Source organism: Microtus ochrogaster, linkage group LG2 (assembly GCF_000317375.1).
Source record: "Microtus ochrogaster isolate Prairie Vole_2 linkage group LG2, MicOch1.0, whole genome shotgun sequence".
Lineage (NCBI taxonomy): Eukaryota > Metazoa > Chordata > Mammalia > Rodentia > Cricetidae > Microtus > Microtus ochrogaster.
The window spans coordinates 52,133,440-52,195,471 of NC_022028.1; the positions used below are offsets into that span (position 1 = coordinate 52,133,440).

General features: G+C 54.1%; 2 protein-coding genes across 4 annotated transcripts; both read right to left on the reverse strand.

Moving 5' to 3' along the window:
• Znf76 (zinc finger protein 76) lies at positions 1-14,925 on the reverse strand. Of its 2 annotated transcripts, XM_026785713.1 has the most exons (13): positions 14,842-14,925; positions 10,048-10,128; positions 9,861-9,938; positions 7,547-7,746; positions 5,563-5,679; positions 5,281-5,356; positions 4,633-4,758; positions 4,326-4,505; positions 3,398-3,634; positions 3,146-3,309; positions 2,428-2,592; positions 1,363-1,476; positions 1-806 (listed from the first exon to the last, which is right to left on the reverse strand). In XM_026785713.1, the coding sequence occupies exons 1-13, from the start codon at positions 14,912-14,914 to the stop codon at positions 705-707; spliced, it is 1,713 nt and encodes a 570-aa protein (XP_026641514.1). In that variant the 5' UTR covers positions 14,915-14,925; the 3' UTR covers positions 1-704. The 2 variants fall into 2 exon arrangements, with proteins under 2 accessions (XP_026641514.1, XP_026641515.1); XM_026785714.1 differs by lacking the exon at positions 1-806 and having other exon boundaries at positions 1,405-1,476; positions 2,415-2,592.
• A 9,310-nt stretch (positions 14,926-24,235) lies between these two features.
• On the reverse strand, positions 24,236-59,665 carry Scube3 (signal peptide, CUB domain and EGF like domain containing 3). 2 transcript variants are annotated; one of them, XM_026785711.1, is made up of 23 exons: positions 59,469-59,665; positions 48,528-48,650; positions 47,777-47,902; positions 45,558-45,692; positions 44,570-44,695; positions 44,250-44,366; positions 42,371-42,418; positions 40,428-40,544; positions 38,605-38,727; positions 38,147-38,263; positions 37,328-37,453; positions 36,985-37,101; positions 36,739-36,843; positions 36,455-36,571; positions 36,027-36,182; positions 35,608-35,823; positions 35,101-35,262; positions 34,726-34,893; positions 34,051-34,212; positions 33,618-33,815; positions 33,049-33,201; positions 32,868-32,947; positions 24,236-29,367 (listed from the first exon to the last, which is right to left on the reverse strand). In XM_026785711.1, exons 1-23 carry the CDS (start codon positions 59,551-59,553, stop codon positions 29,218-29,220), a joined length of 3,027 nt encoding a protein of 1,008 aa, XP_026641512.1. In that variant the 5' UTR covers positions 59,554-59,665; the 3' UTR covers positions 24,236-29,217. The 2 variants fall into 2 exon arrangements, with proteins under 2 accessions (XP_026641512.1, XP_026641513.1); XM_026785712.1 differs by lacking the exon at positions 42,371-42,418.
• Between the last annotated feature and the right edge of the window lie 2,367 nt (positions 59,666-62,032).

A 62,032-nucleotide genomic window follows, 5' to 3' on the forward strand; every position in this document is an offset into this window, starting at 1 on the left:
AAACTTGCAACTTTTATTAAATATTCATTCACCCGTTTGCCGCCGCCACCCAGAGCAAGAAAAAAATAATTATCAAAATAGAATTAAAAAACCAAACCACAAAACAAATTAAACCTGATCCCCAGCAGTCTAGGTACAGGCCACTCTCTGCCTCTCTGCCATAGACAGAGTGAAGAGCCACTGGGGAGCTGTGGCCTGGGAACCCACTCCAGCCACAGGCCCCTGAGGAATTAATTCTGACTGCATTGGCAGGAAGTCCCTGGTGCCAAGTGGCTAGGCATCTTGGCCAACCTACCCCCAGGAAGTAGTTATTGCTGGGAGACGATGCCGGGCTGAAGAGCTGTCTACCTTTCCCCTGGTGGCAGACCAGTCAGGGTGGAGGCCGGTCCTCACCTACCTAGTTCCTATCTCTCTGAGAAAGAGAGTGTACAGAAGCGAATTTTCCCCCAAGGGAGGAAAGCAGGTGTCCAGGGCAGCCTGGTGACCACACTGGTTGTCCTCGGTCCCCACTGTCCGCTGCCTGACCCTCGTCTTAGGTGTGGCCCACAGCCCTTTCCATTAGAGGCCATTTTCCTGCGGCCCTCTCATCCCAGCGGCCTAAGTGGTCATCTTCTTGGGGTCAGCCACAGCCAGGGCCCCAGAGGCAGGGCCGCCGTCGAGTGTGGCACCTTCTCCAGAACTGTGTGGAGCCGGTCCTCTTGGGTTCAGCAGCCACTCTCTGACACTGCGGTTTCCAGAGTCACAGTCCCTTGCTGCATGGCAGCGGTGGCTCCACTTATGGCCTCCTCCAGGGTCTGCTCCTCCAACTGTGAAGAGGGTGGCATAGGAAGGACAGCGTGAGACCCCAGCCAAGGCACGTGTGATCACCTGAGCTTTCTAATGTAGAAAATTCCCCGATAAAAAGTCCTATCAGGCATGGTCTAGGGAGAGCACACGCTGCCTCAGGGTCAGAGACACCAGACAGCTTATAAAAGAGTAACTGGCTGGGTAGTGGCACACACCTTTAATCCCAGCACTTGGGAGACAAAGAGTCTCTGAGTTTGAGACCGGCCTGGTTTTTACATAGCAAGTTCCAGGACAGCCAGGGCTGTTACACAGAGAAACCCTGTTACCAAAAACTAAACCAAAGCAAACAAACTAACAAAAAAGAGTAACTAGCTAGAAATGTCCTTGGAAGGAAGGTACCTTCCTTATCTCCTGGGTGAAGAGAGAGACTCAAGAAGATAGGGCTTGCCTCAGTCACCCCCAAGGCAAGGATGTCCCCACTCTCCTTCAGACATGTGGATGCTGGCAGAGAGGAATCCTAACAAGGCTTCACTGCCCTCTCTGGTCAGGGACCCTTCCCTCCTTTCTTCTGCCCACCTGCACGGCGATGTGTGTTCCGTTAGCTGTGGCCAACAGCGCCACCTGTTGATGATGAAGAGACGCCACACTTGAGTCCTCAGTTACCAGGGCCCCAGAGGTAATGATTGTGACCTGAAAACAGAAGGGAAGACCTTCCAACTACCTGCAGCACCTACCCCTTCCCCATGCAAGTAAAATACTCCCAACGGAGAAAGCCATATGCGTCAGATTAAGCAGCTTGGGCTCAGAATTACACAAGGTTGAATCTTTTTTCAGTGAGGTTGGCAGTGTGGTAGTGATGGTACTGGAGACCGAACAAACCTCAGGAGTGGCACAGGTGCAACAACCACCACGCTACAACCCTAGTCCTTAGCGCTGATACAGGCCACTATGCCTACCCTGTCCTAGACACTGTCTGGAGATGGTCTGTTTTAAAGATGAAGGTTGGCCGGGCGATGGTGGCGCACGCCTTTAATCCCAGCACTCGGGAGGCAGAGTCAGGTGGATCTCTGTGAGTTCGAGACCAGCCTGGTCTACAAGAGCTAGTTCCAGGACAGGCTCCAAAGCCACAGAGAAACCCTGTCTCAAAAAACCAAATAAATAAATAAATATGAAGATTGCTGAGGAGACTTTTTTTTTTTTTTGAGACAGGGTCTCTCTTTCCTATCCTGTCTGTTCTAGAAATTGCTGTGTAGAACAGGCTGGCTTTGAACTCACAGAACTGCTGCCCAGATGCTGGGATTAAGGTGTGCATCACCACTCCTGACCTTAATTTTATTTTGTAATAGGAACTGAACCTAGGATTTTGCCTATGCCGACAGGAACTCTGCTACTGAGCCATGCCCACATCCCTTGTACTCTTGCTTGAGACAGGGTCTCACCTAGTTGCCCAGATTGACCTTACACTTGTGATCTTCCTGCCTCAGCCCCCCAGGGAGCTACAATTACAGGCCTATGCCACCGGGCCTGTCAGGGAGACCTTCTATGCCATCTTCCTCATGAACTGTCTTAATTGGTTTGGACTGCACGTTTAATGCCCCCATGGGAAGGAACACAGAGAACAAGCAAACCGCCTGGTCATACGGGCTGAGTCTGGGTGCCATCGGCGCTGACCATGGTGACCGTATGTGTGCCAGCTGTGGCCAGTTCATCGTGGTGGCTGGGGATAGTGACGGTGGTGCTGCCGTGCTGAGTCACCACACTGATGGCACTCCCCAGGGCCTGCAGCTCTTCCGGGGACAGGCTGACCTGCCGACAGGAGGGAGATGAGCTGGACGGGGCATCAGAAGAGGGCTGTGTGAGCGCACCCACAGGCCACATGCTGCGCTAGACAGCTTGGCTTACAGAAGCTGAGAGAGAGAGAGAGCTTGGCTGGGGACCAGGACCACGACACAGGGCCATGGTTGCAGAGAGGACCACGAAGGCATCCCACTGCACTCTACTCCCACTACTTTGCCCCTATAAGCCGCTGCATGCAGGTCAGGTTCTCCTCCTAACTTGTCTTCCTGCTCACTCTGGAAGGAGGAGGCACACTAAACAACAAGGTATGGCCAAGGGGCAGGATATTCTGTCACCAGCCCTCTTGAGAGCATGCATGTCATTCGGATGAAGAGCAACAGCCTCAGAGAAGGAAAGGACTGGGAGGAGCAGGTTCCCTCAAGGACCACACGGGCCTCCTCAATCTTAGCTCTTTCAAGTCCATAAAGGCAAAACAGGAGCATGGGTGGCGGTGAGGCTCCCCAGAGTCCCCAGACTGGAGGAGCCACTCTGAAACTGCTCCACCCATCCCCAGGGTCTCTACCTGCTGGGCACCATCCTGAGTGATAAGAGCCACCTGGGGGGCCCCATCTTCTTCGGTCACCATGGCTACTTGGGTTGGGATGTCATTGCTCTCTTCCTTCACCTCCGAAAGGTAAGCAATGTGGGCTCGTTTGGTTGGTGGGCTTTCCTCAGCAGCAGAGGCAGCTAAGAGAGGAGGGCCCAGGCTGTCACCTGCTGCCAGACACCAGGAGAGGCCCTGTGGGCCCCACCTCCCCGCTTCCGGCTCCCTCACCCTCCAGCTGCTGCTGCTGCTCATACAGGGCCTGCTCACTCTCCTCGGTGGCCTCCAGCTCCCCATGTGCGCTACGCTTGTGCATGGCCAGGGTGGAGGTCTGCCGGTAGGTCTTGCCGCAGCTGCTGCACGTATAGGGCTTGCAGTGTGTGTGCACCACGTGGTGCTTGTACAGGCTCGAGTACTCAGTGAAGCGTTTTCCGCAGCCTGGCACCGTGCAAACATATGGCTTCTCCCCTGGGGACACTGGGCTGTGAGGGGGCGGGAACTGGGGCTGGCAAGGGGAAAGCTAAGGGGATAGGGCTGGGGGACAGGGCTGGTGAGGGGAGAGCAGAGGGGCTGAGGACTGAGTGGCAGGGGTTGGGGAGACAGGAGGGCATGAGAGTGGGAGCCCTGCACCCAGCGACAAGGTGGAAAGAGCAAGGTCGGGCTCTGAGAAGGGGAGTGAGTAGGGCATTCTAATGTGTGAAGGGGGTGAGGGTTCGAACAGCAGAGACAGTGGGGCAGAGCGAAGTGTCAGGGAGGAAGGGAGAAATGGGGCACACGATTGAGAAATGATAGAAAGCTGGACAAAGGGCGTGACCCAGGAAGGGTAAGGACACAGAGCCATATGCACAGTAGAAGCTCGGAGGGTGACATTTCACTGTTTCTTCCAGACCACTCCTGACCCTGGCCTCTTTCAAGAGCTCAGTGGGTATGTGGCTAGGGACTGTCCAAGTCCACAAAGGTGGGCAAGACCTGTCAGATTAGACCCAACTACCAACGGGGAACTGTTCACAGGAGGAGACAGTCATCTGGGTGACCCACCCCAACTCAGCTTGGAGTAGCTGGCAGAAAAGGGCTGGAGCTGAGAGGTGTCCCAAATCAGAAGCCTACAGAAGGAGACGGGGCCTGGGAGAGGGCAGTGCTCACATGCCAGTCGGCCCACCTGTATGGATGCGCACGTGATTCTTGTAGTTGGTGGCACTGGTGAAGCCACGGCCACAGTGGGGCTCGGGGCAGGTGTAGGGCCGCTCGCCCGTGTGGGTACGCACATGTACCTTCCGGATGTTCGATGTGGTAAAGGAGCGTCCACAGCCCTCAAAAGGACACCGGAATGGGCGTTCACCTATGTAGACAGGGATTCGAGAGGAGGCTCAGGAGGACCAGGGCAAGAAGGGATGGCCCCGGGCTCTGGGACTCGGTCTGAAAAACACCCCTGGCCGCTGTGGACAGTGTGGCAGGGCCCAGCCTACCTGTGTGGGTCCGGACGTGCTTCTGCAGGTCCCCTGAGGTCTTGAAGGCTTTGCTGCACAGCTCCTCTGGGCACTTGTATGGTTTCTCACCCGTATGAGTACGGACGTGACTTTTTAGCCCGTAGCCTAGCCATGTGTGGTGGGAAGTGAGAAGAGCAGCCAGCGGAACCCCATCCCTCAATGCCTACCTTATTTAGAGGCTCTCTGTCTAAAGTGATCTTCTGGAAGGCTCTAGAGGCCCAGGACAACCTCTGTCCCACCCAGGAAAAGCCCACAATGCCTCATGATATTCCCTAAGGCCAGATGGAGACCTTCCAGAACATGACATTCAGGGGAGCCTAGAGAAGCAGGACCGAAGGGTCCTTGTTTCACTGGGAAAGCAAAGCTAGAAAGGCCTCGGCCCTCTGCAGCCCACAGCTGGCGCTGTCAGAGCCTATACAAGAGGCAGACTTCTCTACCCGTGCCCAGCCTCTCCTGAAGGCCCAGCCCCCACAGGCTCTCACTGGGAGCAGGTTCTTCAGGGAGCACACATCGCAGTGGTTTCTCTGGGATAGCAGTCTGAGCTTGGCCACCTGAGGAGGTCTCTAGGTAGATCTAGAACCCTTTGCTCTCAACTGAAAGCAGACTGTGACTTCATTCAGGTGTTACCTGTGGCAAAGGCCTTTCCACAGCTGGGGAAGTCACACCTGTATGGACGGTCACCCGTGTGAGCTCGTTCATGTACCTGTGGGGAAAAGCAAACCCATAACTCAGCGCTCAGTGTGATGGGGATAGACTCAGCTCTTTGGTTCTCCCTCATCTGTGTCCTGGCTGGCTTCCTTTGAACATGCCTCTTCCCTCCAGCGGGTGGCAGGAGGCTGGGGCAGGGCAGTGCCAGGGTAGTACAGTCTCCCAGGGAAGAAGACAGGGCTGAAAGTTGTCAGTCCTTACCTTTAAGTGATGGGCAGTGGTGTAGAGACGGCCACAGCCCTTGTAGCCGCAGCGGAAAGCTCTGTCTCCAATCTGCTGCCCTTTGTCATTATGGGGAGCCGAGCTACCATGCAGAACCTGAGAAGAAAATCTTGGTGTCCCTAAACATACTCCCTGCAAGGATGAGAAGGAGGATACAAGACCCAGCTGGTGGCCCGAGACCCAGTGAACAGAACTAAACTTCCTGGGTCAGGAGCAGAAAAGCTGAGTGCTCACATCTTCCAACACAAGCCCAAGACAGAGCTGAAGTGGCATGAGGCTTCAAATCTCCAGGTCCACGCCCAGTGGCACACTTCCTACTGCACCTTCTAGGTGTCCCCAAATAGAACCACCAAGTGTCCAAAAATTCTCACTCAAACCCGGAGCATGGCGTGGCTCCGTGTGACCACAGGCTGGACTCTAGAAGGGAAGGGCTGAGACAGGAAGACACACCAGTCCCTTGAGCAATGTGCTTAGAACGGGAGCTCCTTTCCAGAATGTTTTATATGTAGATGATGTGTGTGAGAGAGTGTCTCTGAGCCAGCTAGACAGGCAGGGACAGACAAACAGGCAAACCACATGACAACAGGGCTGGCATGGGCATGGTGCAGCCCTGATGGATTAAGTCTGAACATTACAGGGCACCTAGGAGGATCTCCTAGATAGCTGCGAAGGTGGGAAGTGACGGGTTAAGTCTGAACATTACAGGGCACCTGGAGGATCTCCTAGATAGCTGGGAAGGCGGGAAGCAGGGTTGCTGGGATGGCTACACTTGAACTAGGCTGAGTTAGAAAGCTGACCACACACACTAGGAGGCCTGGGTTCAGAAGCAAGTCCTCTTCTTCCCAGTGGGAGGTCCTGCTGGGAGGAGCACACACAGCAGGCACAGCAGGGACAGCGGGCACAGCGGGCAGGGGTCAGAATCATCAGAGCTGGAATTGACTGCTGAAATCACCTGATCCCACTTAGTTTACTCTCTCAGCTCGGGTCTTAGAGGCAGCGACTCTCCTGAGCTGGACCAGGCAGTGGCAGAGCCAGCACTGACCTCACGGCTCTTGTTTTAAATAAAGCCCCATTCTCTTGGTCTTTAATATTCCCAGAGTCATAGATATTCACAGAAAGGAGCTGTGACCGAGTGGCCTGAGGTGGTTTTGTGCTTCCTTTTGAAGAGGCAGGAGAATTTCCTCTTTTCTCCCATAGCTTATAAAACCAACTCTCCCAGCATGCAGGTTAGCCAGTGTTTGGGAAACTGCCCATCCACCCAGCTCTGTGGTTGGCCCAAGGGGAGCACGCCTATGGCCCACGGTTTTCTGTTCCTGTCCTCAGCAGGGAAGACAGCAGGTCCAGGAGACTCTGGAGAACCAGAGCCTTCTCTCAGGGCTCCTGTTCCACGAATCCTAGTTGTCCTGGTATATGCGGCCTGCTCACTGCCTGCTGGGTTTACTTCCCCAAGCGACTAAGTAAGTCTGAGAAGCAATAAATACAGCAGCATTTTACTTCAGTGGGTGGAAAAACTAATAAAAGACACGGGCAGAGCTTTCCCAAAGAGCAGAGGATTATCACAGCAGCCCGAGTGGGCCTGGGTCTGCCTTCCTGCCACATGGAAGCCACTGCTCCCTGGGCAGCCTTCCCTCCTCCGGCAGTGTAAACAACAGTAAGTGCACAAAGCTGTCTGTCACGGCCCCAGCTGGGGTAGAGGGCTCAAGCGAGAGCAGCCGTGGCTGTGCCCAGGCACAGGCCTGCCTGTTCTCTAGAGGTGAAGTTCTACACTTTGCTTTCGTTTGATGGATATTGTGTGGTCCAGGCTGGCTTCAGGCTCCTTTCTCCGAGGTCAAGGGCTGAGATTCTAGGCTCAGACCACTACACTTGGCCACACAAGTAAGGTTTTGGCAGTGTCAAGAGGTGGTGGGCAGGTAAGGCCCTCTACTCTCCCGAGCAAAGGCAGTGCCAGGCTCTGCATGCTCACCTTGTTTGCATATTGCTCCAGGGCCACCACTGTGTCTGTGCTGAAGCCCTCTTCGTCTTCGGCTGCCAGGTCCTCCAAGCCCACCTCTGTTTGCACAGCCAGGATGGTGCTGTCCGACGGCTCAGACACAGGGTGATGAATGTAGGCGGTGGAGCCGTCTTCCAGCTGGACAGCTTCCAGGGCGCTGGGGTCATAGCCCTCTACAGGGCACACGAAGTTAGTCCTGATGCCACACAGGGGAGACCCAGCTGAGACCCTGGCTTTAAATTATGAGTGGTAAGTACACCAATGGGGGGGGCTCAGTGTGGACTTTTCAGCCTTCACTGTGACTTTTCTCTTGTTGGTCCTTCTGGGGCAGTCTCACATAAGGACAAGGCCTCCCAGGGTATAATGACTGGGACTCAGCAGCTCCTTGAGGGCCTGGTCCACTATCTTAGGATAAAGACCGGAACCTCTACTCTGATGAGTCCGCAGTACTCCGGCCTTGGCCCTCGCCCCTCTGCCGTTTCCCAGGCTTCTTGCTCCAGTAGATCCTTGATGTCACCTCCCACCTCCACTTCTGCACTCGCTGGTCCTGTCTGGAGCTCTGAGTCCAAGCTGCCGCTCCTCTTCCTCAGTTCCCAGCTGCTTAGACTGTGGCTAGTGACCCCGGACGGCTCTACATAACTGCATATTGGAATCGTGAAAAACTGGGCACCTCTAGGTGTTTCTGCGTGTGCAATGGCTAAAACCTGATTCAAACAAAACGTGCAGGGATCTGGGGTGTTGCTGGAAGTCCTTGCTAGTGTTGCAGCATGTGACTCCACTGGAGCCTCAGTTCTGAACACACAACACAAACCAGCCCCGCCTGAAACACCCAGCCAGTTCAAATTCAAGACCATGTCATAATCTGCAGCTTTAACTCTTCATACAAAGTGAATTACAGAAATAGTTATTAAAAATTGTATTTTTCTATTGTATCAAGTATCAAGTCAGTCTACTTTGGACTATATTGTGTTACAGATTTGATTTTAAAAATTGCAGTTTGGCATGGCAGGGAAACCCAGAGACAGCTGACCCAAAGCTCACAGACTCTAGTCCGACAGTTAGGGAGTCTGCACAGGACTGACCTAGATCCTCTGCGTGTGGGTGACAGTTGTGTAGCTTGGTCTGTTTGTGGGGCCCCTAGCAGGGGCACCAGGATCGTCCCTGGCACATGAGCTGGCTTCTGGAACCTATTCCCTGTGGGGGGTGCCTCAATCAGCCTTGATGCAGCAGGCAGGGGCTTGGTCCTGCTTCAACTTGATATGCCATGCTTTGTTGACTCTCATGGGAGGCCTTACCCTCTCTGAGGAGTGGTTACAGGGTAGAAAGAAGGTGGGGGGAGGTACTTGGAGGAAAGGAGGAGTCAGAAAACACTGCATCCTCTGGAATTGGAGCTACAAGCATTTGAACGCTGCCTGACTGGGGGTGCTGGGAACCAAGCCTGGGACCTCTGTAAGTGCAGGAAGTGCTCCTAACTGCTGTGTCATCTCTCCAGCCCCCAAACTGTAAATTTCTTTATGATTCACTATCAGTGACTGTTTATGCATATATAAAAGTTACATACCTATTAATCTAGGGCTATGTACAATTCTAGTGCAGAAAGGGGTCAGAAAGGGAAGAGGCTGGCGCAGCACAGCATCCGAGGAGTCTATCCGGCCTTGCTGTATACAGCCGGTTCATCCAGGACAGCTGGCCAACAGCTGAACAGGCCGACTGATTTTGTTCTGCTGTGTATGCTCCGGCCCAAACACAGTGCCGAGGGTGGACTTGCCCACGGAACCACTTCCAATCTAAATGATTATTCTTTTGTACATTAGAAACTATTTTCTTTTGGGTCTTTGAGACAGGCTCATTCTATAGCTCCGGCTAGCCCAGAACACACTAAGTAGCACAGACTGCCCCTGAGCTCCTGGCAATCCTGCCTCAGCTTCCTAAGTGATGGGAGTGTGGGATGAGCCATGACACTTGCTGGGGAGCTTCCTTCACTGCTAAAGATGAGCAAGTTTCTTTTCCCTGGCTTGTGATAGTGCCCTCAGGTCCAATGCAAAGACCTAAGTCTTGATGGCTGGTCTGGTGCCAAAGTCAGCACCAAAGCCTATGCCAATGTTTAAGACTTGCTGCCATCTTATGACAGAGGCAGCTGCTTGTGTGGTCTGCCCCAAGGAAGGCGTGCAAGGCTGCTCTTGGGTAAGCAAGGCTGTGTCTCTGGGAAGACAGTGCTTGTGTTGACCGCCTGGCCCCGGCCAGTTCTGCCTCTTCTTTCCCACCAGGCGTGCCGACCATGGCCCACCTTTGGGTGTGCGGTGTATGTAGGCCACGCTGCCATCCTCCAGCTGCACAGGCTGGCCATCCTCAAAGGAGAAAGACTCTGTAAAGGGAGCAGCACCAACCATCCTCAGGAGCGTGCAGCCATGGAGGAAGTCTCAGGGAGGGCTGCCAGGCCCCGCTCTGAACAGGGACGTGCCAGGACGCCTCACCTTTCTGTATCGTCACCTGGTGGATGTACGCAGCGGTCCCGTCCTCCAGCTGGATCACCTGACCTTCAAGCAGCTTCTCTCCTGGGAGGTGGAAGCAAAGAAATGGGCCAGGCGCAGGTCTGCCACATGCTTGCCTGCTTTGGTAGACGCCTATGGAGTCTCTGAATTCATGCCTGTGACCCAAGCATGGGTGACATTTACCATGTTCTCTCATTCCCCACTTCCTAAGCCTCAGTCTGGAGGCACTAAGGGAAAAGACATCCTGCCACGGGGTAACCTTCAGGTGTCCCCTTGGGCCACTGACCCAGGAGTGATCTCCTCCGGTGCTCCAGCCAGGCCTGCGAAGGTAAGGGCCTCTAATCTAGCACAAAGCTGCTGGGGTGGAGCTGTGCATAGAAGGAAGAGACCAGGGACGATCCCAAATGCTAAAAATTCATGCAGACCAAACTAACGCAAAAAACACATCACCTCATTTTCCCTGTAACTGTATGCCAAACCTGGGGCCTCCAATAAGGCAGGCCTTGGTGTGGGCAGCAGTTGTAATGGGCTCTGGAGCCAGGACAAACCTCCCGAGTGTAAATCCCAGGTTCTTACTCATTGTGTGACCCTGGGCCACTTATTTAGCCCATGTCTCAGCTTCCTGTTCATATTCTTAACAACCCTCCCTTCCTTATATGGTAGCTGTGAGGACTGGGTTTCCTGGGAACATGCCAGGGTATGGTCAGCCCTCCCTGAACTTCCGAGCTCACGATAGCAAATCTACTGTGCAGTTTGAAAGCCAGTTGTGGTGGTGCACACCTATAACCCCAGCAGGTGGGAAGTGGTGGCAGGACCAGGAGTTCAAGGTCAGCCTCAGCCAGGACCACAGGAGAGACTTTCTTGAAAAACGAACAAAAGAAATGGAAGTAAAGCAACAGGAAGCTGTGGTGTATGTGTGCACATGTGTGTGTGTATGTGTGCACATGTGTGTGTGTGTGTGTGTGTGTGTGTGTGTGTCTGCACGTATGTGCTGGAGATCTACGTTGGGTGTTATCCCTCAATAAGCCTTCTCTTGTTTTTGAGACACTGTCTCTCACTGGTTGACCAGAAGTTTCCAGATGAAGCAAGGCTGGCAGGCCAGCGTCCCCAGCGAGCCTGCTGCCTCTGTCTTCCAGCAGCGGGATTACATGCATGCACCATCCATCGCACACAGCTTTTTATGTGGGTGCTGAGAGTTGAACTTGGGTCCTCACGCTTGTATGCTGACAGGGCGAGCCATCTGCCTAGCCTGAGTGTCGCTACTGTGCTATGGGCCCACGCACTGTCATCTGAGCCATGTTCCCATAACGGATCTATGAAACGTCAAGCCCCATGTCCACCCCACCCAAAGCATTTCTCGTTACAGGATCTTGCTGTGACCCAGGTGACCGGAATTCACTGACCAGACAAATAAAGACCTCACAGCCGTGTGCCTTCCTCTCTCTGCCTTCTAAATGCCGGGATGACAGGCGTGGACATCATGCCAGGCTTTCTTCTCTTTTTCAGTGCTGGACACTGAATCTAGAGCCTTGTGCATGCCAGGCAGGGTCTCACTCATGAGCTGTACCCCTAATCCTTGATTTTATCTTTTAGACAGGGTCTCGCTATATGGTCCAAGTTATCAGTCCTCTTGGGCACACAGATGTGGGCTTTCTTATCTCTTCTTTTCTCTCAGACAAGGTTTTGTGCTGCCCAGGTTGGCCTCACAGTCATTACAGAGCTGAGGATGACCTTGACTTCCTCCATCCTCCTGCTTCTGGCTCACAGGAATGAGCCACCGGGTCTGGGTGACTCCTGGAATTAGACTCAAGTGCTCCCTGCTCAGGTGGTCTCTCAGGAGGGGGAAAGAGGGATGGGAGTGAGAAGAGAAAGCAAGAAGGGGAGATGGACAAGTTCATGCCAGAGAAGGGTTTGCTCCTTCCTTCAGACAGTTCCTCTAAGTCAGCAGAACCACCAGCTGGCTTCTGCTGCTATGCCCCGCAGGGGAATCCCCAACCTTGCCCCTAGAGGGAGTCTTCTTGGGTTCTCTTATAAAGGGCAGATGACTCACCAGTACACAACCTTCAATAACAAATGTCTTCCTGTTTTGGAAAGTTTTGGAAACTACAGGAGGGGGGCTTGTCTGGAAGAAGTGGGTCTCTGGGGGTCAGGTGGTGAGTGTGTGCGTCACTTCCTCCTTCCTGTCTGCCATGAGGTGAACAGCTCTCTCCCACTACCCACGGGCTCCTGTTTGCCATGACGTTCTGCCCAAGCAGGAGGTTAAATGACTATGGACTGGACACCTTCAAACCGTGAGCCAGAGTAACCTTTCCCCTCCGTGTCATTTCTGGGAGGTTTTCATCACAGCAAGGCAGAAGAACTCACAGAAACGGGCGCCAGAGAAGGGGGGTGCCGGCTGTGCCCATGGTGTAGATCTTAAGTTTCGAGAACTTTTTGTGGGAGGGCTTTGGAAAAGTTTGGAGAGGCAAGTCACAAAAAAGCTCAGGCTGCTGCAGGTAAACTTAGGCAGTTCCTGTGGGAGTTCGGAAGCCCAGGATGCCAAGAGGCAGTGGTCAGTTGAGACCAGGCTCCCGTGATTTTAGATGGGAAGAGGAATTCTGGGGGACATGGACTGGAGGGCCATTCTTGGTACATTCTGGCAAAGAGCATCGTCCATGTCCTAAGATTTTGAGTAAGGTTGAGTTTAAAAGGAAAAGACTAATTATTCTGGTGAAGGAAATTTTTTAAATGTTTAAATGACATTTATTTGTTTGCGTGCATATGAGTGTGTACAAGTGCATGCACACACACTGCAACGTGATGGAGAAGGCGGGGAACAGATCTAAGAACGATGGCAGAAAGACACAGAGAGGTGGAGGAGGTGAAGGCTTAACTTACGGAGGGAAGATTTACGAGGAGCGGCTTCTAGGCCAGAGAGCTCACTTCTTTGCTGTTGTGCCCTTTTAAGACAGGGTCTCACTCTGTAGCTCAGGCTAGCCCCAGTCTCCCACGTGTAGAGATTGTAGGCCTGGGCCTGCCTGACAACTGCTTTTATTCATTCAACTACCGATTCCCTGTGGGAAGCTGGCACAAGGGAAGTCACAGGGTCTAAGGAGAAACACAGCCCCACCTAAATTCTTTCTCTCACAGGCGTCACCAGAGGGACAGGTCTTGTAACGGAAAGTCAGAGAGTTTGGGGCTTTAGCAGCATTGTAGAGAAAACACATTGGCAAGAGAACAATCCTAGACAGGCCACAAACAACAGTTTGTGACAGGCCTCCCAGAAGCCTGGCCACCTCCTCGAGAGCTTACAGAGGACACCTAGGTGTGTCTCACATCATTATCAAGAAACAAAATTTTAGGCTGGACGTGGTGACGAGCACCTTTAATCCCAGCACTCAGGAGGCAGAGGCAGGTGGATCTCTGAGTTTGAGGCCAGCCTGGTCTACAAAGCGAGTTCTAGGACAGCCAGGATGACACTGAGAAATCCTGTCTCGAAAAACCAAAACAACAACAAACAAACTAATAAAGAAAGGAAACAATTTTAAGTGAGCAAACAAACAGAAACAGGTGGCACCTGTAGACCCAGGCATGGAAGCTCAGCCATGTACTGAAAGGGAGGCAGCAACACGGCCACAGGGAGAGCGGTGCTTACCGCAGTTAGGAAAGGTGGGAGGAGACAACAACCCATGGGGCACGTCTGAGAATGCTGGAAGAAAGGAGGAGCACCCCACCCAAAGGAGGAGCACCCCACCCAAAGGCCCCTACGCCCAACAGCACTCTGCTGGCTCCACACTCGCCTGGATTTGAACTTCCTTGACAGAGGATGCAGGATGCCAGATGGAACACACGACTGCTAACTAAGTCTGAATTTCAAACAAACTTTCATTACGAGTATCCCTCATCTGAAAATCTAAAGTCTACAATGCTTGAAATCCTAATGACTTTAGATTAGGAACGTGCAAGCTCAGGTCTGTGCAACATTCCAAACCCAAGTCTCCAAACCTGGTATGTGTTGTCTGGTCCTGAACACCTACATAAAGGATATCTCATCTGCTCTTAAAGCTCTTCAAAATTCACTTTTACTTTTAATTAGGCATATATGTGAATGGGGGTGCTATGTATATATGGGTAACCTCAGACACCAGAATAGGGTGTTGGATCCCCTGGAGCTGGAGTTACTGGCAGTCGTGGGCCGCCCAACATAGGTGCTGGAGACCCAACTCGGGTCCTCTCTAACTGAGCCAGCCTCAGCTCCCCAGTCTACTCTTAAGGACTGTGTAGAACTGTTTTATGATTTGATCCTATAAACACATGACCCATGCAAATTTGAGGACATACTTATACTACCAAAGAATCTGTTACTTACCTGCAACTCAAATTTCTTTGTGAACCCAACATTTATTATTTCTGGCACCCACTAATGTCAGACAGTAAGGCACGAACTGCACACTGGGGTGCCCCCTTCTGAACCTAGGGTATCTGGTACATGGTAGAGACTCAGGAAGACAGTCCAGGGCTTATGCTTTCCTGAATCAGGGTGGTGAACTGCCTTTATCTAGGAAGGACCATAAAATGGAATAGTTGTGTCTGAAAGCGGAGGCCTTGGCTTGCAGGTGAGCACCTGCTCACCCATCCCATGAGGGTTTACTCTAAGGAGTGCTCTTCCCTCATGTACATATGAGACCCTCACACAGAGGCTGCTCCGGGCAGGGACAAGCAGGCAGGAGGGCAGTGAGGCGGTGACACTACTGGAAGCGGCTGAGACACAGGACTCAGGTCCCCGGCAACACTCACCTTTGACAGCTTGCTGGACGTAGGCTGTCGTCCCATCACTGAGGGTCACCGTCTGCAGCCCCAAGCTTTCCATGACAAACTGCTACTTGTGTCTTCAGACATGAAGTTGGCTTCTGGCCACCAATGAGGTCAGAGATTTCCTTCTGGGTCACCAATCTGAGAAAATGGACAATGTCACATAAAAAAAGCTTCACGGCTACCTCCTGCTGCAATGACTGAGACCAGCCAAGAACACACAGCCATGTTTCCAGAGAACTAAGTGGGTTCCTCTGGGAAGTGTACAAAATACACACACAGAGCTCTAGATGGTGAGCGTAGAAGCACGCTGGTCAAGCTGCATGTGAAGCCAAAGTCTGTGGATCTGAACCCTTTGAGATTCGCTCCCTTTAAAGGCTGTAGGCAGGCAGCTCCCTGTCTGGTTCTCTGGGCTTGTTCAGCATCTTCCCTGCGCTCAGACCCATTCGTTCACTGGCACTGCTGACCATCCTCAAGGAATAAGCAAGTCTCTAACAGAATTCACAGTGTCCCCACCCCAAGGATGGCAACTGCATCCCCCCCATGGCGGGTCATCCCTGAGGACTGTCCTCCTAACAGTCGCCTACCACTTCTCAATGGTCAGAAGCCCCTATCCGTGTGCTCAGATAGTCTTGATGGCTTCTGGCCTTTTTTCTAATAGGCTGTGAGAATGACATTAAAACAAACAAACAAAAGACCTAAAGTGGCACTCCCAACTTCCTCAAAGCAGCATCCAGCCAAGTTCTGGGCTCCCCTTTCAAAGCACGAATTTAGCCTGTTGGCGGAATGCAGAAAATCACGGAGTAGACAGACAGATACGGGGCGCAAAAGCTAGGACTAAAGAGCACACGTGCTCTGTTTCCCCTCTTCGCAAAGGTTCACTCTGATCTGGTCCACAGCCAAACTTCTCACAGATGAAAAACGTTAGTCTGGGAGGGACAAAAGGCTGATGGAACACGGGGCAAATAGATCAAAAACAGACTTGGGAGAGCTGTGTGAACAAAAACGAGTCTGTATTTGTTACTACAGAAAAGGACTTCAGTGCACATCAAGACGCGAGCCTAATTCTGTGGTTTCTAAATGATGAGGAGAGAAGAGGAAATTAGTAACAGAAAACTGCATTGCTCTGCTGAGATGTAAAGCATTTACACACGTTTCTGTCAGAAAGCACACCGGCTTTAAAAGTCCAGCTCACGCTTGCATGGTTATGTGGCTATTCCAACTGCAGAGATGGGAGCCAGTCACAGGAAACGGAGTGACTAGGTGAAGTGGATCATTCCCAGTTCCAAAGGGCAGGGAATGTATGTCCCTACCCTTACAGAACAGAACTCATTTCAAATAAAATGAAATCTCAGCTACATGTTGAAGCAGGATTTTAACACCTCAACTTGTGACAGCCAGCGTGATGATCACTGCTGGATCTCAGCCTCACTTCTCATTCACGAAAGTCTAGACTCGAGGCATTTTTAGAGTACCAATAAGCAAATCGGCAGAGGTACAGACTAGGGGCGACAGAGTAAGCCCTTTCTTACTCAATTATTTTTCCACGGAGCACAGGAAAACTGGGCTGATGCTCAGTTAGAAGCCTCACCCACTGCTGACTATCATTCGTGGTGCTGGAAGGTGCTCCACACACCACCAGAGGAAAAAGTAAGGATCGGTCTCATCCCACATATGAATCCCATGAGCTACAGTCATGGCCTGCCTGCAAGTACACCCATTGGTACAGTAATGGGAGTAACCAACCACCCCTTGAGTGGCATGCCTTTAATCCTAGCACTTGGAAGGCAGAGGCAGGTTATCTCTGTGTGCCCAAGGCCAGCCTATACTATATAGCAAATTCCAGGCCAGTAGGGATATACAGCAAGACCCTGCCTAAGAAAAAGAAAGAAAAAAAATATTAGCAGAGCAATGATCAAAGGTATTCAGCCGTGGTCACCTCTGGCTCGACGAGGGCCACTGATGTGAAGAATGACATATTCTATCAGCACTAGGAGGGACAGGACGCTATCTTAGACACCATTTTATCAAGACATCAAAGTGGAACAATCTGCAAAATCTTAATAAGGAAGAGAAAGTAGCTCTGACCTTCAGAAGGAGAAAAAAGACGTTGGATAAAAGAGCTTGTTAGAAAGATCAATAGTTGGGGAATATTTTAATAAAAGAACTGTGAAATATATTAAAAACAGACATATGCTGGGTGTGACAGTGCATGCTGTAAATTTACAAGGCTCATACAGGAGGATCCCCAGGAAGTTAGGGTCAGCCTGGGCTAACCCTAACTTGTGAGGGTTGACACAAGTGAGACTTGTGTCAATAAAGCAATAAAGAAGGCAAAAGAGTTAGAGAGATATCTTAAAACGAAGACGTCCAACTGAAAACCAGTCAGCACTGGGAGACCATTAGAAGGGTGAGCCCAGAGCACCGACAGCATCACACAGGCCAAGGGTGTGGACGGACTGATGTGAACGCCCACCCTCTGCCACTGGGCATGCAAGAGGGGGCGCAGCCTCCAGGGACCACACTCCTTGTTTATCCAGATGAACTGAGAACACACCCACAGACGCATTTATTCAAAGTTGCCTAAACTCACAGAAACCAAGCAAACTGTGGGACATCCTTACGGAGGAACAGTTAAAGTTTTAAAAAATGTGCGTGTGCACGCATATGTGTGTGTGTGCACACGTATCTGAGTGTGTGTGGAGGTCACAGGATGGAGGCTGACATCAGGAGACTTCCTTAATCACTCTGTCCTCACTTTTGAGAAAGGCTCTTGGGAACCTGAGACTCACTGATTGGCTAGAGTGCTGAGGATCTGTCTGTTTCCAGCTCCCTAGGCTGGAGCTGCAGCGGCAGGCACACAGCTGCATCCAGGCTTTAAGCAGTCAGGGCCTGCCAGCAGTGAAGCTCGCTAGTAGCTCGCCTGCAGAGCCCCAGGAGGGGAGACTCACAGGCCCCAGGTCATGTCCTGTGTGGCATCAGCGCGTCACACACGGCAGTACTCCCAGGTTATTACTTACTAACCAAGGAAGAAAGGAGGAAATTTATGGTCAACATGATGCCCAGTCAAAGCTCAGAGGCCTCGAAGGCTCCCACTCCACCCACACGCTGTCTTGTTTATTCTGAGCCGCAAACCCATCCATATCCACAATGGGAGCTGAGAGGACAGGTCCTTTCTAGACACTGTGGGGCCACACAGCTCCGTGACGGCAGAGCCCAGGCAGACTCCCAGACCGCTAGCTTCTCCTTCTACCCGCATCCGCTGCCCAGCGCTAGGAAAGGAGAGTTACTAGGCCCCACAGATTTGCATACTGAGCTACTTACCAAGGGCTCTATCGGCTGTTTAACACCACTCACAACTAACTTGTTTATTCCAGGACAGCCAGTGCTACCTAAAGAAACCCCGTCTAAGACTAAAAAACATGAATTCCACCCAGATGTGGTAACACACACCTTTAACCCCAGCGCTCAGGAAGCAGAAGCAGGTAGATCTGTGAGTTCGAGGACAGCCTGATCTACAGAGTGAGTTCCAGGACAGCCAGGGATACAAAGAGAAACCCTGTCTGGAAAAGAAACAAACAAACAAACAAACAACAACAACAACAACAAAAGCTCAGGTCATCCTCTCTTACATAAATTTGAGCCCAGCCTTGGGAAGGGGGAGTGAATTCCTAATCTCCCCTCTCAATCTGACTTTCCAAACTCTTTCCCCTCACTATGAGGGAACGCCATCCTTCAGTTGCCCAGGCTACAAACTGGAGTTGTCTTCAATATATTTACTACACATTCAATCCATCCATCCATTGGTACCTTTTTGAAAGTAAGTCCACAATTCAACAATTTCTTTTTTACTCCTTTACTTTGGATCCAAGCCATCAACTTTTCTTTTCTGGACCACTGCAGGAGCACCCCATCAGTGCCCACTGTAGGTGCACCCCATCAGTGCCCACTGCAGGAGCCCATCAGTGCCCACTGTAGGTGCACCCCCTCAGTGCCCACTGCGGGAGCCCATCAGGGCCTGTCCTTCAACTCTGCCCCATACAATTTAGTCTCTACATGGCAGCTAGAATGAGCTTTCAAGAATGTAAGGCAAATCATGCCAGTCTTCTGCCTAGACTCCTCTAGTGGCTGGCGGCCTGTGAGACCCAAGATCTGCGCCCAATCCACTCCACACCTCAGCAGCTCCGCTCTTTATCTCTTGTCAAAATGCAGCCATTTCGGACCACAGCTGTACTGGCTGGCTCATCATGTTGTTAGAATATACAAGGCTTATTTCTGCTTCAGGGCCTTTGTGCTTGTTTGTCTACTGTTAGGAAAATAAATTTCCTTCAGATATAGGCCAGGCTCGTTTCTAACTTTTTTCTGGTCTTTGCTCAAATGTCACCTTTTCAGAAATAAGTTCCTTGCCACTCTGTCTAAAACAAGAACCTTGACCACTCTCTCTTCTGTATTTAATGGTTCCAATTGTTTTGTTTGCTTTACTGTCTATTCCCCAATGGGCAAATTCAGTCTCCTATCCCTACCACCTAAAAGAGTACTTTGCATACGGCAGACAAAATATTTATAGGATGGATGGATGGATGGATGGATGGATGGATGGATGGATGGACACCCATCCCGTCAAGACCTCCAAGCAGGTAGAAGGGGAAGATCCTTGTTGCGCCTGGGCTCCCAGGGTACCCTCTCACTGCCTCACCTGTTCCCACGTCCAGTCCAGCTATTAACCACCAGAGTCCTCTCTTGAGCTGGGGAGCACCAGAGTCCTCTCCTGAGCTGGGGAGCACCAGAGCCCTCTCCTGAGCTGGGGAGCACCAGAGTCCTCTCCTGAGCTGGGGAGCACCAGAGCCCTCACCTGAGCTGGGGAGCAGGGCTGCAGCAGAACCCTCACTTGAGCTGGGGAGCAGGGCAGCACCAGGGCAACAGGTTCTTGTTGCTAGGAAAGCACAGGTTCCAGGCCTCTGCAGAGACCTCTGCAGAGGCTGATTTTTAAATTTAGCCTTCTGATATCTCACAAACAGAAGAGGTCAGACACAGGGTAGCGCTAAATATTCTCCTCAGTCTAGGTAAGTCCCACTTCAGTACTGGAGGCTCACTGCTTGGAGGCGTTCTCTGAGGAACAGGGCTGAATTTGTGCTTATTCATTTACCTTTTCCACCACCATCTCCTGACGTAGATTTCCACACACAGAAAAGTAGAATATTCGAACTTTCACAGGCCCAGTGATTTCCTACAGCCAGCTAACAACCTTGGTTCCCTGTTCTCCACTCTTACCTAAGCAGTTCTGGAGCCATTTTCTTAAAGCAGTCTGTACAAGGTAGCCCCTGACTGTTACCACTGGACCCCAGCGCCTCCAAAACTGTCTGCGTATCGTGTGGGGTGCACTCTCCTCAGGAGCATGCCATCTGCGAGGAGGTCGGAGGACAACTGGGAGGAGTCAGTTCTCTCTGACCACATGGGTCCTGGGCATCAAACTTGGGACACTGGGCTCTTTACTTGCTGAGCCGTCTTGCCTGGAGTGCAGTGCCAAAGCCCCGCACTGTTAGCCACCCCCTCTCCAGAACAATGGCTAAACAGAGCGGCATCTGAGTCCCACAATGTCTGGCTGTCGGCATGCTGAGGGCTCTGGGGACGGAGGGTGCGGCTACAGGAGGTGTGTTTCAGAGCCCACTCAGCGCAGTAAGCACTGACTGACTGACTGATGCTTTCTACAGAGAAGAGGGAGGAGGATTAAGATACCAGAAGATGAAAGGATCCAGCCTCTATTCTCCAGGAAGCCACAGGGCGGCTAGTGGAGGAAAAGAGTACATGCACAAGGCAGATTATGTCCTGTACCCTAGGAAGATAAAAGCAATGACGCAGGCTGCAGGAGCCTTCTGAGATCCACCCTCAGAGTTCTGGGCTCTCACCTTCTGCTGTTTATGGCTATACAACCAAGACTGGGTGAACAGACGCTGGGCACGGTTCTTTAATGTGGTTCTTTAATGTTGTATCTGCTACTCACCATCCGGCTTCCAGTGGGAGGGGAGCCAAGGACTTGGAAAACAATTGGGCCAATTCAGTGCTGGGGAGGCTGACAACACATTCTAGCCTCAGAGGGTCTGGAGCAAAGCAACTGTATGAGGAGGCTGGGAACAAGAGTGTGTTCAGGAGACACAGCCTACCGAGGCTGAAGCACTTCCCAGGGCTCTCTCCCTACTACCTGAAGACAGGGACTCTTGGGGCTCTGGTATCTGAATCCATCAGATGTTCCCAAAGAGTGCAGTTCTCAGCGCAAACCCAAGGCACAGGATGTCTGCCCTGCAGGCCTGAGAGCTGCAGCCCCAGAATTCAAAGCCCTGCAGGGCCTGAGAGCAGAGCCCTGTGGGAGGGAGAGTCGCGATGTTGTCAACTGAGACAGGCAGGAAGGAGCCTGAGCAGTGAGAAAGAGGGAAGAAAGAAAGACAATTTCTGTCTGAACACGAAGGGGATGAGATGCAGGGTCTGAGCGGGGTGTGGGCAGAAGGGTGGAGCCCTAGAATAGGCAAGGGTATATAGTCTATGAAGGGTGGGGCTGTGCTGGGCAGAAGTGACTCATTTCACAGAAACTGTGCTTATTACAAGGTCACTAGAAGAACTAATTAGAGGTTTCAGGGGACAGGATGTGGCTGGGATGGCAGAAGTTAGGGAAGAAGCAAGGATGCACACTGAAAACAGGTTTCCAATAGCATAGGGATTCCTTGGGCCTGAGAGCTGGGAGCGCTAAGGTCCCAACTTTGAGCAAAGGACAGACACAGGGCTGAGACTGTAGCTCAGCGGTAACAGTGCTTGCTTAGCACTGCAGGTGTTAAGGTTAACTGGGTCCAGGACATGCTACCCCAAAGCACAGCCATCTGAAGACTTGAGAACCAAGATCTCGCTTCTCTTCTCCTCTGAAGCAGGTCATAAGATGCCCTTCCTATGCCCAATGGATAAAAGCACCCTTCTTCTTAAAGATGCAGGCCACAGGCAAGAGCCCAGCCATCTGGAGCTTGTTACGTGACCCCACCCCCATCTACTGCACTCCCATGGCCTTCCATTCTTCCTGAACCACTCATCTTCATCAAGCCTAGAAGTAAGATATACAGGTGTAAGCCTCAGGTCTTCACCTCCTTCGCAGAAAGCTTTCCCTGGGGTAAGTTACGCTCAACAAACATACGCTTTTCAGTTGTTAGTCTGGCTTTTGTTACATGAGCCTCAAACAGGGATTTTAAGAAGGTATGTATGTCCCTCCCACCGAAGGGACAGGGTCTTAGGGGAAAAGAAGTCAAAAGTCACGAAGAGGATGAGAAAAGCCACAAAGTCATAGGATAAAGGGCGCTAAAAACCCTTGTGGGTCTCAAAATAAGCTGATGAATCTAAGAATTTAATGAAGTTTAAGAATTACAAGAAAGCAAGGAACAAGGGTCTGAGGAGAATCTGGGAAACGAGAAAGTGAAGAGATGAGAGACAATGGAGTTAGTGGGTTTCTGAGATGGTTCAAAGGGATGAATTCCAGGTCCTTAATTAAAGCAACTCCCAGGAAAAGTGGGGGAGGGAGTGGTGACAGAGATAACTAATACCTCGGACTTGTGAGAGGTAACGCTATTTTATATAAAGCTTGATATACAGTAGCTGCTGCGGAGTGGGCAATCACTAAGGAGCTGTGGAAGTTGAAGTGTGAGGGAGGAGCCCTCGGCAGACTGGGAGAGGGACTCCAACATGGCAGCAGTAGTGACTGGCATGGGCCAAGTGCTCATTGTCTGTGGAGTTCCTGGCACCCAGGACTTCACCCATAACAACTGCCGTACCTTAAAGGTTTTCTGTGGGTCAGCAACGGTGCTGAACATCCTGCATGTGTTACTGCATCATCATGGGCAGATGCCCATGTTTACAACCCTCTCTTGGCAGCATAGTGACAGAGGGGTCGGGAGGTTTTAAATGGTATGCCGAAAGTTGCAGAGCTGAATGACCAAGTGTATGAAGTCAACAGGGCACAGGGAAAGCTCTCCTGCGACACTGCTTTCCCAGCCGGGTAGAGCCTGATCAAGGGGGCATGGGTGTGGACAACTAAGTGTAGGCTCGTGAGAACGAAGAAGAACGAGGCAAATGGACCCTGGGGCACTTCTAGGGCAGAGTACAAAAAAGCCCTCTGGTTTTCTCTTGACTAAGAATTGCGGAACTTTAATCGGAAGGAACATCAGGGAGCATCAAACTCAACCACACACAATACTGAACAGACGCTGAAGTCCAGCCTAAGGAAAGGACCGCTCCCAGGCTCCCCAAGCCCAACACGACAGAATCTGGACTTGAACCTGGGACCACACACTCAACCCAGAATCTTGATGCCCCCATTGATATACTTCATTCCGTATACTCTTCAGCACCACCATGGTGGCGGTGGTGAGGGGCTTACGTTATGTGTTGATTGACACTGGAGCCTGGGGGAGTCAAAGACGGGTGTCAGTGGGGCGAAGATCACGAGAGTTATGGAGATGAGTTGGGTGGGAAAGTACCGGAGTCTGAGTTGCAGTGGTCAGGAGAGTTTTGAAGGCTGTCCACAGAGGATAGTTTAGGGGTCACTAGGGGTTGTAGGGATCTGGGAGCTGTGTGATCACTGTATCAGAACTGAAGCAGGGCTGGGGTTAGCAGTCAATGAATCAGGGGTCACCTGGTAAGGTCTGCGGGGGAAGTGGGTGAGGTGTGTGTCTGGGGTCAAAGAGGTGGAGGCGGGCGCGGTCACGGGGTGGGGTTTGGGAGCCCTGGGGGAGGAGTCCAGGGCGGAATGGAGGGGCAGGGACCCTAGGTGGGGGTGGGGCCAGGCCGCAGTCCCGGGAGGCCCAGCCGCCCGGCCATGACCCGAGGAGGGTGGGGACGACGGGCTCCGGACCTTCCCGGGGCCCCGCGTCCGCCCGGCCTCCCGCCTCGGGGCACGGTGGACCCACTCTTCCCGCGGCCACCAACCTGACAGCCCCCGAGGGCGACTCCGCCGACAGACCGCCATGCACCGGGCCCTGCCACCAGCGCCGGCCCCGCAACCCGCCTGCGCCATAGCCCGCCCGCCCGCGCGCGGCTTGCCTCGCGCGATATCCAGGTTCCAGGGCGGCCGCACTTCCCTCTGGCTCCCGGCGCGGCCTCCGCTGGGCCCCGGAACCCGGATGACCAAGCGCGGGGCCACGCTCCAGCCCGCCCCCCTCTGCCGCGCCGGCCGGCCTGTTTATCCCGGTTCCCGGGCCTCCGGCGAGCCTCGGAGCTCCGCCCCGGCTTCCCTCACTGCTGGCTGCCGGGTGACGCGGCCTCGCCAGCCGGGGCGCCCGGGGAGGGCGTGATGACATCACGACGCCGGGTGGAGGCAGCGGTCGCCATAGCAATGAGTAGTGCTTGGCGGCGGGCGGCGGCGGGAGGCAGCGCTGCAGGAGCCGGTCCCGGGAGGAAGCCGCGGCAGGTACCGGTAGGCGGTTACCGAGAAGGACGGTGCCGAGGAGCATCGAGGGCTCGGGGCTCCGAGAGTCGGTCCTCCCCGCGCCCGGTCGGACGGTTCTCCGAGGGCTGATACCCCGAGGGACGCTGCTCCTCAGCGCTCTGAGGGAAGATGCCCTGGAGGACAGCGTCCTGAGGGACCATCCTCCCTGCGGTCCCCGCCGTGTCCCGTGTTCTGGCGGACAGTGCCTTGGGGAGCATGCGTGTTTGTGAGGCATGGTGTGCCTGTCTCCAGAGGAAGAAAGGCCCTGGAGTTCTCCCAGAGGGATGATCCTCCCCGAGATCGTACTCCGTGAGGAAAGCCGCCCTGACAGCCCTTGCTGAGGAATGGTGCTCCCTCAATCCTGCCTTCCCTGAGAGGTGACTTCCCGGTGGATGGACACCAAGGTAGAGCACCCTGCCAGTCCTTCTCAGGTTCTCGGGCGCCCACCCTTCCTCCTAAGCCAACCGCACCTCTTGGTAAGCTAGCACTGTGAAGAACAGGATCAAGTGCCTGCCCCCCTTTTCTTTTCTTTTTTCCACTCAGACTCGCTATGTGTCACAAGGTGGCCTTGAACTTATGATCCTCTTGCCCCTGTTTCACAGCCGGCACCTAGACTTTAAAAATTATCATCTCCTTTCCCATCAGGAAGAAATTGTGGTTTAGGGTTATTTCCAGAAACCTGAGAGAAAATGAAAAAGGGAATGAGCTTCCAGTTAAAAAGATAAATAGATTTGGGGAGGGGGGTCCTTGGCATGTGCCTTTTAATCCTGAAGTCTCTGGGTGGAGGGCATCAGACCCCCTAGAGCTGAAATTCTAGGCAATCAAGAGCCACCCGATGTGGGTGCTGGGAACTGAGCTTAGATCCTACGGAAGAGCAGCAAGTGCCTTCAACTGTACCATCACCACACCCCAGGAGAACACAATCCTTTACACAGCTACCCAGCGCCTCCCCCTTGTTTTAGACTGTTCCATTGTGTGTCCCTGGCTGGCCTGAAACTCACCATGAAGATCAGGCTGGACGCAGAGACCCTCCTGTCTCTGCCTCCTGAACACTGGGATTAAGGCCGTGTTGTACCACACTTAGCAAGGGACAGTTCCTGATACTGCTTTTAAAGATAGACAGGGAAGAGAGTTTCCAAATACAAAGTCATTGGGAATAAGATGTTGGGGGAGGAAGGAGCCAGCCTGGTCTGAGAGGCAGTACTTTGAACTTTACACTTCCTTCCCAGCTGTAGACCAAGCCGCTGAGGTAGAAAAGATGCTTGCCAGCTGAGGGGTTCCGTTTAGTATTTTAATAATATAAAAAAGACAATACAAAATCCAAACATTCCTTTTTTACAAGTTCAGATACATAATTTCCCCAAGTGCAAAATACTCTATGAACCACATGGTTTGCTGTTGTCATCGACCGTGAGATGCTTGCTGTAGCGCACAGCGGAAGGCAGGTATAAATACAGTATTTTGAGGGTCTCTTCTGCGCAAAAAAAAAAAAAAAAGCCTTCCACGTGATAATTATTCTCTGAAACGTCAACTCACCAAGACCAAAATTTGTAGCTTGTCCAAAGGCCTGCCATTTGTTCTGCGCTGGTGAACTGCCAGCGTGAACCAGTGTTTCTGCTCCTTCTAATTCTTAAAGGATTCCTAGTCCAAGTAATGGCTGTTCTGTTCTACCCCGGAGACGGATCCACTGTAAAGGTGGTGTCTGCTTCCACTTTTCCTGGGCTTGAGGAAGAAACCAGGCACGCTAAATCTTCTGCTTGGAGTCAGTCACGCTTCGCCTCCACTCCCGTCTTGAGACTGTCGTTTGGAGGCGCAGCAGCAAATACCAATCCTCGAACACTCCCTAACCTTTTCTGACATATTGAGCTACAATGTCCTAGCCCATTGGAGTCTCCCCTACATGCATCTGGAGAATGCTTCTCGGATTCACAAAGAATCGTAAGAGCCAAAAGCGAAACCGTACCCCTGAACTCAAAGCAACACATTCGGGGAAGTGGAAGTATGGGTAGCTTGGTGGCAATCCTCTGGGCATTCCTAAAGGCTTAGAGTGGGCAGCGGAAGTCCCACTGCCACAGTTTTCCCCTAATTCTGAGAGTTACCTCCGGGTTCTGGACTGGCTGGCCTGACAGTAGAGGCCGAGGGCTAAGGGTACCACTGTGCTGCTGAGACGTGTCACTTGGTGCTTGGAGCCCTCGTGGAAACCAAGTCCCAAGTTGGAACTCAGATCAGGGCAGGTCTGTGCTAAGATGAATGTGGTGCCATGGTTACGAAGCCTGTGGGCACCGCAGCTGAGAAGCTCCTGGGTCAGTTCATGAAGGCTCTGTTCACACCATCTTCCCATCCCCCCACTTCCTCCCAGAGACCTCACCTAACCTGTGCAGTCCTAGAAAGTCCCTGAGTTGTTGTCCTGGTCCCATTGACCAGAGCCCCCAGGCTAGGTGCCCCAGGGCCGGTTTCCTCTGAAAGTTGAGCAGCAGCTCTGCCTGGACTAGCCGCTGACTTGGTTGGTGGTAGCCAGTCCTCGCTCGATTTCCTCCGTCTGTCTTGATGTCAGCTAGGCCTAGTGGCCTCTTCTCTCTGTACCACAGAACTCATGAGCTGTCCCACCAGCCATTCAATCAATGATCAGAGGAAGTAGACACGTGCATGGTATGACAGGAAAGGGAGCAAGGAGAACCATATCCTAATGGCCGACTTTGGGAGGCATCACTGTGTGGCTTTCCAGGAGCTGGGCACAATGGCAGGGAGAGAGGACTCACAAGTTACCCTGGCTTCTAGTAGGATGGTCAAAGTTGACTCCAGCCATTCTGTGCCACTTCTGAGGAAGTAGACACTGCCACCAAATGCCCACTCACCCTTGTATGAAGCCATCTGGCAGCTTTACAATAGCTCTCTGACCCAGACAGACAGACGGCAGACCCCTACCCCACCCCAAGGTGGTGGCTAACTGACGTCCAGGAAACTGGCTTTGATTGCCATTGGCTGTTTGGCTGGTGTGGCTGGGGGTCAGATTTAGTGTGGAATCGTTGAATCTCTTGGCAGTCACCTAGAGCTGGACCTGAGGAGTTAGTTGCTGGCTAGTGACTGTCTAGGACTACAGCCCTGGGGGCCCTAGAAGGAGCAAACTAGAGACTTTACAGCAACAGTTGGGTTAAAGGTGGAGCATGTGCAGGGCCTGGGCTTGGACTTATTCTTCTTCCTTTTGAAAGACAGTAGTTGAAACCGGCTGGACGTCAACTCTGAAGAGGCAGGTGGCCAGTGTCAGCACACATCTGGTCCTTGCCCCTGCAGCAGCTTCATACATGGAGAACTGTCCTATCCGAGGCTGCTCCACCTTCTCTGGTCCATGCTCAGAGTTTGTCCTGAAGCTCTTCCATGTGCATGCCAGGGGAAACATGAAGGCCGTGAAAGGGCAGAGGGTCCCCTACCTGTAGTGGCTCACCGACCAGTTCCATCTGCATCTATAACCATGAGCCACAGAGACGCACAAGGACGGCAGGGTCAGCTTAGTCAACAGCCCCTCTCCTTCCTGCTTCACCAAGTGACCAGAATTACTCCCCTCCACTTTCGGCACCTCTGAGAGATTGCCCTGGCTCTGCACAGCTGAGGGCCCCGAAGTTCTGGGCAGCCTCAGGCAGAGATGCTCCAGTGCTCAAGGCTCGTGAGAGCCAAACCGAAACGCTTCCACTCCCAACACACTCTCCTCTCCTGGGCAGCTATAAATAGGGTTATTCTGAGAGGAAAAAGAAACAAACAAAAAACAAAACCCCTCCCTCTAGAAGACATAGAAAGACTCAATGATTGCACTTCTCAGATGTGGACAGGATGGGCAGGTGGCTTGCCAAGGGCACACATTCTTCTTGCTGCCCACAGCCCGAGGGCAGAGGTAGGCAGCTCCAGGCTGGCTGCAGAGTGGGGTCCTCTTTGGTGGAGCCCACCAGCCACCTGGGGCTCCAAAGGCAAAACAACTGTGGAGCAAGTTCTAGGCTGGTGGGGTCAATGGCCAGGATTCTTTAAGGACAGCACTTAGCAAGGGGAGTAAGCCTTCCCCGGGGAGCACTTAGGCCAGTGAGGGCTGGCAAGAAAAGGGTTAGTGTCTGAGGCTGGCTTCCACTTGCTCTGCAGCCCAGTCCTTTAGGGAATACATTTCTGTTTTAGGCAATGTTTAAAAAACCTGCCTTCTGTCCCAGAGCTATCTGAGAGCATTGTCTCCGGGAGCCCCAGCTGTGCTCTGGCATACAAGATGATACCTGCCGCTCTCCCTGCTCAGCCAGGGCTCGCCAGCCCAGTGTATGGACCACCTGTAGACCCTAGGGAGTCAGCCCCAGGCAGACAGGAAAAGCTGTACAGATAAGAATGCCAGCTGTGTGGGCACCCAGGGCTCAGACTGTGCCTAGCAGCCTGGGTTGGCATAAAGTTGGTCAGAGCTTCTCTGGCAGGGCTCTAGGCTGTAAAGTTATTCTGGGGAGCACAGCGGGGGACATTTTGGCTCCTGGCTAGTAAAGGCACAACCCTATAATGGCAGAAGCCTTTCTTACCCACCCCACCCTCCACTTCCTAGCAGGCCAGATCCTATTCCAGGCCTCCAACACCCTTCCAGACTGACGGGGGGGGGGGGGGGGGAGCCCAGGGATGTGAGCTGGTGAGCTGGCCAGAGGAGAGGGGGTTCTGTTCCTTCACCTCTGGGGGGACAGGGACAGCACTGAATGGCTTTTCCAGGAAACATGTAAGAAAAAAGTGTAGGGGGGCGGGGGCAAGATAACTAGGAAGACAGAGGGGATAGTGCCTGGTGTAGAGATGTTTCTCCTCCCAAAGGAGAGGCCAGTTTCTTGTCTGAGTTGGGGGGCCAGCTCTGAGGGCAGGGAGTCGGAGCTCTGAGACCTGGGGCTCCAGGCCCCCAAGCACTATTTGTAAGGCCTCAGGAAGCTGGAGACTTTAGAACGCAGCAGCTTGATGAAGGATTTCGGCAGCATCTCCTTGTGTTTCTCCGTGTACTTGAAGTAGTTTTGGGGGTGGGCCAGGACCTCAAAGAAGGCCTTGATCAGCTTCTTGTCCTGCAGAAGACAGCAGGTGGCAGTTGTCAGGCTCAGTGACATACCTCGCAGCCCATCTTCATGTTTAACGGCATTGCACACTGAGCGTGTGCAGGGGGGGACCCCTGGGCTCTTCCTACCATCTGCTCCTTTAGAATTCCATAGCAAAGTTAGTGGCAGCTCTAGTCCGCTGCTCCTCAGACCCTGGTCTGCAGAGCTATCTGTGAGCCCACCTGCTCAGAGCTACGGCACTGTTGACTCTGCCTCCAGAGCACACCCGGGGTCTGACCAGTCCACGCCATCCCCATGGCTACCACTCTGAGCCAAGCCACCCGAGTTTCTCCCTTGGACTAATTTTTGTTTTCGAGACAGGGTTTCTCTGTCGCTTTGGAGCCTGTCCTAGAACTAGCTCTTGTAGACCAGGCTGGCCTGAACTCAGAGATCTGCCTGCCTCTGCCACTGGGATTAAAGGCGTGTGCCACCACTGTCCATCTCCCTCGGACTATTTCAATAGCTGAGCTATTTCTTTTGTCTTATACGATACTGAGGGTTGAACCTAGACCCTCACATATACTAGGCAACTATCCTTTTTTCTTCTTCTAGATTGGCTTGTGTGTATTTCACCTGTGTATATGTATGTGCCCTACACGCATGCCTGGTGCTAGAGGAGGGCAGAAGAGGGTGTTGGATTCCCTGGAACTAGAGTTATGGATGGTTATAGGCATTGTGTGGATGCTGGGAACTGAACCGGGTCCTCTGCAGGAGAACAAATGAGCCAACTCTCCAGCCCCTAGGTGCGCATTCTGTTATTGAGCTATAGCCCCTAGGTGCGTGTTCTGTTATTGAGCGATAGCCCCTAGGTGCGCATTCTGTTATTGAGCGATAGCCCCTAGGTGCGCATTCTGTTATTGAGCGATAGCCCCTAGGTGCACATTCTGTTATTGAGCTATAGCCCCTAGGTGCGCATTCTGTTATTGAGCTATAGCCCCTAGGTGCGTGTTCTGTTATTGAGCGATAGCCCCTAGGTGCACATTCTGTTATTGAGCTATAGCCCCTAGGTCTCTAACTTTTTCAGATAGGGTCTCACTAAGTTGCTCGGCCTGGCCTTAAACTCACTTTGTAGCCCCAAATGACCTACAACATACCACCCTCCTGCCTCAGCCTTTTGAATAGCTGGGATTAGAGGTGTGAGTCATGGACCAGGTCTTCAAGTTTCTGTCCTTGGCCTACCACAGAGCCTCATAAGGGTGTCTATTTAGTTTACTTCATGTTTGAAACACATTTTGGGTTTCTGTTCTCTGGATTTTCTTTCCTGAGATGAAGCCCTGCTATCTTGTGTAGGGTAATCTTAAACTCCTGGGTTCAAATGAGTTCACACTTGAGCTGCTCCAGCACCCAGGTCTACAGGCAGGCACTATGCTTTCTGGTGGAAATTTATTCTTTTTTTTGGTTTTGTTTTTATTTATTAATTATGTATACAGCATTCTGTCTGCACACCAGAAGAGGGCACCAGATCTCATTACAGATGGTTGTGAGCCACCATGTGGTTGCTGGAATTGAACTCAGGACCTCTAGAAGAACAGTCAGTGCTCTTAACCTCTGAGCCATCTCTCCAGCCCAATTTTTAAATTTTTTTTTTAAGTTTATTCTTATAATGACGGCAGGCAACAGAAACTGTGGTGCAGGCTGACCCAGGGCTTCGGGCCTGGAAAACATTTCTCCACACAGATCACTCTCCCAGTGAGAGTCAGGTTCCTCGTGTGGCATGCTAACTGTGTGTCCTTTGTGTCCTGCTCCTCCTCTGCTCTTTCTCACCTTGTGGAACCACAGGGGTCCTATGGTCCCCAAAGACAGCCACCGCTGCCATCCTCACGAGCGTGGGATGCTCCTCAGTCACCCTTAGCTCCTCACAAGCCCTTTCCTCGAGGCATCTCCTGCCCCCTCACCAGACATCAGACACTCACTGCTTCAGGGCTCACCAGGAAAAGGCACCGACAACCTCAGCTCAATTCCCAAGACCCACACGGTAGGAGAGCCACTCCTCTAGATTGTCCTCTGACCCCCAACATACAACACTCATGCCAACAAAACCCACCCCGTATCTCCTGGCTTCTAGACTGTACCACGGATTCTAAAACAAGAGGGACTTTCAGTCTCTCCGTGCCGCTTTAGTGAGGACAGCTGTGCTATGCTGTCCTTTTGTTTTGAGACAAAGCCTCACTGCGTGACTAGGGCTGGCCTGAAACTCACTGTGTCGACCAGGCTGACCCACAGCTTACAGAGATCCGCCTGCCTCTGCCTCTCTGTAGGCACTGGGATCAAGGGCGTGCGCCACTGGACCTGCTGCAGCTGTGCTGCACTGTAAATAATCCTGTTGCGTGGCGCATTGGATGTGCTGTTTGAGATGTTTGTGTTGCCCAGGCTGGTCTCCCACCGCAGCTCTGACTAGTTCAAACCATACGTGTGCACCCTCGCAGCCAGCTCCATTTCATTTGAAATAGTGGCTCAGGCCTAGCGAGATGGCTCAGAGGTTAAGAGCATATACTGCTCTCACAGAAGACCAAGTTTAGTTCCCAGCACCCACTCAGGGTGGCTCACAACTTCCTGTAACACCACCTCCAGGGGGATCCTATGCACAGGCACACAGCCACACAAACACCCATAATTAAATATGAAGTAGGGTCTTATTGTGTATCCTTGGCTGGTCTAGAACTCCATGTTCACACCAGGATGGCCTCGCACTCACAAAGACCCATCTGCCTATGGCTCCCGAGCACTGGGACTAAAGATGGATGCCACCACCACTGGTGACTCCACAGACCCAGCACGTTATTCATTCCTCAATATTAGACATGTCTCTTTCTCTCTAGGTCTATAATCCCAGCACTTAGGAGGTAGATGCAGGAGGACCTGGAGTTCAAGGCCAGCCTGGACTATATACGTAAGACCCTAAAACAAAACAAAAAATCATTCTACATTTTATCTCCCCAGCATTTATTTATTTACTTATTGGTTTTGTGAGATAGGGTTTCTCTGAGTGTAGCCTTGGCTGTCCTGGAACTCGCTCTTGTAGACCAGGCTGGCCTCAAACTCAGAAATCCACCTGCCTCTGCCTCCTAGGTACTGGGATTACAGGCGTGCGCCACCACTGCCTGGCTCCCCTGCATTTCTTGATGACATAGTTAGAGGACCTTTCTTCTCCTCATCTTCTCTTTAACCTCCCCCAAAGTGTGACACTGCGCAGCAACACTGCAGTTCCAGGACCTAGGTCGGAGCCCAGGCCTACTACGGGCAAGCCTTTTGGCGCTCTGGGCCTCGGTTCTCTCACCTTGGAACAGGCCTACTATGGGCAAGCCCTTTGGCGCTCTGGGCCTCGGTTCGCTCCCCTTGGACGTGGCAGTGAAGAGAACACCCACCTCAGAGAGCCAGGGAATAGCCCGTCATGCTGGTCCTCAGCATGTTGCCTGCACACTGGCGCGCGTGCCCGTTTACGTTAGCTGCCGCAGTGAACATTCACTTGCCTTCAGGATCTCCTGGTGGTTTTCAGAGGCGTAGAGCCGGCCATCCCGCACTATGTCTTCCACCAGCTGCTCATAGTCCTCTGTAAAGTCAAGCAGGGTTGGGGGCTGAGGGTGGGGACTCTTTGCTCCCCTGCTCCCTCACAACCCCAGTCCACCCCTCCAGCCCTCCTGCCTTGCTCACCATCGTAGGTTACGTAGGGAATCTGGAAGCCACGAGCGCTGTTGGCCTCGCTCGTCTTGAAATTGATCCAGAGTTTCCTGGACCGGGCCGTGAAGGCAATGGGCCGCTCATAGGTCTGGCAGGTCTCATAAGTGGTGATGGAGGATGGGGAGGCTGGTAAGGCAAGCATCAGGTCAGAAAGTAGTGGGGCTGCGAAGCAGGGCCCAAGTCATTCCAACAGCGGCTCCATTCCCCTAACACACGCCTGCACACAGGCTCCCCCCCCAAAACACACGCCTGCACACGCCCTCTTCCATTCTACACCCCTGAAACTGCAGTCACGTGGTGAGTTAAGTTGACATTCACACAATCACAATAGCAGAAAGACTAGAGTTAGACCAATGCAATGCATTTGGCAGCACTGGCATCCCAGCTCTCCGCAGCTCTCCACCAAGCCTGTATCAGCTTCTGCGCCAGCTTCTGGCCCCAAGGCCTCACTCACATTGGCTCCCATTGGTTCCCAACATCACCACCCCAACCAAATTCCAACTGCCCTTCCCCCTCCCCAAGCCCACTCGGCAGTCACCCACAGTTCTTTCTCATGACGAGAACATCCCCACACTCATCCTCGGATGGCAGGAAGATCTCGGGGACCACGATGAGGATCTTGCGCTTGGGTGGGGGGCTGATGTTCCAGATGCACTCCACACCCGCCGGGTAGTTGCCCGGGTAGTTGGGAGACTCGATGTAGCCAGTGAACTCACCTAGCTCCCCCCCACACTGCCGATCTGCAGCCATACCCCAGGAGACAGAGCAAGAAAACAACAGAAAGTCAGTGGGGACCCACGGTGAGCAAGCTGAAGAATTTGAAGGCAGAGGACAGATGCATAAGGTAGCCACCATGCCAGTTCACCCTCTTTGCTGCCTGCCCACCCACCCACCAGCCCGGCTTCCTACTGGTTTATGCCCCCACCCCTTATCCTGTGCCCACGGCTCCGAGATCTCTCTCCACTTCCCACGTACTCTTGCACTGGGCCACACTGGTAGAGCCATCAAAGTCAGTGCTTGTATTTCCTGGGCAGCGGGTGCAGAAGTTCTGGCGGAAGTGTGGCTGGTAGGAGCCCATGGCACAGCGGATACAGCGATGGGTGCTGGTGTTGTAGTAGTGGCCTGGGGAGCACTGGACTACAGGCAGGAGGGAAGAAGGCATGAGCTAAGACAGGTGGTAGGGAAGTGGGCATCTGGGCCATGGATGGGCAGGACACATTCGTCATGGAGACTCAGGGACCAACGACCCCCAGGTTTCTTCCAGGGTCCTACCTTTCCCAGCCAGGCCATAATTTAAGGCCAGGGAAGAGACTCTCCAGAGTGGCTGGCTCCGGCGCCAGGCCTCCTCCTGCAGGCACTGGGCAGTGCCAGCCTGATACAGGAGCTCACTGGGGGAGAGGGGGCGTGTCCACCCAATCTCCAAAGCAGTATGATAGTGGGATTATTAGTTACTTTGTATCCCCAGGCTCGGCCCCAAAATGGCTTCTGAGACCAGGACACTGTGTTTGGTTAGGCAGCTGGGGCGTCCTCACTTATCCGGGAATATGGTGGAATGACATACTCAGGGCTGCCCAGGGGACCTAGACAGTGTTGGAGGGCAGTTCCTCAACCGCCAGGGAGGCCCCTGGTGGAGTTAAGTAACCTACTCACCCTTGGCGTCACAGTCCTGGAATGAGACTGCCCCCTCATGCTTGGTAGTGAGGCCTCCACCACAGGGGAAGCACAGGGTTCGTCCTGCTTCAGGCTGATAGGTGCCCCGTGGGCATGGCTGGCAGGGTTTGAACCCATCTACTGAATGTTGGCCAGGTGGGCACTGACCTGCAATGGAGCAAGGGCCCAACTCTGATGGGGTTGTTCCTAAGTCTCTCCATGGGATCACCCCAGTCTTAGGGAACAGAAGCATATGACCAGGACCTCAACTAGGAGAGCGGTCTGGAGCCTGGACCTGCCCTTTGGAAAATCCCATGCCCATGGCCGTCCCAGTGCCCACCCCAGCCCCATCTGTGTCATTTGTTCCCCTGGCACCTGCACACGTGGTGACGTTGGTGGCTCCAAGAGGCCCATGGGCATCACTCCCAGGGCAAAGGTCGCAGGAGAGCTGCCCTTCCCTCTCCTGGAAGGTGCCCGCTGGGCATGGCACACACTGCTCCGTCTGGCCGTGGTAATACGTTCCCTGCGGGCAGCTGACTGAGGGAGAGTCGGCCGCGCTAGCCACCCCCCATCTCCCACCACCCAGGCCTAAGACTCCCCTTCCCACTCTTCCAGATACGGGGAGAATCTGTCAGGGAACTAACAGAATCCTGCTTAGTGATGGGGAGGTCAAATCTGTGTGCAGGCGGCTGCTGGTCCTGCCTGGGGTCCTAGATTTCAGCCTGGGACCAGAGAAGGGAGGACAGTGGTCAGGAGGGTTTTCTCCGCCTTGCAGTTTTAAGAACTGTACCTGAGGCAAAGGGTCCTGCTCTGCTCTGAGCCAGGGCCAAGTTAGGGCTCCCCCACTCCCCACACCCATGGCTTCCCAGAAATCTCTCTTACCACACTTGGTGCCTGCCCGGTGCTGCCCAGGCCTGCAGACCTCCGCCAGCTCTGCTCGGTCCCCAGCCACCTGGCCTGGCTTGTGGGCTAGCTCATAGTCAAGGCCTGCCAGACGCAGCAGGAATCGGTCCTGGTTGATGGACTTTCTGAGCATCTTCAGGGACCCTTTCAGTCTTCGCTCCATCCTCTGCCGGAGGCAAGGCAGCCCACAGCCAGCTGGTAACGGACAGTCGAGGAATCGGAAAGAGGAGAGAGAGTGGTCAGTGCAGAAGGCAGGGAGCATGGCAGCGGGATGCCCTGGGCAATTAGGAGCTTTCTGCTGGCCGTGACACAGGTTGAAAGAACAGGTGCCCCCTTTTTGGACCCAGGCTGTGTGCCCTCCTCTCTGGTCCTCTGCCCGACAGTGTCCACAGGCCCACCTGTTGTTTCTTCTGCTCTGACCTCGGCCTCTAATTCCAGGGTGAGCCGGGTAACCTCCTTGCCAGGAGTCCGGGCCCGGCGGCCCTTGCCTTTCCGAGAAGAGTCGCACTTAAGGTGGATGAAGGTGACTTGGCAGTCAGAGCAAGTGGCGCCACCTAGAAACAGAGGCCTTGTCAACTTCAGACTGGGGGGCTCCCACTGAAGATGGAGTTCTCTGTCCTAGCTCTCACTTCCCCATCGAGCCCTGGCGGCCCTCTCTCTCCTTGTCTAGTTTATCCAGTGGAAGAGGATGATGAGGACTGCTCAGGCCTTAGCCTCCAACAGCGTCCCCCTTTTCTGTCAGGGTACAGGTGAATCGCTGGACAGGACCAGACGGGGGCTGAGTGGCGGGAGGGTTTGGTGGAACCCATTGGAGTGAGGTCCAGACCTGGCCCTGGGATTCTGCTGGCTTCCTCCACTTTGCCTTTGTTTCGCAGATGCAAACGGCATTTCGCGTCCTTGATCTTGAAGGAAGCCCGCTGCTTAACAGATAGGGCTGCAGCCTCTGGAGGGGTGAGGAAAGCTCAGCACAGCCTGGGGGCCGGGGCGGGGTGAGGCTGCTGTTGGAGGTGGTTCAAAGCTGGGCTACAGTCAAGTTTAGCCGGGAGCAGGACCACAAAAGCCAGGGGCATCAGGGAGGAGGGCTTCTGGGGGCTCTGGGCAGGTGCTTACCATGGCAATAGTTTGAGGTGGTGCTGTTTCCAGGGTGGGTGCCTCGGGCTGCAGCAGCTTTAAGGCTGGGGGTACCACAGCTCACGGTGAAACCATTCTCGGACTCTGAGAAAAGGGGTCTATCACAGTTCTGACCTGACCACTCCCCCCCCCCAACCTCCAATGGTTAGAGGAATCCCAGGGGACAGAGGAGTGCCGGACAGCCAGCTTCTCCCTCAAACTCTCCAACCCCCTCTCCCCACATACCTGGCAAAAACCGGGCCCGGGAAGGGCAGGTCAGGGCACAAGTGTCCTTCTTGCCAGACCGACTGCAGCTGAGCATGGCTTTGGAGGCCCCAGGACTGCTCTGACAGGTCACTGGCTCTAGGAAGGGGACCAGGGCCTGAGGCTATGGAACGTGCCTTGTCCACCTTCTCAGATGGTTAATTGAGAAAAAGATTATCTATGTGCAGAACTACAGACATGCCCAAGGAGACTGGACACTTCTGAATCAGGAATGGCGTGCCTAATCCAACCGGCTACACCCCTCACATCTTCCCACCAGATCCCCAGCCATTTCCAGGTCTTGCCAGCAGAGGGCGCCACACACCTGTGCAATCCTTCCCGTTCCAGTGAAGGCGGCCCTGGCCTGCTGGGCAGGTACACTGAAAGCTGCCGGGGGTGTTGATGCAGCCAAAGCGGCAGCCTCCCTTGTTAACGCTGCATTCGTCCACGTCTGTGGGGGGAGCAGGGAAACAGTCTGGCAGTGGTGTGGAGAAGTAGGAGCCAGGGGTTGGGCCGCAAGTGAGGACCTTAGGTAAGTGTCCAGCCGCACTGAGTGATACAGGGTGAGGGGGTGCCTTCTAGAAACCTGCTGTGCATTGCCAGGTCTCTCAGGTGGCCGCGCTCACAGCAAACATTCACAGAAATAGTAAAGGGCTCTCTGGCCTGCGGGGAGCGCAAACCTCCTCCCATTCTCTCTATCCCCGGTTAAAGACACAGTTGAGCAGGTGCCAACTTGACCAGCATCTAGGTGCCTTCCACTCTTACCCTCTCACTGGGCTAGCGAATCAGGGTGGGACTCCGGGAATAGCGATGGGGAGGGAGGGTAGAATTTAGGAGGCAGAGTCTGGGCACGGTGGAAGTGAAGGCAGAAGGATCAGGAGTTCAGGGTCACCTCTGGCTACATAGTGTGTTCACGGCCAGCCTAGGGGTCAGGAAACCCTCACATAATCACCCTGCTGGCAGATGCTGCTCCCTGGTGCCTGTCTGCTAGCTGGCTTTGGGGTGTTGGATGCAGACGTCACACATGCTCCCAGGGATTTCTTATTACCCCAAGTCAGCACAGGGTTATCAAGAGTTTTGGAGGGTGGAAAAGTGAGGGACCGAGGTGGCTGGGAAGCAGGAGGGTATGAGCTTGCTGGCTTACCCCCACAATGAGTGACACCATACAGCAGGTAGCCACGATGACAGAGACACTGGAAGCTTCCTGGTGTGTTGACACACATGTGGTCACAAGTTCGATCAAAGGAGCACTCGTCTATGTCTGGAAGAGCGAGGGTTTGAGATCCTGAGTCTGTCTGCCCCATGTTCAGGGGGCGAATTTCAGGGAGCTGAAAGAGACCCTGGACTGCCCCCAGATCTGTGACTGAGCAGGGCCAACTCCTTCTGTGCACCGGCCTGGAGTTTCTGTTTGCGTCTAGAACCTGTGGGTCATGACCTAGCTGCAGCAGGCCACATCTGGAAGAATCAGACAGTGGAGAAGGAAGGAGCCCCCTTGGCTGCCAGTGGCTAACACTGCCTGTGCATGTTCCTGTGTCCACGGGAGCCATCCCAGAAGCTCTCCCAACCGAGAGCCTCTCCAGAGAGTGCCCTGAGCCTGCTCACCCTGGCAGCTCCTCTCGTTGATGAGAAGCTTGTAGCCCTTCTTGCAGCTGCACTCGAAGCTGCCCACTGTGTTGCGGCAGATGTGGTCACAGCCCCCATTGTTTAAGCGGCACTCGTCGATGTCTGGGGGAGCAGACAAAACAACAAAGGACAATACTGAAGGCTAGGAGCAAACAGGAGACAAGAGCTCTTTCTCGAAGAGACAAGGAAAGTCAAGGAGGGACCTGGTCTGTCCCTGTTAACTTGGCTGTCACCCTCTGTCCTCATGTCTTCCCTGTCTAGGATATCTGGCCATGGTAACACCTTTTTTTTCCTGAGGTTGAGTCCAGGAACCACCTAAGCCAGCAGTGAACAACTGTCTGGAGTTAGGGGAACAGGAGGCCATTTGAACTCCAGGCTGGGCCATGTCCCGTACGCTCCAGCTGATGGCCATCCCTGAGACGGTAACAGGACTCTCCTTTCGTAGTGCGGACTCGTCACACAGCTTGGCTCAGGAGGGCTGAGCCTAGAGAGACTTGCTGGAAAGGGGCAACCTCAGGGAGGAGGAACTGGCAACGATGCTAGGTCGAAAGGACTTTCAAGAGAGAGAGGGGCTGAGATGAGGAGCAGGAGTGGGGCCAGGCAGGGGACTGGAGGAACTCAGAGCCTGGCAGTGTCGGGTACGGGTACCAGAGGGAAAGGGGCGGGTGAGCAGCTTCCTTCCTGAGGTCAAGTTCCCTAGCTGGTGGCAGACAGGACCCAGGCTACTCACCACTTCTGGAGGGGAGGGGGTGGGGCTTCGCTCGGCAGGCCTACCTGTCAACAGTCCTGCCCAGCAGGAAACCTCGAGTGCGGCTGGCTGACCTGCTGCCCCAGCCCTCCCCCTCCTGCAGCTGCTGGGCCAAAAGACACAAAGAAGGAGCCGGCCCTACTTCCCGGTCCCCACTTCTCAAGACCAGACGACAGACGTGATGAGTCATCATTTTCTAAATGGCCTCCCTCCCCCTCTCTCCCTCACGGTCCACAAATCCCAGTGAACTGGAAGGAGGGGAGTAGAATGGGTAGTGTGGGAACTTAAACCATAAAGACAGCAAGCCCAAAGGGTCCCCGTGCCAACCCTCGTTTGTATACAGTTCATCCATCCCCGCAGCACATCTATGAGCGAGGTCCAATGGAGACCCTCGTTTGTATACAGTTCATCCATCCCCGCAGCACATCTATGAGCGAGGTCCAATGGAGACCCTCGTTTGTATACAGTTCATCCATCCCCGCAGCACATCTATGAGCGAGGTCCAATGGAGACCCTCTTTTGTATACAGTTCATCCATCCCCGCAGCACATCTATGAGCGAGGTCCAATGGAGGGAGCCCGCGGAGCTGGGCTCAGAACTGGCAGCCAGGCTCTTTGGTGCTTCCGACTCTCACTCTCCCTAGTACAGTCTAAGAGATCCTTCCAGAGCCACTGGGAAGACCTGAGGAATGCAGGTCCAAAAAGTGAAAGCCACCCATGCCCTCAGGCACAGGGTCGGCTCAGAGGGCCTTCCAGCTCAGGGGTGACCATGTTCATTCAGGGCAGGAACCTTCTCCCGGGACAGGACAGGACGGGGGTGAGAGTAGGAACAAGGGAGGCTGGGCCCGGAAGGCAACGAAGTGCTAGCTGGACTTTTGTGCCCCTAGCTGGATTTGTGCCCCTTGAACTGAGATGGGAGAGTAGACAGGAGCCGGCCCTTAGCTTTGTCCTGGGTTCTTTGGGGAGAAGGGAGTTGTGGCTCCATAAGAGCGAAATCTCGGCCCCACCTCATCCTGGCGGAGGCTGCCCTGCTCCTGCCCTCTCTGAGATCTCACCTTTGCAGGTCTTTCTGTCTGGCTGCAGCATGAAGCCCACAGGGCAGCTGCAGTGGACCCCGGTCGCAGCGTCGTGGCATTTACTGTCGCAGCCCCCATTGTTGACAGCACAGGTCTCTGTGGAGGGAGGTGTGGGTAGCGATGGGGTTACTGGCCTGAGGGAAGGCCTCAGCCACCTCGCCGGAGGTCAGCAAGAGCATTAAGCAGAAGCCCCAGGCTCCAGCCTCCCCTTCCTCCCGAAGCCCAGCTCCTCAGGAGTGCAGCCCAGCGAGCTAGCACTCCACATCCCTGCCCCCTACTTGATTGCAACAAGGAGGACAGCAGCGAGGCAGGTACAAGCCGGAGCTGTCAGGCAGGAATGTGCTGAGGGGGTGGGGGTGGGGAGGCAGGAGAGATGAAAGCAAGATGAGGGCTTGGCCTGCCCGGGAACAGAAGGGGCAGACCAGTCTCTTCCCATCCTGGGGGTGGGGGGTTCATGGTGGACAGTCTCCTAAGAGGTTTGGTGGGAAGAGGGTCTCAAGACACTGATGGCTGCCCATCGATTCATCCCCCTCCCGGACACTGCAGGCCTGACACCCTACCTCAGAGGAGACAGCCAAGCTGGGCCATCCACCTTTACCTCCTCCCAGACCCTCCTGTCCCCCTGGAAGCAAACTGGCTGTCTGGTCCTCCTATTTTACTGATGAGATAATGTGCACGCACAGGAGGGGCTGGAGGGAGGAGGAATCCAGAGGGAAGGTGGAAGGGGCACAGAGGAGAGTTCAGAGCCTTGTTGAGCTCCATCGGTCCTGCGCCTGCTGAGAGGCCTGGCCCAAGGGAAACGACTCAAACAGCTGCTTTGGAGAGGAAAGCCATCAGCCCCAGTACTGCAAGAACCTGCACGAGGACCTGGAGTGATTCGGCCTGTCCTAGAGGCACCGAGCATCCTCCCGTTAGCATCCCAAGGCCTCCATGACACAAGAGAAAACTACTCTCAGGATATCAAGTCCACCCTTGTCACCAATGAGGGCAGCGTGCCAGGGCTCCAAAAGAAGCCTACCTCTGCCTGGGAGTCCCTGGCATGTCCTGATCTGGGAACGACCACAGTGGGCTCCTTTCATTGTGTCTGAGGCCGCCAGACCATGAGCAACTCAAGTCCAGTCTCTCCCAGAAGTGCTCAAAGTATGGAAAGAGGGCTCCCAAGGCCTGGACAAGATCCTGTTTGTGTGTAGATCCTCCAGAGGACCCAGGATGGGCACAGGACTGGCACGGTGCCTATGCCAGGCTGGACCAAGAAGCTGGACAGAGTTGTCCACCTCTGCAGGACAGTTGCTCAGAGCAAGGAGGGCGGCAGGAGGACACAGCTTGCCCTGTCCTTGGTGCAAGGCACTGACCACATGCTGTCCTGATCATCACACCCACAGGAGGACTATCACTGCCCCCTTCTGCAGAAGAGTAAGCTGAAGGCCAGAGAAGATGGGGCTCGCTCGAGACTGGCTGGTGAGAATATGGCAGAGCCAGGATCCAAACTCAGGTCAGGCAGAGATCAGCAGCTGCTCTCAGTGGTGTACTAACAGTAGGAACCCAAGCAGGATGACCCACAGAGGGGATGACATCCCACTCTGATGCCCCTTATCTCAGTGGCTTAGTGGAAACGATGGGGAAGTTGGCACTGGCTAAGACTTTAGAGGCAGTGACGGGCGGGGAGGGGGGTGCTGATGACTAGGAAGGGGATAGGGTGTTAGAAGGTGGTATAGGAAGAGGAAGCAGATGAGGAAGGAGGGGAACCAGGGAAACATCAGCATGAAGGTTCCCAGGCCAGCTTTGAGTTCCTTACCACCTGATGGGTCTAGTGCTCGCACTACCAGGGGAAGCCCTGCTGGGCATGCAGTTAGTGGGAGCCCCAGCGGGTTAGCCCTTCCCTAGCAAGCCAGTGAGAGCAAGCGGAGAGCAGACATATTTACCATTAGAAACGGCCTGAGTGGGCATGTGCTGCTCTAGCCGCCTTTCCCCTGTTTGTAAAAAAGCTGTTTAGATCTGGGGCAGGCGCCACTGCAGCCCACTGGGCCCAGGCCCACCCTGTACCCTCCACCCTGAAGGTCAAACCACTAGCCCCACATGGTGACCCTTGGGGCCCCAGATTAGCCTCATTCCCCAGCCTTGTCCTGCCTGGTACCCTCAAAGAAATCAGGCCCTCATCAAGAGACTATAAAACAGAAGTTCTGAGTCTCGACCCCACAGAGCATGTCAGAGGCAAAGCTGGCATGAGATGTCAAGGCTTGCACTCAGCCACCCCCAAATCCCTTCTCTGTTAACTACACTCCCAGTCTCCCCACTCTGGGCGCCCTGGTCAACCCAGTGACAATTCCTGCCAAGGCAAGTAAGCTCATCTCCCTCAGAGCAGGGGAAGAGGGCTGGGGAGAAGGCTGCTCGTTTGTTCTGTCCTGCCTCGCTGCTGCTGCCGCCGCCCAGACGGTGCAGTGTGTCCTGGGTTGGAGAGGTCAAGCTTGATACGGGCATTTTCAAAAAGCAGCCATGTTTGAGAACATTCAAACAGAAACCCAAGAAGGAACTCTGCCTCTTCCCCATGGGACCTCTGTCTCTTCTCCCCAGGGACCACATGCGGTTTCTTCTGGGAGAATATGGGGGTATGTGGGTGTGTCCAAAGGGTGGTGGGAGGTTTTCAAAGCAGACAAATTAGCCCTATAAGGAGAATATGAAAGGAGCTGGAATAACCCAGCTGGAGAAGGCATTAGGAAGACCTGAACCTGTTTTAGGGTCCTTGAAGAGTTAGAGGGGATGGGGGGGAGCGAGAGCAGGAAAGCTTTCCGTTAGAGGGGCACTTTCAATCCACACGTATCTCGAGCAGTGCCAGGAACCTGTGTGAACCCGTCTGCTCCCGTCTGTGGCGGACGTGGAGAAGACAGGGGCAAAGGACTGATCGGTCCTAACCTGAATCTGTCTTGGACACACAGAACACAGAGCCACCGTGCTCACCTTTCCCCCCACCCCCCGCCTGCTACAGCCCACCAGATGGACAGCTCTCCATAAGTGCCCATGCCCACAGAGCAGGTATGCCTCTCCATGCACGGCTGGAGACCCTGCCTCAACTCTGGCCGAAGCCCTTTCATTTCCTACTTCTCCAAGGGGACACACTGTCCAGTCATCTCGCCACTGAAGAAATGGCAACGGAGGGAATCCAAAAGGTAACTTGAAGGAATTAGCTCATTCAGGGTATGTGGAGACTCTGGTCAGGCGTAGGAGTTCAGGAGATGGGTTTCAGGCAGCAGGGGGTGGAAGGCTGCAGCAGCTGAGGGGTGCAGGCAGCCACAGGCTCCAGTGGTCGGGGAGTGGGAGGTGAGCCTGGGGGCATCAGGTGAGGGGCAGGAAAGGGATGGAGTTGCAGGGGTGGAGAGGAAGCGGTGGCCGAAGTCACCCTACTTGTCAGCCCACGACTGGCTGCTCTAGGGACAAGCAGTATGTCCTGGCCTGTTCCACAGTGGGGACACCTGCCTGTCCCAGTCCCCACCTTCCCACACTGACCACCCCAGAATTCCTCAAGACATCCCTGCAGTCTTGTTGACCAGCTCTTCTGCTAATGGGTCCCAGTTTGGCAATGTTACAGCCTGGGAGGGAGAGGAGGGTGGAACTCCTGGGGAGGGCGGAGGGTTGAGTGTGCCTTTTAGTCTCCCGGAGTCCCGTCCCTTACTGGACCTGCCATTACATGGGTCATCATCCCTCGGCAGTTACTAGGTCCGGCACCTAGACCCCACCCCCCCGCAGTCCCCAGTCCCTGCGCCCACCCTGTCACAGTGCCTTGAGCTGCTCCCTAGCTTCACCCACCGATGCATGTCTTCCCATCAGTATGGAGCACAAACTTGACATGGCAGCCGCACCGGGGACCCTGCTCTGTGTCATCGCATGTGTGCTGGCAGCCACCGTTACCATAGTTGCAGGTCACTGTGCAGAGAGGGAGACCTGTCAGCCAGCTTTCCCCTTGTGCTTCAGGTCAGCAGGGTGGTTCCTCTTTGTGTCCTTCCACACCTCCCTCCTCCCCCGCCTCTTTCCTCCTGTCCCTGCCCTTTGGCTACTGAGCCGCACCCCCCCCCCCCCCCCCCCCCCCCCCCCGCCGTCCCTCACGCCCCTGCCCTCATAGGTCTCACGTTTACAGTCCCGCTGGTTCTTGGTGAGCTCGAAGCCAGGGCGGCATTCACAGGCAATGCCGCCCTTGGGAGTCTCCCGGCAGATGTGGGCACAGCCGTGGTTCTTGTTCATGCAGTTCATTCCTTCTGCAAAGGGAAGAGGAGAGCCTGGTACTTCTGCTGCACCTGGAGGCCGCGGAGGGGCGGGGCCAGCTGGGGCTAAGGACACTGTGAGGGTCAGCCGAAATCCAGAGCTGCTCAGGATTTAGGAATGACCCAGGAAAATCTAAACCAGGACCTATTTGCTCAAAGAGCTTAAACCGGGATTAGAAACCTAAAGATAAATAGCAATCAGATTGATAAAGCGGGAACTAACTAGCAGAGGTGATTACTATGCCACTTTGTCGGGGAGGCAGAGGGAGACAGGGTTTCTCTGTGTAGCCCTGGCTGTCCTGGAACTCACTCTGTAGACCAGGCTGGCCTCAAACTCAGAGCTCCACCTGCCTCTGCCTGCCGAGTGCTGGGCTTAGAGGTACACACCATCAAGCCTGGCTATGGCACAAATATTAAGTTCCTCCCACAGGCAGGGCTGCTCACTGGGTGATGGGATACAAAGCAGACCAGAACTATTGCCCTGGGGACATCAGATCCCAGTGAAGGAAAGAGCAGGCAGCACACACTCCAGGCTCCCTCTGACAACTTCCTCCATCCAAGCCATGGAAGGGGACAGTGGTGAGGCTGTCCCTGAGAAGTGGCAGCTTACAGATGAATGCCCACCAACAGGGTCCCCATCACAGCCGGCCAGAGAACGCCCCAAAGTGACCTCAGTTCCAGGCAATGACCTGATCCCAGATTTATCCCCTAGATTTTTTTCTAATACAGTGTTGTGTGTGGAGCCCTTAGGCTGTGACTACATTAAGAAATCAGAAGGAATCTAGAGGGTAGGACACAGGGTGTAGAGGAAAAGCGGGGTAGAGAAGCCTGGGGGCCTCCCAGGCCACGGGCTGACCTTCTGGCCGCTGGATGCAGGTATGCTGGTTGTCGCTGAGGAAGAAGCCTTCTCTGCAGTGGCATTCGTAGCTGCCCATCATGTTGACACAGCTCTGTTGACAGCCACCGTTACCCTCAGCACACTCATCCACATCTGTGCAAGACAGGTGATTGGTGGGGCTGCGGTGGCGGCACCAGAGACTGGGCCCAAACACACATGAGCCACCTTAGCAAGCAGTCCCGTACTTGTGAAGAGGAACGCAGATTAGAGCTCAGGTAGGGTGGGGAGCATCCCACATAGCTAGCCTAGGTGAGGACTGGGTCCCTCCCCCACACAGTAGAGACGGAGTCGTCAAACCTGGAGAGACGACAGCTCAGCAATGAGACCCAAGTTCTAGTCCCAGTCCCTACATGGCAGCTAACTGCCTCTAACTCCAGTCCTGGGGGATCTAGTGTCCTCTTCTGGCACCTCAGGCATGTGGTATACAGAACACACATGACTGCACACACAAAATCTCAATAAATCAATAAGAACCCTGGGCCCGAGTGCCGGGGTCAGGAGGGAAGCCAGGGTGCGAGGAACATTGCGGAAGACAAGGATGGAGATTAGTCACACCGGCTGGCAGTGGCGGACCCAGGAGTGGCCCCTAGCTGTGATGACAGCCAGGAACCTGGAAATGGCTCTGTCCGCAGGCAGCAGAATGGCTGTGATGCCGACAATGACGGGAATGACAGCTGAGTCACAAAGTCATCATGAGGCAAGGACCATTCTGTGGACCGGCCACAACCTCCGCCTTCTTCCCCTCCCCCCAGGCCTGGGCTCTTTGCCACAGTTCCTAGCTTTTCTCCTATTTTGGTTTAACAAAACAAAGCCTGGCAGTGTGGTATGGAAGGGTGGGGAAGGTGACCAGGCCACACCCTGAATGGCGGAGGAGGAACAATAGGATGCCACCAAGTCACCAGCCCTAGAGCCAAGCTCACCCTGACAGCTCACTTCTGTAGCTCCATCTCTATGTTGGCTACTGCCATCCTGATTCTCCCTGGGGAAACTGAGGCCCACCACATGGACAATTTTCTCAAGGGTTCCCTAAGAGTTAAAGAGATGGTTGAGGCTTTGAACCCACACCTTACACAGACTGTTGTAACTCTGACCCTCTCAATAAATCAATAAAATCTCTCTCTTTCCTCTCTCTCAATCTCTATGGTTAGTTCTTGGTAAGAAGTGGGGTTAGAAAAACCCAATGGAAGCCAAAAACCTAGAACTGATAATCATAGTTCCATGGATACCCCTATCCTGCACCCGGTGTTTCATTTCCCGACCCTAAGGAGTCTCCAGGTGACAGGGTAGAGAAGGCCCCTTCTACAGTGACAGAGGGGATGGGGAAGACAGCCACTGGGAAGGGTCTGCCAGGGACCTGGGTAGAAGGGTGGCAGCAATGGTCACGTGCCCTTCTGCAGTAAGGGGGGTCGTAGACTATGGGGCATCTGACACCCTAACCCACTGCTCATTCCTTTGCCGATTCTCTCTTCTGCCAGAACCAAAGAGAAAGTTGAGAGAATTTCAAATCTCAAATCTTGCACACTTCAGATTTTTCTCCTTAAGGGGACCTCTCACTTGGTCTGACTAACTCTCAAAAACAACAGACTAAAGCTGAATTCAGTGGCCCAGGGAGCCCATCTGTATTGGAGCTCTTGGGATGAGGGACATCAGGCAGACTGAGGCTCAGAACTGGGTAGGTGAGCTTGAAGACAGGAAGGCTGGAGACAAAACTAGGCACAAAGGAGCAGAGGCTTCCAGAGCCCTGAGGAGAACCATCTGCAGCAGCAACAATGCTCCTGTCCATGGAGTACCCGCTCGTGCTAAAGCTGCACCTGGCTTTTCTACACAGGTTCTCGAGATGATCCACCACCCCCCCCCCCCCCGCCACAAGCAGCCTCTAAGAAGGGTACTAACACACTTTAGGGACGAGAGATCTAAGATTCCCAGAGGCTCAAGGTCCCACAGGTTCTAAGTGACCGACACAGGGCTCGTCTGAAGCTAATTCACCCCCCAGGCACGGAGTTGAGCCCACCATTCTCATCGCCCCTCGAGTACTTTCCTGCCAGCAGCAGCACCCCAGTCCCCGCGTGCCTACCTCACAGGGGGGGGGCTGCCCATGCTCCCCTGAAGGAATTCAGCTCTTTCTGGACCCTTTTCCTCCTCCCCTCCCAAATGAGCGCCGAGCGCCCCTTGCTCACCCAGACAGTTGTGTCCGTCGTGTGCCAGGTGGAATCCGTCATAGCAGGTGCACCGGTAATTTCCAGGGATATTAACACAGTCGTGCACACAGCCCGCATTATCCTCCCGTTCACACTCATCCACGTCTGCGCACAGAGAGAATACAGGCTGGAGATGCTGAAGACCACACACAAACAGCTATGCCGTTTTACTTGCATTTCTTTTTAACTGTGCCATTTTATATAGAGACTTTGAACATTTTTTTAACTGTGGTACTGCTGGGGGGGGTGTCATCCTTGAACCAATACCCCTCAGGTCCTAGCGGGTAACAAAAAGTTACCAACAAGCAGTATCACAGACCTCGTCCACCAAAGCCGCAGCAGTATGCAAGGTCACACTCTGAGAACAATATTCCTAAGCTACTTGGAATTAACCTTTTTAATTATGTCAGAAGATATACTTGTTTGTGAGTGAACTCCCACTGGGGAACGCCGGTCCCATCCCGTGAGCACCATCTGAATGGGATCTTCAGGCCTTAGTTCTAAGCCTGAGGTGTGACACTCCAGACGGCTATGTGGGTAAGAGGCTAGGGAGTGTTCCCGCCAGCTCTCCGGCTCATCTGTGCAATGCTTTGATGCACACCAGGACACTCTGCTCTCTGGGAAGAGGCCCTCCTGGGCCTGTAGAGGCTGCAGGTGTTGGGAACTGTGACGCCGTCCCCCAGGCAACAGCGTTGGTTCCCACTCTCCCGCAGGCGCCCCCCAGTCTCACCTTTGCAATGTTTGCCATCCCCGGTGTAGCCAGACTTGCAGATGCACTTATACGACCGTGGTGTGTTCTGGCAGATGGCATCGATGTGGCAATGGTCAGTCCCTTCCACACACTCATCCACATCTGGCAGGGGCAGAGGAGGACATGTGAGGACCCCACACTGCCCCTCAAGTAAGTTTTGAAGGTGTACTCCCCCAAGTCAGAGTCCCCTCTTAAAGACAGAGCCAGTGCACCCGAGGTCCCCACATTCTCTGGTCCTTTCAGGGAGTCACAATGAACACTTACTGCCTCCAAGATATTCAAACCACAGTCATGGCTCAGCTACTCTGAGACACTCTTCAATTTGCCCAGCACACTCGATGTGTTAGACACAGTGTGAATTAGTTTATTTTTCGTAGCAGCAGGCTTAGAGCAAGGGAGACAGGCATGGAGTCACTGGTCTCCTAAAAGTCCAGTCATTGATAAGTTTTTTTTTTTTAGAAAGGGATGCCTATGGTCTAGCCTGGTCTAGAACTTGTTACATAGCTGAGGGTGGCCTTCAATGCCTGGTCCTCCTGCCTCCCTCTCTCCCAAATGCCGGGACTACAGGTATGAACCACCCTGCCCAGCTGATCACTAGTAAATTAAGGAAGAAAAGGAGCCGGGGCCTCTGTGGGCTCTTCATGTGCCTCACAGTCAACTGTAGAACAGACTTGTCCTTCCGGTACAGCGGCGCACACCCGTGACCCCGGCTCTTGGAAACCGAGGAGGGAGGATCAGGAGTTCTAGGTTAGATAGTGAGACCCTCTCTCAAAAACCTGGACAAAAGATCAAGCCTGCTCCTACTTGTTCAGCATGGGACCAAGCAGCTTTAGAGGAACAGAGTTCCATGGAAGGTTTTCCTTGGCCCCTGAGCTAGCAGCAGAGGGGCCAGGATCTGACAGGTGTTGGCCTGGCCATCTGAAGCTTGGTAAGCACAGTTCTCGGAGTGCTCCCACTTAGCAGGCAGCGCCCCTGCCCTCAGTTCTGGATCTTTTTGCTCCAACGCCAATGCTCCCTCTAATAGGCACGACACTAAAGAAAGAGGCCCCTCCAGAGGGGCAAAAAACAAAGGTGATTAAGAAAGGACCTCTGACTCGGGAGGCAGAGGCAGGCGGATCTCTGTGAGTTCAAGGCCAACCTGGTCTACGAAGCAAGTCTCAGGACAGCCAGGACTGTTACACAGAGAAATTCTGTCTCAAAAAGCCAAAATAAATCAAATAAAGAACCTGGGGGAAGTCAGAGACAATACCAGAGAGCCCAGGCAGCTGAAGTGATGCCGAGGAGGAGGGCTCGTTCAGCGGGAAAGGGCTGTGCTGGGGCAGTCGTTACATTCAGAACACACAGGCCACGTAGCCCAGTCAGATAGACCAGTGAGAGGAAGCAGGCGCAGGAGGGAGCCACGAGACACTGGGCATGAGGAGACCCTCCTCTCAGCAGCTCCCCGCAAAATGCCCAAGGCCCCAAAGTCTGTAGTCGTCAAGTCTGGGCTGGGGCCTGCCAATCCGTAATTTACCAAAGCTTCCAGATGATTCTAATGAGCAACTAGGGTTGAGAGTCCTGTCACAGTCTGAGGAGGAAGAGGCCATGCCCACCTATGAACTAGAGAAAAGTATACAAAGTTCCCAAAGAGTATCTGAATAGACAACCGAGTGGGGCTTGAGAGAGGCGGGTATGACTCCTGAGCTGCCAAGTGGGTTTTGTTAGAATGGAGGCTCTCAGCCCTTGCCAGATCCAGTGAACCCAGCTCAAGGCACGTCCTGGAGTTTCTGACTAAGCAGAGCACACTGCACCGGCAGTTCCTGTAGTTTGTGACACTCTGCTTCCAGAAGCACTGGGGGCAGGGCTGGGGTACCATGGGCTGAGACCTGCAATGAGCACACCTCACACCCTGCCTGCCTCAGCTCCTCTGGCTCCGTTCAGCTCCGCTTGGCTCTGCTCATGACCCCCCAGCCTTCTGTGCCGTTGCTGGCCGTCCCGACAGTCCTGTCTACACTTACTGCCCACCTCACCAGAGCTCAGCAGTCACGAGCCTGCCAGCCTGTCTCCATGGAGTGAAAAGATGAAGATGGAGTTCATAAACCAAGTCCGAGTGGCCTTGTGGACGGCAAGAGGCTGTTGGAGAACCTGTCTGTCTGACTGATATAGTGGATACAGAAGCGAGAACTGTCCCATTGAAGGAAGGTTAACAGGAGCTGAGGCAATCCCGGTTAAGGTCCACTTCTCCCATCTCTGGGAGGCTTTATCCTAAGTTTTCCTTTAACAGACAAGGCTTTACTATATAGCCCAGGCTGACCTCCAGCTCATAATCCCCCTGCTCCAGCCTCCCTAGTGTTGGGATGGCAGGCATGCGGCACACACTTGGCTTCTTTTTCATTTTTGGTCCCGAGACCCTCCCCCCCAAATGGGGATGATGGTGCCTCCTCAAAAGAGGCTGCGAGCAACCATGAGGTTAATTTGTCTGAGTAAGGATGTGGGCAACAGGAAGTGTTAACCAGACTCAGCAAAGAAATTCACTAAAGAAATGGAAACTGTGTAAGGTTGAGAGACATAAAAAGATAATTTTGGGTTGGTAACGCAAGTTAAAAAAAAAAGTGAATTAGGTACAACACTTTTCTCACGGAGATAGGATTACTGGAACATTCTCACCGAGATAGGACTACTGGAACATTTTCTGAACTTGTCAAATGCAAATGGACCAGACATTGTTGATGTACTTATTGCCTGTACAAACTGTATATGGTTGTTATACTTATTGCATATAGTTTTCCTTATATTCGTTATAACCTTTTTTATTTTAGACAAAAAGGGGAAATGTGGTGATATTTTGTTTGTGCTTTAACAAATAAAGCTCACCTGAAGATCAGAGTGTGGAGCTAGCCACACTAGTTAGCCATAGAGGTCAGGCAGTGGTGGCTCACACCTTTTACCCCAGCACTTGTGAGGCAGAGGCAGAGGCAGATAGATCTCTGTGAGTTCAAGGCCACCCTGGGCTACATGAGATTAGTCTAAGAGAGAAACAGAGCCAAACAGTGGTGGCACACCCCAGCACTAGGGAGGTAGAGACAGGAGTGACACGGCTGGGCAGAGAGAGGAATATAAGGAGGGAGGGAACGGGACTCAGGATTCAGTCTGAGGATTGGCAGAGGCAGGACATCCCACTCAGAGGATTTCATAGAGGTAAGAACTAGTAGCTGGCTGCTCTGCTTCTATGATCTTTCGGCTTTTACCCCCTAATAGCCGAGTCCAGGTTTTTATGTAATCATACTAATTAGAATCCACACAAGAAGTCTGAGCTGTGTGAGCCGAGGGATGAGCAGTGGGGGTCCAGCTCTGTTTCGTCCACTGCAAGTAGCCACGAGCCTCATGTGGTTTTCTTCATCGCAGTTCAAAGACAGCTCTTGGGCCCCACCAGCCACCGGCTAAATGTCCACGGGGGCAGCACAACGGGAAACGCCCCAGTAGCACAGAGGTCCACGGACAGCAGAGCCCCAGGGGTTCTGAATGGCGAACCCAGAAACGTGGAGGCTCCTCCAAAGCCCCCCTGTGCAACCATCTCGGTGTTGTCTGTCTCTATCTGCTGGGGCTCAGCTCCGGGTACACCAGGCTCTTCCCTTGGCCTCCCCTGCCGGCTGCCTCAGGCTTTTCTTAGCATCTCCCACTCACAATGCTCACCTGTCTTCAGCTCACGGCTCCACACATCACGTCCCACCCTGGACTATTCCCTCACCACCAACTGACCAGTGCACTGCCCCCCACCTCCTCCTCCTCAGTCATGCTCCAGGCCCACCCTTTCCATCTTTCCATGCCTGGTTCAGAACTGTCCATCAGCTCCTGGGGAGCCCTGGGCCCTGGGTAACTCAACTTGCCCTCCCTTTGGTTCACACTGAGTTGCTCAGCTAACACTCTGAAGTGGTTTGATCTAACATGGTCCATTTCTCCCGTGGCTGGGTGCTTCCTGGAGAAGGGACCATCCAACTGTGGCTGGCATCTTCTGAAGCAAACTGGGCTGAGGTACAGAGCAGGAAACAGGGCCCCCAATCGCACCCTTTTCCCTCTCCTCTGTCAGTTCTTCAGAGCGCCTCAGCGTACCTGGCGGCCCAGAATGTGTCCTTTCAGGGACCTCTGTGGCACGCGTGGGCAGCCTCAGCTTTGGTCCATCTTCCTAGGGCACAGCTGTTTACCAGCTGCAAGCCAAGTGATGCTCTTGGGCGTGGGTTGGTTTAGACTGCTGGTTCTTGGTTCAGGCTGCACACTGGAATCAGGGTACCTCTAAAGACCCAGGGTTGTCTAGACCCACCATATCAGGACCTCCTGGGCAGGTCTGGGAATATCTTTTTCAACTCATGTAAATAAATGATTTGCCTGAGCTGGGAGACACTTTGCCAGAGGAGCACCATGACGGACTGACTCAAGGTTCTAGACTGACTGTAGCAGTGCAGGTTCTAGACGGGCGCTGTAGCGGGCCCAGTGCAGGTCCTAGACCAACATGGTAGCAGCCCCAGTGCAGGCTCTAGATCAATACTGTGCCGGTCCCGGTGCAGGTTCTAGACTGGTACTGCGGCTATCCCAGTATGGGTCCTAGACTGGTGCCATGCAGTCCCAGTGCGGGTTCTAGACTGGTACTGCGGCGGTCCCAGTGCAGGCTTGGCCTGTGCTTGTGTCGTCCTGAGTCAACCTCTGAGCACGAGTTCTCTCCCCTGTGCACCAGTCACAGCACCATCTTGGGGGCTGCTCCCAGCATCAAACGAACCAATACCCAGCACGTGCTACAGTATGGACATACATGAGTGCTTAAGAAAAGCTTGCTGTCATTATTCACCCCTCAAGTATGCTCTTGGATGCTTGCTCCATGTTAACTTGGTGCCGTGAGTTCCTGAAGGCCATGACTTCTGACCCTTTGGACCCATGGCACTGCTGGCAGAGCTGTGCGTACCTGACCACTCAGCAAATGGCCGCTAGGTACCACCAGGGCAGTGTGCCAGGTGCCTAGGGCTCAGCAGTGAATGAGACAGAGTAACAGTGGAGTGGAGGTACTTCGTAGGTCTCTGCTAATCAGATGATTGGAGGAGGCCATTCCCTGTGGCATACCCCAGAAGGAAGCCTGCTTCTTTACTTTTCTGGAAAGAGGGGTGTCCTAGGGAGTTTATTCTGGGGAGGAGAGAGCTGGGGAGATAGCTCAGTGTGGAAAGCACTGGCCGTGTGAAATTGAGGACCTGAGCCAGGAGCCCCAGAACTCCTGGAAAGCCAGATCCAGCAGTGTGCCTCTCTAATCCTGTGCCACCTGCAGCAAAACGGGAGGCAGAGGCAGGAGAATCCCCAGATGGCAAGCCAGCTGGTGCACAATGACACTGTGTCAAACAAGGTGGACGGTGAGAAGGACCCCAGAGGTTGTTCTCTGACCTCCACACGTGTGCCATGGCAGTGTGCCTGCACACGCACACATGGAGAGTTTTTTTAGAGTCCCCAAAGACAGTGCGCTGAGGCCGGGAGGATACAGTGGATGTAGGCTCTTGGGCTCCTTTGTTACCTTCCCGGGCAGCTGCAGGCATGTCTTATTTAATGGATGGGGAACCGCCTAATGTGGTTACCCTGGGGAAGAACCAATAGCCAGTGTAGAGACAGAACTCTGTCCCGCCCCCGAAAGCCTTCAAAAGTACTTGAGAGATGGGTCTCTGCCTCCCCTGGCCCCAAGGCAGCACTCAGCTTGAAGCAAGCAACCAAACAGAGCCCGAGATGGATTGGAAGTGAACTGGCTGGTGGTCAAAAGCCAGCCTCTGGATGCTCCATGGCAGAAGAGGAAACCAGGATAGACAGGGAGCAGACAGACACCCAGGGAAGGAGAGGGTGGGCGGGCAGGCAGGCGCAGTGGTGGGCAGGTGTTGCCAGCCTTGGGATTCACTTCTCTGGGGCCAAGCAGCTGGTTAGAAACAAAAACAAACACCAGGGATACAGGTTCCTGCTGTTAACAGCTTCAAACCGCCAGAGGAAAACTCCAAATAAATATAATTAGAAACTTGTAAAAAGCGTCCTCTCTCTAAACCTGCCCCCCCAGGGTCTACCCTTTAACATCCCATCCTCCCACGACCCCCCTCCACTGACGCCCACATAGCCTGACGCTGGACCTCACCCAGGGATTCCTTATCCTGCATCTTCTACGGGTCAGCAACCATGTCCTCAGTTTGCCACTGTCCATAACCGCAACCAGACAGTCGTGGGCACAAAGCTCTGAAATTCAAAGCCCATAGCTCTCTGGGGTTATGGTTTGTCACAGGAGAAAACCATTGGCAAACCAAAGTCCCCGGCAGCCTGATCAGGAAGGGGGTGGGGGTACCCCACTTCTGAAACGCATCCAGCTCCAAGTCCAGAGCGAGCCCTTGGTCTGAGGAGGGCAGGGCTCGGGGATTGGTAGGGGTCAGTCTTGGCACCACAGTGCGCACATACACAGAAGCGTGTCCGTGGGCTTCTGGGGCTGGTTTCTAGGCTAGCTGCTCGCCTGACACAGGACTACCCTTCTTGGGAAACTGAGGTGGGGGAAGAAAGGAAAGGTACCAAATGGCCCGACTTCCAACCGGCAGAATGGAACACAGTCCAGGTGGAGAGGGTACTGAAGCTTCGGATATGAATGGGTTCAGCAAAATGGGCAGAACCCGAGTTCCCAGCCAGCGGGCTTGAGTTTGGGAGAGCTCATACCTCCTCTTCCACCCACCTAGTGCCACCTGAGTCAGGCAGAACGCAGGCTGGCAGGGAAGAGAGTGGCTAGTCTGCAGACAGAGAGTCAGTGTCCCTCCTTTGCCCAGGTGAGTAGCCCATTCATCCCCTCCACATGGCCCTGCGCTGGCTGTTTTCACCTCTCCCCTGAGCTCCAGCAGTCCAGTGCTTCCCAGACTCCTGTCTCCCCAGGTCTGGGCCTCCCGTAAGCACTGCCAGCCTCAGAGCGGCTCCGCAGTTTCCAGCCCTGACAGGAACTCTTTCTTAGTGAGCGGTCATGTGCTAGGGGTACAGAGGCCCACACCCGCACACCGAAGCAGGCAGCAGAGACCAGGGTGGGATCTGGCAGCAAGTTCCTCCACCTCCACCATCTTCTCCAGAGGATCTGAAGCCACGCGTTCCCCTCCCCCACCCTCGGTTCAAGGCATTGGACCAAGCCATTCTACTTTCCTTCTCCAACTAAAACAAAACGCACATCGCCTACCTCCTCCCCCTCACCGGAGTGCCACACACACGTGTGCTCACACACACACACGCACACACACATGTGCTCACACACGCACACACGCACACACATGTGCTCACACACACGCGTGCACACGCACACACATGTGCTCACAAACGCACGCGCACGCGCACACACATGTGCTCACACACACGCGCACACACACACATGTGCTCACACACACACGCACACGGACACACACACATGTGCTCACACACACACACGCACACACACACACACACAGAGTCATGCACATGCATGTTCACACACCCCAGTGAATGCACACCTCACATTCCCAACCTCACACCCGGCCTGTCTCCATTCACAACAGGTCCTAGCCACTCACATCGCAAACCGGTTCTCATGCTCTCAGATTCCAGAAGGTTCCAGAAAGCAGTCTCATCTGAGACCTGTAAGGGTTGGGACTCCTAGGTCTTTGTAGTCCACTCTCTCCCATTCCACCCTACAGAGACTCGGGTGTGTGTGTGTGGGGGGTGGAGAACAAAATTTATATCCTCCTAGCCCCAGGCTTTCCCCACACCTATGACACTCCACCAGAAAGCCACAGAAAGAGGTCAAAGGGACTTCTGAGGACTTCCTAAAAGTGGGGATGAGCTTAGGGAAACTGATAAAACAACAGGATCTAAGAGTGGGGTCTGTCTGTCTGTCTGTCTGTCTGCTCTCTCCAGTAGGGCCTCGATGGGGCACAAGCAACGGCGGCTGCCTGAGGAGCCACCCTCACCCGCTGACACGGTTATGGTTTTCATTTCATATTTTGGAGGGAGGGGCTAGGAGGAACAGTCCCCTCACTGTAGGAGCTGGCCACAGGAGCCGAGGGAAGCCGGGAGGAGAGGAAACAGCCACATTAAAGAGAAAGAGAGGGTGGGGGAAAGGAGAGAGACACATACACCCAGACAGAGACCCAGAGACAGAGAGACACTGTTCCCACCAGATGAACACGCTCACTCTCAGGGATGCCGTGGCTTTAAATGGCTGACTTTCTCAGTCTCCATCCCCAGCAAGGAAAGAAAACTACCAGGTAAACTAAATGGCCAACCTGGCTGTCCCAGAGCCGGAGCCGGAGCCGGCCTGGGGGCTGGACCAGTCCCCCTGGAGGCCCTGAGACCTTTTCATTCAGCTGCAACCTGAGCCCTAAGTGGGGATTAGGTCTTTTTAGCCATGGCTGTCCTCCCACCTCTACCCCACCCCCACCCCTCAAAAAAAGCAAAGCAAATTAATGCTTTTAAGTTTACAATTATCTTGGTTATCCAGTCTGTCTACTTTAAGACACACAGACAGGTACTTGAGAACCACTCAAAACCGTGTACCCAGCAAGCTCACTCATTCCCAGTCCCACTAGCTGACCCGCCCACTCATCCACAGGGACAAAACGTTCAGCAATCCCCGACTGGGGCTAGGTCCCAGAGGACACAGACGGCCAGTGGTGGACCGCGGTGCTGGAGTTGGAGTTCCCTCTCGCTTCCTCCCTCCCTCCTTTATTCTTAAGCTCCTGTCCCAGTTCCATCCTCGTCCCATCACATGGCTTTGATGCTCCCAGGGACACAGATGTCCCCAGAAGTGCAGCAGTTCTTTTCAAGATGCTTGCTGAGGGTGTTTCCGATTTACAGACCCTCTAGAGTTCCACTGAGGAGCACGTGGCATCAAAGGCGACTTCCCAGCCCTGATGATAGATGGGAGATATGCCGAGAGAGCAAGGGAGGCCTCCCGGAGCTCACAGCATCACGGGTAAGCCTGTAAGGCTCAGACCAAAGAGTTCTCACCCTGCCTGCAAGCATCTACCTACAAATCTGAGTCCAAGCACAGCTCTGTTTTCCAGCAAACCTGTTGTTAGGCAACCTTTGATGGACAGGGTTTCACAGATTTCCTGGATGGTAGGGTTAATGAGAGGTTCCAGCCTAGTCTCAGCCAGACTCAGAAATCCTACGGGGGGGAGGGGGCAGATGCCAAGTTACCGCAGCCTCACCAGGGCAGGTGGCTGGCGCTCAGGACTGAGATAAGCAGGGGCCTTGAGGGTACTGCCTCCTGCTGAGTGTCCCCCAGCACCCAGTGGGGTGTCCAATAAAAGAAGGTACCCGAGGTACCCTGGAAATATCCTGACTTCTATCCCTTGAGAGCCTTGGTTTCCCTGCACACCTGTCCCATTTAGGGGTCTCCAGCTGCACCTGGAGCCCCTTTAATAGCTGTTTCTCCTCTTGTCCCCCCCAACTCTGCAGACACTGGCTCCAACTTGAAAGAGGCCCTTATCTTGTCTCTAGATTACTGCACGAAATCTGTTCCTTCCTCAGACTAAACTCCCTAGCTAATTCCATGTTATGAGTAAGTCAGCGTGCACTACAAAAGCCAGCTTTGTTTACGAAAACACACAAGCAAATCCAGAGTGGGGAGAGGGGCTGTTCCAGGCAGCGGGCTGTCTGGAACCAAGGCTGCAGAAGAAGCAGTTTGGGGCTGGAAGGAGCGTGGGGTGGGGTCTGGTACTTGACAGCGGAGGGTCTCCCGTGTTTGGTTATGTTAATGGACAGGTTGGAGGGGGCAAGGGTAGAGACCGTGTTTTGGGGGAGGCGGGAGGTGTTGACTTAGCACCTTCTAGGAACACAGTGAAAGCGGGTGGCATACAACAGCTTAGGACTCCAGGGCTCAGGCCCCTCCACACAGCGACCTGACTGCCAGACACTCAGACTTCCCCAACTCCCAAGTTCAACTTTCCTCCTGGCTCAGACACCTCCTCATCTCTGGCTGACTTCAGGAGCCCCTGGGACAATAGGCAGAATCTACCTCCCGGGCAAAATCTTGCTAAGAGGAATTTTCTTTTTGTCCATATAAATCTCTTTTGGGTGAGGACAACGTGGGGGGAGGGGTGTAGCAGGTCAATGGGGGAGGGGAGGCTGTCCCCAGAGAGCTGTGGGACACCAGCCTGGTTTCTGCTAGCGCAGCCTTGGGACTGGTTGGGCAGTGAGCTCGGGGTCAGGGACCGGGGCAGGAGGGCCTCCCAGTCTCTCTCTAATTCCTAGAGGGAATCTGTCAGAGCTCCCAGCCTGGAATTTTACTTTGTTATTTTAATGCAATTCTGACCTGGATTTAAATGGAATTGGAAACCCCAGGCCTTAATAAATAAATATTATGATAAGAAATGAAAGCCATGCGAGACGAAAGAGATTTCCCCCCCAAAAGACAGAAACGCAACGTGCGTGCCAGAAGCCAGTCACAGACATTTTCTCCTTCTGCCCCCTACCATCCCGTGACAGGCAGTCGGTTTCACCGCGAAAGAGCCTGTTTTTCTTTAACATCTTTAGACTTGATAAGACAGCAACTTTGAAATTTCGGCCTGTCTGCGTGCGGGGAGGGGGTGAGGGTACGAAGTTGTGCGGCACGGCTAAAAACTTCTCTAGGTCTCAAGCCCCCGAGTGAAGTCCCTGGCAATGTTTGAGAGAAGATTCTCTAACCTCGGCGGAAGATGCTAGAGGTGGCAGAGAAGCCGGCAGAAGTGCATGCTCCCTGCTGCCGGCCGCCCCCAGGCTCCTCCAAGCGCTTCGCTAGGCGCGTAGCGCCCAGAGGTCTGGCCCTGGCAGGAGAGTCCGGGACACAAGGCCGGGTCCTGACAGCCACGCACTTCCAGGCACCTGCCCTGACTCGGGCCCCGTCATCCCGCAGCCCCGCAGCCCCGCAGCCCCGCGCCGCGCCTCCCTTACCTTGCGCAGCTTTGCCATGCTGGGCGGCGCGCGCGTGGACCAGCAGGACGAGCAGGCAGAACCCGGGGACGCGCCCCGAGCCCATGGCCTGGAGCTCCGCGCGGCGGGGCCGCGGGGGTGTCGCAGCCCCGGAGAGGGCGCGAGGCAGAGGGGGAGGGGACTGGAGGGCGCCCCGCGGGGGCTCCGGGCTGGGCGTGCGGAGCGCGCGGTGGGGAGCGCGGCCAGGCGCTGGGCGGCGGCCCGAGGGGCGGCCCGGGCTGTCGCACCCGACGCCCAGCTTCGCCTGCGGGGAGCTGGAGCTGGAGAGCGAGCGCGGAGCAGGAGCCGGAGCTGGGACCTGAGAAAGGGGAGGGGAGACGTAGCGCCTAAACACGCCCTTTCTGCCTCTTTCTTCCTCTCTTGCTTTCTCGTCTCCCGGGCTCCGTCTGTTTTTCTTCGCTTTTCTCCTCCTCCTCCTCTTTCTCCTCCTCTCCTTGCTCCTTTTCGTTTTCTTCCTCCTCCCCTTCCCACTGCCCCTCCTGCTTCTCTTCTCCGTCCTCCTCCTCCACCTCCTTTTTCGTGCCCTTTTTTTTTTCTTTCAAAGGGGGCCTCGGCGTGGCGGCCGCTCCCCCTGCGCGCCCGGGCGCGCGGCCCCCTCCCCAGGCTGCCGGGCCGCTGCCTGCAGGAATTTACAATCCGGCGCTGGGGGAGCGGGCCCGGTCTCCATGGAGACGGCTTCCCCGGGAGCAGGGAGGTCAGGCGCAGACCGCGCACAATCAATGGATCAATGCAAGCCCCCGCTCCGCTCCAGACCAAACAGCACCGGGGCTCCGGCTCGTCCGCTCTCCCCGTGGGGAGCTAGCGGGGGAGTCGAGGGTGCACCCCCCGCGCTCGCACACCAGGAGGGCCGAGCGGAGCAGGTCTGCATGCGCACCTTGGCGAGGAGACAAAGAGGGCGCGAGGTGTTGGGAGGCTGCACCTCGGAACACAGAGATGGACTCACACTCCCGACCAAGTAACATCCTCAGAACTTCTCCTCCTAAGTCACTCGCACCCTCGGGACACAATCCTCATTCTCAGATCCGAGTCCCTCAGCTAAAACGGGCCCGGCTCCAGGGCAGGCTCTGTGGGCGTTGGAGGTAACTCGCTGACTAGGCTCCTGTATGAGCTGTCTAGTGCTCAGTACGCAGGCAGAGGCTAACCCACGATCGTCTTAAAACACTCAGAAGGCCCTGTCCATCATCTCCGAACCGACTTCCATGGCTAACTTCACCGGCAGCAGAGGATAAGTTTAAAATAGAGACCCACTGCTGAAGGAGAAGTCCCCCAGGCCTGGACACTGTCCCCCTGCCCCCTTCAATTGCTCTGAGCCAATTGTGCCAGGCCTCAGAGTCCTGCTCCAGAGCCAATTTTGTGCAGAACAGAAACTGTCATCCCAGGGCACCCAGGAGAACTGGGCAATAACCAAGGTCTCCCTAAAGATGACTCAGTTCTCAAACCCTTGACATTGGCAGCCCGCGTCAGCTGGGGTGGGGGTGACAGCAGACTCCTTCCTACCCTGGGGAAGAGTCCAGCGCTTTAGCAGGGATTAAATGGAAAAGCAAAAGAATGAACGCAGGCAGAGGCTATGAATTTCCTGCCCTGGCTGTCCTGAGACAGATTCCTTTTGGCTTCCAGTCCCATTCCAGTTGGCCTCAGTTTCCTCAGTTAGAAAACCAGGGTGGATTTATTGGCTGGGTGATGCAGAGAGGACATTGCCCTTGGGACTCTGGGAAGAGGAATCCTGGAGGCCCTTGGCTAATGTGAGAGATGGCACGGGGGAGGTGAACACACGGGTCATGGGAATGGTGTGGAGGCCACAGAAAGGTTGGTCAGATGATCCCCTCTCCGTGGTCCCTCCCAGCCCTGTCACTCAGGAGTCCTCCCCCCTCATTCCTCTGGTAAACCCCTCCTTCTCCAGCAGCCTTGCCTGCTGCCACCAATTATGTGGAAGCTGGAGGACAAGTTCAAACTTGTCACTCTTTGCCCCAAATGAGAGAGAGAGAGAGAGAGAGAGAGAGAGAGAGAGAGAGAGAGAGAGAGAGAGAGAATTGGAGGTATCCAGACAGTGCCTGAGGGAACTGAAGAGAGTTGAGTTGAGGAGCCCCAAGGTGGGAGGGAATTTTGTCTCTGTCTTGCTTGCTTTTACTTCTCCGTCTTTGGATAGTAACTGTGTATCCTTCTGTGTCCCTGGGCATGAGTCCTGCAGCCCACTCCTACCCCCCCCCAGCTAAGGTGGTCCTGGGGGGACTCTCCAGGAGCTTGAGTGTTTTCTGGGGCCTTCTCAACAGTTCCTGTGAGTTCCCGGACCCCCGGACAGCGCTGTTTCCTCCTCAGTTTTGGACAGAAGGCTCCATGGCGTGCCCACTGAGTGGCATGCCCTTCCTCTGGCAGCCCTGATGTTTTGCTGCAGTTTCTTTCTCTTTCCACGTCCCAGTGTCCATCTGATCTGTCCTCTCTGCTCCCCTATAACCCGGGGGCTTCTCCCATATTCTGCTCTCTGCCCACCCCCACTGCGTATCAACCTGTCTCTAGCCCATTCCCCC

What these genes read in the sequence shown, in the direction of transcription:
- Znf76 (XM_026785713.1), bottom strand. Translation starts at nt 14,914, where the DNA reads ATGGAAAGCTTGGGGCTGCAGACGGTGACCCTCAGTGATGGGACGACA. An exon ending in CGTCCAGCAAGCTGTCAAAG is followed by an intron (nt 10,129 to 14,841) that starts GTGAGTGTTGCC and finishes TCCACCTCCCAG; the next exon opens with GAGAGAAGCTGCTTGAAGGT. An exon ending in TGGAGCAATATGCAAACAAG is followed by an intron (nt 5,680 to 7,546) that starts GTGAGCATGCAG and finishes TTTTCTTCTCAG; the next exon opens with GTTCTGCATGGTAGCTCGGC.
- Scube3 (XM_026785711.1), bottom strand. Translation starts at nt 59,553, where the DNA reads ATGGGCTCGGGGCGCGTCCCCGGGTTCTGCCTGCTCGTCCTGCTGGTC. An exon ending in GGATGGCAAACATTGCAAAG is followed by an intron (nt 47,903 to 48,527) that starts GTGAGACTGGGG and finishes CTCTGTGCGCAG; the next exon opens with ACGTGGATGAGTGTGAACGG. An exon ending in TCCCTACGTAACCTACGATG is followed by an intron (nt 32,948 to 33,048) that starts GTGAGCAAGGCA and finishes TTGACTTTACAG; the next exon opens with AGGACTATGAGCAGCTGGTG.